Raw genomic sequence first — 69,318 nt, 5'->3', positions numbered from 1 at the left:
AGACGTCTGCGCATCTATCCATCGGTAAAGTTTACGATACTATTATCTAAAATGCGGGAAAGAATTATTTAGTGTCGGCAGGATAATTTTAGTCGGGGAGCACAGTTTTGCCTCCGTGCAGGGTGGCACCATTCAGAAATCGAAACCACCGAGAAGACAAGGAAAATGACGGAAAATCCAAATAAAGTCGTCTCGCGGGGCAGCGATCTGGGTCGTGAAAGAGACATCGGATCAGGGTACCCCAGCAAATGACAGAATCAACACACAACCCTGCGCTGGAGATGCCTACAAAGATTGTGGTAAAACAGAGATTTCTTTCGAGGTGAAAGGACAGTATAATAGCGACTACAGTGGCTTTAAAGGCGGACTGGCGAGGCTGCTTGGTGGCAGGCAAAAGCAAGAGGCCCCACGTCTCCGATAAGGCAGGCCATGGGGCCCTTGTCACATTTCGATCTCTCTCTCTAAAATCTAAAATCTAAAATCTAAATCCCACTTTCTCTCTCTTCTGTGGCGGGCACTGTTTGTCTTTTATTTTCCGGGCTCCAAGAAGATCCTGACACCCTATTTCTCGCTTCTCCCTGTTCGTTCATCTGTGGCTGCCGTCAGACTTTGAGCTCTCCCCTCCCTCCTCTCCTTTCAACCCTTGCAGAAAACCCCATCTACCCTTCTCTCAGCCTCACAGTCTATCCATCTCTAAAGCAGAAGGGTAGGAAGAGAGAAGAGGAGGGGGCTTTACCGTGATTTGCAAAGACGAGGCCGCTAAAAACAATCTCGGGGCCGGGCCAGTTGCCGTGATAAGGCGATACCTTCTTCTTCCTCCTCTTATGTTGGAGTCGGGGGAGGGGGTTGTCTCCGGCTGTTCTTCCTTGGTTTAAGACTCTGCATGGCCGACGGAGGAGCCGCGGCAGACGGCGCCGCGCCGGCCAAGGTGCGGGTGGTGCGCTGCCCCAAGTGCCAGAAGTTGCTCCCCGAGCTCGCCGGCTTCACCGTCTACCGCTGCGGCGGCTGCAACGCGACCCTGCGAGGTGAGCGAGAGGAGGATAACTCGGGTTTTGATGATAAAGTTGCGATCTTTTTTCATTACTGACGGTCTTCTCGGCCGTGCAGCGAAACCCAGAGGGCCGGGGCCGGTCTCGGAGGAGAGGATAATAGTCTCCGAGTGCGCCGACTCGTGCTCGGACGGCAACGGGGGTCCGACCGCGGAGGGCGAGCCCATGGACCAAAGGAGGCGGCAGAGGGTGCAGGAAGGGCCGTCCTCGTGCGGCAGCGCGGCGGGCCAGCCGCGGGCCAGCGGCGGGCCGTGCCGCAACCGCCACCGCGACGGCGGGGTCATGCGCGGCTCCAAGGCCCCGGCCGAGGAGAGGGCGGTCAAGCCCCCGACCGGAAAGGACGAGCCGTCCAGCAGCCACCCGGCCCGGCTCGCCAACCCCAAAGTCGAGACCTTGGAGCAGGACCGCGCCATCCTCCTCCAGAAGCTCGACGAGCTCCGCGACCAGCTCAGCCGGACCTGCGACGTCAAAGGCAAGACCAGCGAGACCGGCGACTGGCTGAAGAGCTCCTCCTCCGTCAACCGCGCGGCCGCCGCGCGCCAGTTCCCTCTCCCCGCCGAGCCCCCCCCGAGCTTCTACCCGCCGCTCGCCTACCCCGACGCCTTCGAGCAGCCCCCCCTCCGCCGGGGGCCTTACCGCTACCCGGCCCGGCCCGCCGAGAGCTATCTCTACGAGCCCGCCGGCTTCTACCCGCACCCGCCCTTGGCTTACCCGCACTGCTACGACGCGCCCTGGCACGAGCCGAGCCACCGAGCCGGGTTCCACGGCAACAGTCAGAGTCTTTACCCCGTGGACGACCAATTCATGCTCCGGCCCGGCGGGTTCGGTCAGAGGGGGCTCAACGGGCTGCACCAGCACCGAGCCATGCCGGCAAGATGGGCCCGGCAGAGCTACAAGCCGCTCGCCGGAGGCGCGCCTTTCGTCGTCTGCCCGAACTGCTCCGAGCTGCTCCACGTCTCCCCGCACCTTCTCTCCGCTGGGAAGCCTCTTCAGAAGCTGCGATGCGGGTCTTGCTCGGAGGTCATCTCCTTCAAGTTGGACGGCAGCCGGCTCAACGTGGCCTCTCCGCCGTTGGAGCGCGGCGAGAACTTGGAAGAGGCGGTGGCTCAGGGCTTGCTCCGAACGGGCTCCAGAAACCATGCCCGCTCGGCCGAGGAGAAGCTCTTTCTTTCTTCTCCTGGTCTGCGCGCCGGCCATGAAACCATCGACAAGGACTACGGGTTGAATCTCAGCGAATCGGAGAACCTGATGGGGTCTTCTTCCTGCTCCTCCGACGACAACGGCAACGCAGCGAGCATGCTCTGCCACAGAGACGCTCCCAGCTCGCCGGAGCTGCGGTCCATCTCGGATCCGGATCCGCGGGTCTCCGGTTTGCCTCTGCGGGATCACTTCGGGTATTCCTCCCCCGCTGCTCTGCAGGCCGGCAAGCCGGCGGAGGGAAGCAGAAGCAAGCGGTTTGATCAGGAGAAGATGGTGGAAATCAATGAAAATTACCGCCAGCACACTGTGAAAGACGTTGCGGTAGCCTCGGATACGGATTCCCCCATCAGCGGCTCTTACAATCATGCCTCGTCCCTCGATTCCGGTGAAATTTTCAAGGAGGAAGATAGATCCAAGACGGGAGGGAAAGGCGGGGACTCGTTCTTTGCTGGGTTCATCAAGAAGAGCTTCAAGGATTTCTCTCGGTTTAACCAGTCGCCCGACGGCACCAAGTACAAGGTCACGGTGAACGGGCATCCGATTCCTGATCGTGTTGTCAAGAGGGCGGAGAAGATTGCAGGGCCAATCCAAGCTGGGGATTACTGGTAATTTATCTCATAACCATTTGATTACTGCCTGGGTTTCATCCACTGAACTCGGTTCCCTGGTCGCTTTCCAGGTACGATCATGAAGCTGGGTTCTGGGGTGTGATGGGTCAGCCCTGTCTCGGCATAATTCCTGTAAGAAAGAGCATGTTCTTCGTATGTATGATCAGAAAGAACAATTCATCGTCTTAGCTTTTTTGTTTCTTCGTTGTTTCAGCCGTTCATCGAGGAATTCAATTATCCCATGCCGAAGAACTGCTCCAGTGGGAATTCGGGCGTGGTTGTCAACGGCAGGGAGCTTCACCAGAAGGATTTGGATTTGCTTGTTGGCAGAGGACTTCCTCCGGACTACGGGCGGTCTTATCGCATCGACATCTCCGGCAAGGTCGTGGATGATGTATCCGGAGAAGAGCTGGACAGCCTTGGCAAGCTTGCTCCGACGTATGTGCAGTAATTCTTTGATTTCACGACGAATTCATCGGGCTTACCATTCATTCATTCATTCATTCATTCATTCTTCTTTCGACAGGATCGAGAAGGTGAAGCATGGATTTGGAATGCGGGCGCCGAGAACTTCCGTGGGATCTGCCTAATGTTGAAAATCCACAAGAAAACTCGAATCGGCATCATCGATCCAACTAATTACTCGCCCTTGGAATCACTGTGAATGGATTTGTCCACAGACGGCATTGCCGATGCGTCCCGTCGCTTTTACTTTGTTGTTTGTGGAATCGTGTTTTCTTCCTTCTTCCCACATGTCGTCTTCCTCGGCTCTACCGAGGGAAAAAGCAAGTTCCGCGCGTCCTCCTCTGAAAGAAAACACAGCTTTTCCGAATTGTTAATTCCGTAGATCGATCAAATCCCGACTAGTTCATTCATCTTCTCGGCGAACTCTCCGCGACTGTCCCGTCCGTCGCCAGGTTCGCAAATTTCCACAATCCCTCCGGAAAACCTAGCAAGGATCTAGGTTGGCAGAAAAAAGGGGAAAAATTCAGAGATTACAGAGAAGAACACGTGCAGAGATTAAAGAATCGAAGGCTTCTGAATGCCCGCAGATTGCTGATTTCACGCTGGCGGGATCTGGGAAGTTTCCCTCTTTTCGCGGGCTGGAGGTGGCGGGAAGAAGCGTTTTCGTGAACAGCGAGCGTGTCTGCAGATTCGCACGTTAAAAGTAAGAACACGTGAACCGAACGGGTGTCAGATCTCCTCTCTGACACTACTTTACTTAAGTCTCCTTGGACATCATTAGCCTATTAAACATATACTTAGATGTCCAGCCCATTAACCATTGTGCAATGAGCACAATCAGGATCAATATCATGTGATTAAACAAATTTTTGGTTCAGATCACCAATTGAATTGGGGCATGCTTGAGTCTAGGGATGGGAAGTTCCTTGTTCGGCGTTCAACGAAGGCTGTTCGACAACGAAAGATCAGGGAAAAATCCTTTTTCGTGTTTGTGTTCGTGTTCAGTTTGTTCGGGTTTGCTCAGGTTCCTTTGAGAACTTTTTTAAATGGTAAAAAAATTCTATTATCAGAGAGAAAGAGAGAGGGAGTGAGGGGGAGGGGAGCAGGGGAGAGGGGGTGGGGAGAGAGAGAGGGGGACCACGGGAGAGGTGGGGGGCACGAGGGTAGAAGGCACGAGAGACGGGAGAGTGGGGGGGGGGAGAAGAAGGGATAGTAATTCTCCCTCTCTCTCTCTCTCTGATATTGTAAAAAAAATTACTATTATTATAAAATAATAATGTTATTATATTGTAAAGAACATTTCATCGGGAATGCCACCTGTTTGCGAACGGTTAGTCTGTTCACAAACTCGTTCGGATCAGATTTTTCTTGTTCATGTTCATTCATGTTCGTTCGCAAACAAACTAAACATTTATTCCCATCCCTACTTGAGTCCTTGGATCAAATTTGATTCCATTAGATCCTATCCCAGATCTTTGGGGATGACTTTTCCTGACATTTTAACACTTCAATGTTTTTTTTATACTTCCTTATTAGTTTACTGATCAAAGATAAATAAATTCTTAAATTAAATGAAAATAATTGTGTAGTATTGTTTAGGAATGTAAATATTGATGGATATTATGTGTATTTAAAGCCAATCACACTTGTTTTAGCTTAGTTACTAGTAAAACATATAATCGTTCACTCCTATTCTCGTGTAATATTAGTAGTGAAGCCCGTGAATGTGTGTTATGAATTAGTGAATAATGATGATATCATGATACATTGATCATTAGTCTTTAGGCATGTATTCCGAATATTCCTATTGATTGGATACTAGAGACATATATCAAGTGATCTAGTTAGCATACCACTATCTTCTTGGGTTTTGTGCCTTGGTTCAATCATGGAAAATATGGTTTTCGTGGATGCATAAGCGTATAACAATTCTAAATCGATCATTAAAACCATACATCAGATGTACCTTATGGGGAATTTGTTCTACCCTTGTGCCTAGCCTCTAGGTATCCACGATCACATTGCTCTTGGATCTCCACCTATTCTTCTTCAACTTTCCTTGAAAATCTTGAAGATCTTCTCACCATGAAAGCACTCTGATGTTGGTGTTAGAAGTGAGTGCGCCTCCCCTATTTTTTACTTAAGTTTTTCTAAAAACTCTATAAAAGTAGAATATAATACTAAGTTTCTTATATGTATTATATAGATTTTAAGAGAGAAGATCGATCACAAAAGGGTGTTTCTGTCGAACACCCGTGAGGTGTTCGACAGAATACCCGAAAGAAGACGGAAGAGCGGGTAGTTTATGTTTCTTATACTTTTATCAGGTTGATAGGGGTAAACTTAGGTAAATCGAAGTATATTCATCGAACACACTAGGTGTTCGATGAAATGCTTAAGAAAAGTCATGGTGATAGAACTCTAAGAAACTCGATCAATCTCAAGTCTGAAACAAAATCATGCATTCAGAGTATCATGAAATATAGAAATCAACCGAAGAAAACCGTGAGATCACCTGAATCGTCCTGATTCGACAAACAAAGGTGGCGGCACCAATCGCTGCCGCCTAACTTCGGTATGCAGTCTCCTTGCTCGACTCCTCCTCGCTGGTGCGAATCCAGGATGACTCAACTTCTCTTCGTCGTCGTCCGGAGCTCCAAGAGCGATTGGAGGGTTGTCACGCCCCTCTTTCTGCTCTCGCTGCTGTCGGGTGGGATCTCCGCTGTCGTGTGGACAATGTCGAAAGATGGGATCAATTGGGGCCTTCATGGCCCCTTTACCGGCTTGGGAGGGATCCCTTAGGCCATTCGATGGAGGGGGACGACCCTGCTGGCCCTCCCTAACCGTTGGGTAGTCGCTGGTCCCCCTCGCCGACCAAAAACGCCCTTCAACCGACACTGTCGACGGCCAGGGGCGAAATAGGGCAGAAATGCCTCTGGCCGTGCGATCATCCTTATAAACTCCAACGGCTGCGATTAAATCGCAGCCATGAACTCATCTTATGGTGAACCCACGCGCCACATCATCCAGCCTCGTCAGCATGCCTCATCAACATCATTTTCTTCTGATTTGTCCACTAATAGGCCCATGATCCGCGTCAGCGTCCAAGAGCCAATCAGGAAGGCCTGCAATAGAAATAAAAGAGATTAAATAGGACGGCCAGATCTCACAGTATGATCTTCTTTAAGAAGATCGAACGGACGAGATCATGTCCCTCTTTTTAAATAAGCCCAAAAAGACATGGGCTTTGAGACGGACTGGCTCAAAGCCTGGTCTTAATTTTCTTTTAGTTTTCCTTAGATCACGGCCCGTTAGGCCGCGATCATACTATTGTGCCTGGGCTCGCTGCAACTGAAAACATAAGGGAGTTTTTATCCTATATGGAGAAATTCTAAAGCATTACACAATATATAAATTTCGGCAAAAATTATATTTCGAATTGAAAAAATGTACCATTCTTGTGCGCACTTGAAATCTCTATGGGCCTCTGGGTCTGTTATCCTTGAAGTCGGCCGGATGTTGTCTTCTAGGTGCGCAGGCCCTTGCAGGTTGTGGGCTGGCTTGAGCCCTGTGCTCGCTGGCCTGCGACTGGCTTGGGCTTTAAGCTCGTGGCCGGCTCTTTTTTATATTTTTATTATTCATTCTTCTTTCTTTCTCCCTTCAATAACTCTTTATTTTAATTTTTAATGCTTTATCTAGTATTTCAGTTTATATTTTTGCTAAGACATTCTTGAGTATGTTAAACATGTATAAAAATGACATTAAAATGCATTATTTTATCATTTGCTCTATTTAGAGCATGAAATGCAAAATCCTATAAAATTGAATAAAATACACATGATATGTACCCAAAATGACCTTAAAATATGTATGTTTACATGCTTTATTTTGGGTCCATCACCATCCTCCATGCAAGAACACACTAGGAGGTACCCTTTTTTTTAGGATCCATGCTCCTTTCCTACAAAGTTAGGGCTTGGATGGAAAGATGATGACATGACGATCAGGCCCCTAAAATTTTGGCTCGATCAGACGATTGGATGGCGAGATATCGTGCGTTGAAGTTCAACCATTGATCTTGTGGTCCTTTACATGAGCCAGCTCCCAGATCACGCCATGTGGCGTTTTCCTATTGGACGCACCCAATGCTGAAAGGCGGGATCACCTACAACCGTTGATCGCGTGGACTACGATTGAACGGTTTGTGTGTTTTCTCTTGATTCGGCGGCTCAAATGTGTCGATCTTGTGTTCCTCCAACAGCTTCATCAATCAGATGGTTTGAAAGCTGCCATGTGGCGTCGACAATCCTACAAAGGTAAGGGTACATATGAAATAAAATAAAACATGGTGCAATCCGCGGCTCAGATTTGTCGATCTCGTGTTCCTTTGATGGATGCATCTATCGGATGATCCAGAAGCTACCACATGGCATCGATGGTCCTACAAATGTAAGAGGGAATAAAATAAAATAAAAAATCAAAGTCTGTAGTGCATTTATTGCATCGCAAATTGTTCTTCTCTTTCTTTTCTCATTTCAAGATCTGACGGCTATGATGCTGCCACGTTGTGCCGTCATAAAAGGCAACACAACAGGCCATTAGAAGGATTTTATTTGTGTTTATATCCTTAAGGAGAAACATTTCAAAAATTAATATTCACAATTATGCCCTTTGCGCAAATAAAATTACCAAAATATTGATATAAAATCATATAAAATCATTTTTAATCATATATAAATCCAAAAAATATATTTTGCCTTAGAAACTTAATTTCATTAAGATTTAAAATCCCGTAAAATGTGCACAATTTACAAAAAATTAGAAAATGTCAAAAGATTATGATTAAGGCAAAATAAATCAATTTTAACAACGATACCATGCATATTTAATTAATTTAATTCAAATATAAGCATGAAATGCATGATTTTAATGCATAAGTTTGTGTGTTATCAGGTATAATACCATGTAGAGATTCTTATGATCAAACTAGTTAACTCTTTCTCCAAAGAACAGCCACCGTTTATCCATAATGTCACCACACTAATAGCCATAGAATCAACTATACTCATATATGTAGGATCAGTTAATGTTATTCTATCCATATAATTCAATGTCCATCTCAACTATTCACCAAGTAGGAATGTTTAGAATACGTTTAAAAACTAGTGCTAATTCACTAGTTCATTGCAAGTATTCATGGACTTCATTATAAACATCACACTGGAATAATAATGATCATAATATTAAATTCAATGAACCAAAATAAAACATGGCGGTGGGATTTCGTCTTGACGACCACATAATATCCATCATATCTATCTAGTTATACTTATATAAAGAGTATGGAAGATACCATGGGCATTATTGTGGAGACAATGTAGATAAACAATGGATGCTCTTTATAGAAAGAGTTCACTAAAGTAATATGCATGAATCCCTAATGGTATTATAACTAAGCGTAAATGAGGTTGATTCATGTCGTGGTTATATGAGTAGTTTGTTGACCTGAGGTACCAGGGATATGTTAGGTATGGACTACCGCATGTTTGACTAAGACTTAAGAGTCCCTAACTATGAGACTCACACATGTATCTGCTCGGATCTAGTAAGAAATACACAAAGTTGATTGAGTGGTTAAGATGAGATTATTCAAATCCCTAGAAAGGATGGTGGGGATATTGGTTGAGGTGTTCTCCAATTATTCCCATTATGTATTTGGGAGTTTCGCATGGATCAATCATGAAAAATCTTCCATAAGAGAGTTTGAACACTACTTTGTGTAATGGTGTGCACGAGGTATGTCATGGTACCATGTGTGTTAAATAAATTATCAATCCTTTAGAGCATAATTAGTCAAATTAGCCCTTGATTAATTCATCAGTATGGTTATATAGTCAATAAAGCTATTAACTATAGCAATACATATGCTTAGAGGATCATACACAAAATATAAAGTGCGCTGATAAATATAATTCATTAATGAGAACTGATATGAAACTTTATTAATAATTATGATGAGAAGATCATAATTATTGAGTTTTCATGGTGAGAAGATCAACCAGATATTCAAGAAGAGTTGGATATGAAGAAGAAGAGGTCTTAAGTCTAGTACTAATTGTTATTTTGATAGAAAATACAGTTATATTCATATGCTTTATCGAAAGAATTTTAATTTTCATTTAAATTTGTGAAGGTTGAAGTGTTCTAGATTTTAAATAAGATATATAATTGAAAATTTTTATGTATTAAATTTTTATAATATGTTGTAATAAAGTATAATTACATGAAAACAATGAAAATACTTCACTACGGAATGAAATAAATGAGTGTTTAAATTATGAAAGGTGTATACACATAAATTTTTGATACCCGACTCGAACATTGTAAATTATTATTACAAAGTAAGGAAATTTTTGACAATTTAGGAAACAAACATGTAGAACTTAGTTAATGTATGCAAATAATGAATCTAACGATTTATATTTAGACAGTAGGTATACATGAGTTTATGCCTTTTACGTTGTTTCACATTTTAAAAAGTTTACTTTCAATATTTTTATTTACATACATGAAAACTAATTTTATCACTATATCTATAATGATTTCAGGACCTCCTTATTTGGATAGTATTGGAAAAACATTTCGCTATTGCCAGTTTTTTCAACCAATTGAAAATCTTCCTCCACCACTCCAATGGGGATAATATATGGGTATTAAATATTGTCTGAATACTGCCAGGAAATTTCATAGATTAGATATGCCTTATTTTTTACAAAAAAAGATGCATAAATTGAGTGCTATATGTTTGCCAATCTTTTGTGTAGTTCATTCATGATTGCGTGCCAACGCCGACAAACAAAGAAGCCTATCTGGGTTGAATTCTTCAACATTCTTCATCAGCTTCTTGATCATTCAGATATTGTGCATGCTTGCACAGAACTCATTTTCCATAGATTCACAACTAACCTAAATTGGTAGCATGGAAACACGGAGGCTTCACTCGATTTAGTGGATCACTATATAATATTCTAGAAATAAGGGGCCTTCTGGTTCCCACATATGCAACAATGGTCATGAGAAAATATTTTTTGAGTAGAAACTCTATTATTTAAAATATTTAAACATTTCACATACTCGAGACAGATATATATTGGGTATGTCATGAAGTGACATTAGAAAATTTAGATGCAACAACAGTACTATGAAAATGACTTTTTGTGAAGTGTATTTATTCAGTATTGGTTCATTTACATTCAATGTCAACTATGCTATGACCTGGACTTGTCAATGCGGAATGTTATGAAACATCTCAATAAAACGAGGAAAGCATAACAACATTACACATAATTTCAATATATGGTTGTTATCCTTGGATTAGATGAATCATCTTAATAATGTTTTCTAGTCATAGCATAATTTTTATCATTGCAGCACATGTGCCCTAGCGTTGGAACATGTAAGAAAATTTTATTATTTCTTATCACACGCCATTCTTTGTAGTGAAAATATTTACTAGTTGTCCGAGGAAATATTTGTTCCTCATAGAAACCAGTGGGTCTAAGATTATCTTCTTCTTATGTCCACATGGCTATACATTATGCCATTCAATAGAAGGATTTGTGTTGAGCACCAGTGCACAATTTTTTGGTTTTCACTATAACAAAGCAAAGGGGAACAATCTGGTATCTTAAATGAAATGCTAGTGACAAAGGTATTGGAGGAAGAGGGCATCAATCAAAGGTATTGAAAAAAATTAATTAAGCAACACCAAGAAGTGTCGCCGCTCTGATTGAAGTGACCAAATATTATAACTCATAATAGATACAATATATATTTAAAATACCTTAAATATAATTTAAGTGATGTAAGTTAAGTATTTTTATTTATAATGACATTGAATAGTACCTTTTATGTACATTCCATTATTTACGTTCTGTCAAAAAGTTAGTCAAATTTGCATGACACTTGGGGGGCCCACTCGCAATGCTCGCTTGAGGTTTTCAATTGAACCAGTTTTTGATGAAGTTGTAGTATAAGGTGAATTACAATGGGTTGATTATCAGAAAAGGGTAATATGTATTATGGGTTAAAAAAAGCCATGTAAAATGCATTGGAGGCTACCCACCATCTCCTATTGGAAAACCTTTGTGAGAACAACATTAGTCACTGTGGGTCGCGCCGCCATTGCAGAACACAATTCCTGTTGGACCGATTCGCATCCTTGAGAGAGCAACGTAGAGTTGGCCGTGAGTAAAAATCAGGTTCAGTAGATATAACCCCGCCATGTTGATAGTCTGACCGTGGGACTTGTTAATCGTCATGGCGAAGACGAGTCAAACTGGAAACTAGAGGCGCTTGAATTGAAATGTAAGCCTCGATTGAGACGGGTATAGCGCAATCCCTGTAGGAGATGGACTTTGCCATAGAAATTTCCATGGCTGACGATTGTGGCTTGGAGCATTGTCAGAAAAAACCCATCCACTCGAAGCCTGGTCTTGGTGCATAGACCTTGCATGGTGTTCAAGTTTCAGAGTAGGATCACAATGCACCCGATCTTGAGTCGTAGCTTGTGGAGCAGCATAGTCGCATTATCAATTGTGTTTAGGAACTCGGTTAGGTAGAGGGATTCTTTGTCGACTTCGCCAGGAGAGATTGTGTTAAGCTGAAGTACTTCATCACTTCACCTGGGAAGACGTCGAGCACCATGTCGTTGACCTTGACCACATCATCGTTTAGAGGCGTCAAAATCGTCTTCGCTGTCAACTGAGTTGGGCCATCTTCAAAGGTGCCATACACCTGGGCAATCAGCTCTGGCAATGCGGAGACGCACCAAATCTCAGCTGGAAGATCGACGTCAGGGCCAACGCGTCCTTCTCTGACAGCAAGTAAGAACTCGCTCCATGCTTGTTAGTCGGGCAAAAAGGGGACGTTGGTTCAGAGGCAAAAAATAGAGCAATGGTGCCATACATCTCTTTGGTTGAGAGATGAACTGATGATCAATGAGCATGAGCCTTGCGGTATGATTGGTAGCATTTGTGTGAAGTCGCCTCCCATTGCGTCAACCTTGCCGCCTAAAGGAACCATTTACAAACTTTCATCGATGCTCTTCATCACATCTTGAACCGATCAATCCGACGTCTCGTACACGTGGCGATGCATCATTGGCGCTTCATCCACAATTATCATGCTTGTTGATTGAACTTGATGGCCAATCTTAGAGTCAGGTGAGATTCCACACATTGAGATGTGAGTGACGGGAATCAAAATCTTGAATGTCGAGTGCAGCGTTCACCCTCTGTCCAGAAGAAGCGCCATGATACCACTTGTCATGGTCGAGATGGCATTGCGTCGAGAGGCCTTGATCTGCGTGAGAATAGCAGAGTAGAGAAACGTCTTCCCAGGGCCCCTAAGCCCATCAACAAAGAAAACCTTGGCCTCCGTAGCACGTTCTGCCAATTCAATGGCTTTGAATACTGCATCGTACAATTGTCGTTGTTCTTCGTTCAACATGCCATGTAAGTGTTCCTCTGCGAAGATTGTAGGAAGGATACCGTTTCCTTGGCTTGGCCCCCATTATGCGTTTGTCAGTGGGAGTTTGACGCCTTGGGGCAACGGTGGGAACGTGCTATTGACTCGAAGATCTGTTGAGGTAGAGGATTGACTCGAACGTGCTCAACACTTCTTGTTGGATTGTTTTAGTCACTTGCGAAGCACAATTTGCAAAACAAATGTCCTCCAACATGGCATCAAGGTACTTCTTGAGAAGCACATCTGGTTGTGAGATCTCACAATAGAGTAGCATCATTGCCAAGAGCTCGTGAACTTGACGGGGAGAAGCAAAGCCTGATGCCAACACGAGATCATTGTCGAACTCTTCGTCAGGTTGGAGTAGGCCACACGCTTGAGCAGTTCTTTGATACGTGTTGCAGACAACACCATCAATAATGCGCAAATCTTCGTAACACGTCACACCAGGAATGTGATGAAGCATCAATCGGAGGTAGTATCGCGTAGTGTCACAAGGGCTCACGAAGTGCACCCTTTTGGTACACTATAATTGCTCATGTCGTGACCAACGTCGAGTGGAATCGTTCCACGTGTAATACGACGGGAAGTCACAATATAGCGTCTGGTTGGCAACTTCGTCTTCCGAATGCTCCCTGTTGTACTGCATCCACTCCATGAGGGGTGTGCGTGCTGACCTGTCCATGATCTCACTGATCGGGTCGTCTTGATCATACACCACATATCACATATTCTCTTCGTGAACTTGGAGAGCGTACACACTTGGATACATCTTCTACATGCTGAATTCACAGATCTGCTAAAAAGCCTCCGATGCAGATACATACAGTGCATCAAGATACTGTTGGGCTTCGTCGCGTGACGTAGGCTCTTGAGCTGCACCAGCAACAACACCGTCACTTGGAGCATCCTTTGAAGATACTCTGGCTTGAATGTGATCGTGTCCCTTGTACACATACTTGTACAAGTACTTCACTGACTGGATGGAAGAGCAGATTTCCACATTGATGTGGTAGTTGAACACCTTGCACAAATACTTGTTGTACGGAACAACCTAATAGTTGTCGATGAGATGTGAGCCTTCTGGATGATGTGGCCATCATTGCGGCGCAGGTGGAGAGGGTACCCATTGTTGTTGGCTTGGGTTGAGCCAATGAAATCGTTGGGAAACTTCTTGGAGCACTTTCCGTCCTTCATACATGGGCATCTTGGGTTTGCAGAACCACAAGGGCCATGTATCATATGTGTCCTCATACAGTCATACAACTCCTTGTCACTGGGATATGGTAACTTGGCACAGATGATCTTGTTGATGTCTTCAGTAGTCTTCGGCTTGTACGGATCATCCAGTATCCAGAGCAAGTGTGCATGCGGGACACCGCACCTTTCAAACACGACAATGTACACCCAACCTTTAACTTTGCTGAATATTTCCTTGTCGATGATCAAACGGAGGTGCTCCTGCAGTTTCAACTAGAAAACGCGATAGCAGAGGTTGAATCGATCTTGCGCCTTCTGGCCTAGCAGAGCTTCCCTGATCTCAGGGCAATTTGGGTTGAAAGTCATTGTGATAAACGAATCTGGCTTTCCCATTTTTTGTATGATTTCCATGGCATCCGGGTACATCCCTTGGATGTAGCGTGGGCCGCCGATGAAGGAAGGAGGGAGAATGACCAACCTTCCTATGAGAGCGGCAATATCGGCGGCATCTTGATCAACCAACCCTTGGTAGAGGCTTGCACGCAACGTCGCCTGGTTGTAGTGAACCCACAACAAGCGATATTGTTCAATCTTGGCGTAAGCATCCATAACATATTCTTGAAACAACCGGCCAGAAAGATGAAGCACTCTTGATCCCTCTCGAACCATCAAGTGGTAGGCATAAAACTGGTTCATCGTCACCTTGCTTCTTTCCTTCAATTGCAGGTTCCACCCCAAACTACCATACAGAAAGAGCGAGCACGAAGTGGAGCAGATCATACTTTCTGTCGAGCTAAATCATGAACTGCATGCCCCCACCACGCTCCCGAAGAATAATGCTTTGCCTTCCATCACCTTTGTTTCTGTCTCCAGGCATAAGAACCTCGGCTTCAGAGCATGTAGGTTGATTGTAACGGAGGTCGCAGACAGAAGGCTCGCCGACTCGTAGCTCGAACTCTTGGGTGGATGCGGAGTGAAGTGCTTCTTTGTTGTTTGCCTCAATTGGCAAACAAAGGGATTGGCCACACTCAGACAATCATGGATCTTTTCAAGGATGTTACGATGCAGATCAAAGAAGATTGAGCTTTGTCGATCGATCTGGTAGTCCATGTCATCGATGTAGATTTGAGCAAAGCAAGGAGCTTGACCAACTGGGGGCAGCAAAGCATTTGAGATCTGATGATAGACGATGCCTTGGATGCAATATGTGTACACGCCAGCACGGTTGTTGGCAAGCGAACGATCAAAATTTGCACCGCTGGACGTGAAACCATAAGCTGAATTGTTGGCTCGAAGAAAATTGCGATAATGCTTAGCCTCCTCCGTCATCACCTCCAACAAAGCAAGAAGTAGTGCCCACGAGTTGGGAAACATCGACAACGCGACCTTGCCATCCTTGTAGCATAACTAGAACACTAGGTTTTGCTGAATAGAGCCATGTTTGCTTTCTTGTAGCCACATCTTTGATTGGCACGAAGCGCATGTTGTAGTCATGCCTCCGAGAGAATGTGGTCGAGCATTTGCCACATCGCAGGTAGCTGCAAGGAGTGTCCTCACATTGGCTGATCCTATCAATCGAGGCTACGCAATTCGCTCGGCTCGACGATTGCGCTCAGTAGAGAACACAATCAACGTCCAGAAGGGTACATGAATTCCTATTATTAGTAGTAGAGATATATGTTTAAAATGAAGTATCCAAAATAATACAAAGAGATATAATATTTCATTAGTCAAACAGTTGAAGCCTAGAATGGCATATAGAAAATATTTGTTATTTTTTATGCCCATTTTCTATATTTTATTCAAAAAATATAAATATACCTTCTCATCGTACTCTCTCTTAGATAAGACCTCAAGAGCGATATAAGCAGGCGTGCTGACTGTTGACTTTGGTTGTGAATGGAACACCGAAGACTAAATTCTAAAGAGAAAAATCAACAAAAGATTGAAAGTCTAAATATACAAAGTCAACAACATCAAACCTTGGAATATCTGAAATCGCAGATCTTCAAACTGGGAGCCAACGACATCAAACCTTGGAATATCCAAAATCGCAGATCTTCAATCTGGGAGCCATGCTCCCGTCCAGCAGTGTGTTCTTTAGCTTCAGATCTCTGTGACAAATTTGCTAAATTTTCAAAAAAAGACCCTCATCAGATATCCACATCATATTTCCAATAACAGAATGGTAGTAGCTGACTCATGAAATCAACTGCTGGAAGAAGAATCTTGCCTGCAGAATCACAATGGAAAATTACATTTCAACATCAGCTATACAGATCTTGTCAAAGATCTCTCCTCCGGCGGCGGATTCCATAAGAATTGCCAGATGATTCGGCGTTCTCCCCTTCCAAGGAGAAGAGCTCCTTCCTTAGGAGATTCAACGACTCTCTCTCCCCGTCAGAGTCACAGAAGGAGAAGGAAAAGACATCATCCACGAAGAAGATAGGTTTGTCAAAGCCGAAGAATGTAGTAGGGAAGCAGCGAAGTTCGTCCTAATCGGCGCACGAGAGGCACTACGCAGCGAACAGAGCACTGGTGGAAGAGATGAGGAAGAAGACGTTCCTCCCCTAGAGACAAGGCCTCCTGGGCTGCCTCTGGTTCAGCTCCAGGAGCTACATCACCATGAACGGATTGGTGAGAGCGCTGAATCCCGTCCAGTCTCGATGAAATCTGGGAAAAAGTACTGCTGGTGCTTCTGATTTCTTTCCGATTTCTTTACATTCTGGAAGAAAGAACCCTTCTGTGCAAAGTCCTCCGTGCTATATCAGTGGTTGTCCCTTTGTGAATGTGCGCTCAAATTGGTCTCATCTCACTCGACTGTCTCACTCTCTTGTCAGCCAATCAGCGTCCAGAAGGGTAAATGAATTCATATTATTAGTAGTAGAGATTCTGTGTAAACTTAATTATTGATTAAATAAGGAATGTCGTAATGCACTGAGTACACGTGAGTTTGTGAACTCCAATGAACTAATCGTAAGTGACTACTTAAGTAATTATAAGTGATTACTCCAACGAAAAAATTACAAGTGATTACTTAAGTAATTATAAATAATCTGTTCAATACTTTTAAATTTAAAATTGAAATGTATATTATTCCTGATAAACGTAAAATTACAAGAGATGTAACAAAAATCATGTAATATACTGTATGATGATTAAACAGACCTTCATTAATATTTATATAAAAAGGGCTATGGTTGAACATCTTAACATATATATATTATGAGCTGACTGAATTCAGGAGAACAAGTAAACTCAATTGAAGTATGAAACATAAATTATTATACAAATATTCATTTCAAATGTTTGCATTACTGAATCGACATACTCAAATTATTTTTCATACTGTCTAAAGTCAAATCCTTTTTATACGTACTAAAAATGTATAACAAAAGAAGCCTAATTAAAGTTTTAATAAAGTTTTATGTCGAACTTTTGGGTGATTATAATTTTATCGTCTTGTAATAAAAATGCATCATGAAATGCAAACATTAATTCACATGTGTATGTTAACTTTGTGAGAAGTATATTTATACAAAAAGGTATTTACCAATAAAAAACCTAAGCACATAATATTCAAGATATAAACTTGGCACTTCTTAAATAGTTTGACAGGTTGGGGATGCCAATTGCTAATGACATGTTAGTGGCTTCTCGCTTGCATTTGAAAATATTTCTATCCACTGGATGAATCTTGGATTCTCCAGGATGACAAGTAGATTGTTGTTGGATTGGTAGAAGAAATGAGTCTATACATTCAGCCACTCAATTTTGTGCTGAGCACCGGTTCCCATTTTTGTTTTCTGTATCATGACGGGAAAGGGACCCAATCTGCTATCTTGAATGAAATGCTAGTAAAAAAGGTGTACAGGGAAGAGGGCATCAATCAAAGGTATGTCAAATAATTAGTAAAGCGGCACCTAGATGTGTATCCACTTTGGTTGACATATACAAAACTATTTGTTTCAAATTCTTTACATTTGTTTTTTATTGATGTAAGCTAACCATAAAATTTTTCATAATGAAAATGTATAATCACTTTTATATACAATCTATAATTTGCACGTAATAAAAAAATTTAGTCAAAATAGCATAACATTTTGTATAAACCTTATTACTGACTGAATTAAGGAACGTTGTAACATACTGAATATGCATGAATTCATAAAATCCAACAAAAAAATACAAATGATTACTTAAGTGATATTTGTTCAATATTTTGTATAGATATCATTTATGATAAGCATCAAATTAAAAGTGACGTCACAAAAATTGTGTAACTTATTGTATTCTGGGTCGACCGACTTTGATTAGTATTTATTGAACAAGGTATGAAATAATTATTGCCTTTTAGTTATTGACACACATGGATTTATGCAACCATGCTAAACTGATGTAAATAGTTTGATGCCGGACGTCGTCTCGACGGCGTCAGACCGTCACCGAGGGCATGATCTCGGTATCGAATCACTAACTAGTCGGTCCACGCCTACGACGTCAACCGACGAATATGCGGAAACCAGGCGAACATGACGCTGAATGAGATGAGTTCCTACTGTGGTACGTGCTGAGTGCCGACTAGCAACAATGCCGCTCCAGAGCAAGATGGGGTCGCCAAGGAAGTCGGTCCGGCCTCCGGACTCGTCCGAGGTGGGTCGAGGGCGAGCACGCCGTCGAATGGGAAGACTTCCCACAAGATTGCTCACACGCGTCGGGACGTCCCACTGCATCGACAGGACAGACTCGTAAAATTCGCCGTTGTCTCGGCCTGTCTCGTGCTCACCTACCTAACCCGAGCGCCGTGGAGGCAATACGAAGAGTACTGAAAGAGGTAAAAGACGTAAAGGAGCTAGGGTAGCGGGGTACCTTCGTCGCGCGGCGACGGGTAACTCAAATTGGAGTATCCACGGAAGGAGCCGACGGTGCTGCTGTATGTGCAATCTCGAGCACCGGGCAGGGAGAGCAAGCGGGCGTAGCGCCAACGAACGGTACGGGAAGGACGCCGTATGACGGGCGCGGCCAGAGGTGACGATCGGGGGCGGCACTAACGGTCGGGGTGAGGCCGCACGGTGTCCACGGGCGCAGGCAGAGTGGCGTCGGCCTCACGCAGCGGACGGCGTGGACGGCGTATCACTGACCGACGCAGTCGTCCGGCTCGCGGCGCAGGGACTCAGCCGCTGGTCGAGGCGCCGCCGCGTCAGCGAGTAGGCAGGCGCCGACGGCGAGTCGGGCGGGCCGCGGGTATGCTGTGCGACGATGGCGAGCCGGACGCCGCGTCGGCCGAGGCCAGCGAGTGGCGGATCCGGACGGTGACGACGGGTCCAGGCGGAGACGGTGGTTCTGGCGTCGGCGGGGTGCCGTGCGACGACGGCGAGCCGGATGGCCGTCGGCCGAGGCCAGGCGAGCGGCGATGGCGGGTCCGGACGATGACGGCGAATCCGCCGGCGGCGACAGGCGGGATCTCAACGGGGCTCCTGGCGGGCGACGATGGCGGATCCGGCGGCGATGAGGGTGGATCCGGCGGCGGCCGGTCGGGCGGGGCCTCCTTCTTCCTTCTCTTCCCTCTCCTTCCTCCTTCTCCTTCTCCTTCTTCTTCTTCTTCTTCTTCTTCTTTCTTCTTCTTCTTCCTTCTCCTCTCCTCCACGACCTGACTCTTCAACTTCCAAGTATAACTTCCAAATTTAGGTCAAGAGTGGGGAGAGCGCCCACCCTTCCCCTTATATATGGGTGAGGGTGGGCCCTTCTAACGCTCAAAACACAACATGAAAAGGAAAATAAGCAAAGGAGTATAAAATGGGCTTGTCAGGCCCAACATAGAAGGGGGGGGGGGAAGAGTTCCTCATATGGGCCCTTCCCCGCTACACGACAACATGATGACATAGAAAGGGAAATGACGGAATAGAAAGGGAAACACGATAAACATAGAAAGGGAACTGAAAGCGTCGGTATGCTCCAATGGTCGGCGTCCGCGTCATGCCGAATAACGGAATTCGGGATCCCGTGTTGCTGCGGCGGCTCGTCGAGGTGGTTGGACTCGTATCGGTGTCGGGCTGGATGGTGACGGCTCCTCGTGTGCTGGGTCGGTGATGTCCTGCTGCTCCTCTGCTGCTGGCTCGATGACGATCGGTGGCGACGCGCCATCATAGTTACTTGAAGTTATGTATGCTTAATATTTATTATTTATATTTAAAGTGCACTTCTTGTCCTAAGAGTATGTAATTAAAAAGGGGCATGATTTAACATCGTTCTATTTACAAAGGAGCTAACTGAATTTAGGAAACAAATATAGCTAATGAAAGTATGAAACATTATTTATTTTAAGAATATTCATTTTACAGTAAAATTTAAAACTGTTTTAAAATACTCAAACTAAGTTTTATATTATTCTAATTCGAATCATTTTAATATTTACTAACAATGTTGAAAAAAATCAGCCTAATTAAATATCAATGTAGGTTTTAAGTAGAAATTTTATAATAAAATTCCTGTAAAAATGCATCAAACAATGAAAACATTAATTCAGATATGTATGGCAACTTAGTAATATACTTATACAAAGCACTCTTTAAAAAAAATTAAACCATAATATTCATTAGGTAAAGACATAAATAACCTCGACCCTACACTCACTAGTCAGTGGCCTTCTCGGCCTCTCGGTTATCTTAGAAAAGACTTCAATCCATTGTAATATATTTTTACACGCGTTGTAAACATTAATTCAGATATGTATGGTAATTTTGTAATATACTTATACAAAGCACTCTTTAGAAAAAATAAAACCATAATATTCATTAATTAAAGACATAAATAACCTTGACCCTAGTCACTAGTCAGTGGCCTTCTCGCTTGTCCTTAGAAAAGGCTTCAATCTATTGCAATATATTTTTACACGCAATGTAAACATTAATTCAGATATATATGGTAACTTTGTAATAGACTTGTACAAAGCACTCTCTATAAAAAATAAAACCATAATATTCATTAATTAAAGACATAAATAACCTCGACACTAGCGAATGGCCATCTCGCGTGTCTTAGAAAAAACTTGAATTTATTGCACAGATCTTGAATTCTTCGGGACGACGACGTAGATCCACGCCGGATCGGGAGCGGAAATTGGTCAATCCCATCATTCCAATTTTCTAGTCTGAGCCGCAAGAAGCGGGATTTTGTAACTCACACGCAGAAGAATGTACGCCGCCCTACCGCGAATGATTTACCGAAGAGAAATCGTATCCAAAGAACGAAAACTTCCCCTTGATTGCGCCTTCTTGATTCTTCAATTTGCAGCAACCGCGGTTAGAAATTTTTAACCGAGGGTTTGTCAGCTTTCAAGGGTCCGGGAGCTTTAAAAACGCAGCGTCGGCAACGTGAAGGCGGTCGTTGGGGGAGTTCTGCTCCACAGGTGGCGGCTTCGAGCGCCGATTGTTGTTTTCAGAGGGGAAACGTCGGCAGAATGGTGAAAAAAATGGAGCTAGAATGGAACCCATTTTCCTTGCATCAACGCGTCTCCTGTGCCAAGTTTATCCTCTGCATACTCCTCATTGGGCTCTCCGTTCGTCTTCTGCTCTTCAGTTCTTCGGTGCTTTGCCCTTTCGGAGAACGCCCGGCGAAGCCCTCGAGCAGCTGTAAGTCTGCCCCTTCCTGAATCTCACAAAAATTAGTCGAGTATTGGCCTTTTGTATTGTCGCGGATCTCGCTTCTAGCTCTCGCTGCTCGCTTTCAGTTCCTGAGCATGCCGATCTGTGTTGTCTTGTTCGATTTTTTTGATTGAGAAATTGATAGAAAATGCTGGGTACATTCTTTCGTTGGGATTCTATGGCGAAGATGCTTCGAATGATCAGTTTTTTTTTTGAATCTTTGAAATATTTTGTGGCTTAGGAGAAACTGGTTTTAACTCGAATTGAAGATTCTGGGAATCCCTTTTGTCTTAATTTTTCATCTTGACTCATGATTTTCATGCGACTCTTCAGCTTCATCGTCTCCACCTACAAACGCTTCAATCCTGACGGCACCGGCCGAAGAAGGTCCGCCCAAAGGTGCGATAAATCGACGGAGTAATTCTCCATTATTTTCCGCTTTGCTTTTCCACTCAATGTTTCCACTGAAGACTTACAACGCTCGAGGGCAACCTGTTTTCTTCTATATTACAGAATTAGATGATAGAAACTGAGAATTCCAGACAGTTTGTCGACCCATGTCCAAGATCTAGCGTTTAATTTTTTATTTAACAATGATTGAGCATAAAAAACTCCGCCCAATTATTCCAGCGTTCATGAAATTTCATACGATCAGAACGGTGAGTTTGAGATAATTTCTTCAGCTAATGACTATCGAATCAAACAAGCATCCCTGAAATCCCAGGTTCTCGACAAAGAACATCCTCCAGCGGAGATCGCTTTCGGTTTCTCATGTTTTCAGTTCGATTAAGCCGTAAATTTCCGTGGGTTTTGTTTGATTGAAAAATGCGAAATTCCTCCCCAGAAAAATGCGATCTTTTCATCGGAGAATGGGTTCCTCATCCCGCGGGGCCGGCCTACACCAACGAGAGCTGCGGAATGATAGAAGATCATCAAAACTGCCTGAAAAACGGGCGACCCGACACCGGATATCTCCACTGGAAGTGGAAACCCAGAGACTGCGATCTCCCCCTCTTCGACGCGAAGAAATTCCTCGAATCCTTGCGCAACAAGTGGCTGGCTTTCATCGGCGATTCCATCTCCCGCAACCACATCCAATCCCTGCTCTGCCTCCTCTCCAAGGTCAGACCTCTCCTCCCCCTCTTCAAACCCGCCAGAACCAACCAAAAAGACGCGTTCTTGCAGGCGGAGGAGCCCGTTATAGTCTACCACGACGAAGTTTGGCGGTCGAGGAGATGGCGATTCCCCTCTCACAACTTCACCCTCTCCGTCGTCTGGTCGCCGTTCCTGGTGAAAGCGGAGGTCTTCGAAGACATGAACGGGGCTTCCAGCAAGGAAATCCAGCTCTACCTCGACGTTCTCCACGAAGAGTGGACTTCGCAGTTGCGAAACTTCGACTTTGTGGTGGCTTCCGGCGGGCAGTGGTTTCTCAAAACGGCGGTCTTCTGGGAGAACAACACGGTCGTGGGCTGCCATTACTGCCCGGGCAAGCGGCTGGCGGAGCTCGGGTTCGAGTACGCGTACAGGAAGGCGCTCCGGCTGGCGCTACTCCACGTCGCGTCGTCCGGGTTCGAGGGGACCTTCTTCTTCAGAACCTCCACGCCGGACCACTTCGAGAACGGTCTGTGGTCGACCGGGGGTACGTGTCCGCGGACCAGGCCGTTTCAGCCCGGCGACGAGCTCCCGCTCAAGGACGTCGAGACGGCCATGAAGAGGATCGAGATGGAGGCGTTCGGGCTAGCCGCGGCTCGGGCCCGGCGCACCGGCGTGGACCTCCGGCTCGTGGACAGCACGTACATGTTCTTGCTCCGGCCCGACGGCCACCCCGGCCCGTACCGCGCCTTCCAGCCCTTTGCGAGCGGCGGGGAGAACGCCACGGTACAGAATGACTGCCTCCACTGGTGCCTCCCCGGCCCCATCGACTCGTGGAACGATCTCTTGATGGAGTTGGTGACTCCCCGGAAATGAAAAAACTTCAACTTGCAAGTTGAAAGAGTTCTTCTTCTTCTTCTTCTTCTTCTTATTATTATTATTATTTTTATTTTTTTTTTCTTCTTCTTCTTCTTGTTAGACTCGTGGAACGACCTCTTGATGGAGATGGTGACTCCCCGGAAATGAAAAACTTAAACTTGAGAGTTGAAAGAGTTCTTCGTCTTCTTCTTCTTATTCTTCTTCTTGTTCGACTCGTGGAACGATCTCTTGATGGAGATGGTGACTCCCCGGAAATGAAAAACCTAAACTTGAGAGTTGAAAGAGTTCTTCTTCTTCTTCCTCTTATTCTTCTTCTTGTTCGACTCGTGGAACGATCTTTTGATGGAGATGGTGACTCCCGGGAATGAAAAACTTAAACTTGAAAGTTGAAAGAGTTCTTCTTCTTGTTCGACTCGTGGAATAATCTCTTGATGGAGATGGTGACTCCCCGGGAGTGAAAGACTTAAACTTGAAAGTTGAAAGAGTTCTTCTTCTTCTAGTTCTGTGTACAAGGCTAAGTTCTTGGATTGTTACCTTGGTCTGCCTCGTCGGGGGGGTGGGGTTGCAGAGAGGGGAGAGGGTTGGAGCCTTTGATGAACCAGCCGAGAGCGAAGAAGGAGACGCCGGCGAGGATGGCGGTGCCCCAGGCTTGTGAGTACCACCGGCTGTACTGGCGTATGGCATAGCGCCACTGGTCTCGTAGAGTCGCCGGGTCTGGGTTGAAAGGGTCCGGCGGGTTCGGGGGGCGGGGCTTGCCCGCCGGTAAGGCTTCCTTGACGGGCGGCGCCGCCGGGACGGGGCGTCTCTGGCGCTGGTCTTCTTGCTCCGCCATCGATCCGATCAGCGAGAGAGAGAGAAATTCCGCCGACTGTGAATATGATAGTTGGATTGGGGCTGGGACACGTGGGGATCGAATCGAATAGCTAAGTTTGATGCCCGTTTTGCAGTATGTATTTATGATTTTTAGTTAAACACGGCTTGGTTGTCTCCTCTGGGTTCGGGTGTTAGGGGCTGGGGATTAAGAGTTTGGGAGTAGAAGATGAGAAAATACCAAGATTAGAGTGATATGAAGAAAATACCAAGATTAGAGTGATACCAAGATGCACTAAATTTCATTTTTTAGGAGAAAGTCAATGACTGCGACAAATATCTCGAGAACATATTCATAATACGCGACACGAGAGAGAGAGAGAGAGAGAGAGAGAGAAGAGGGAAAAAATAGAGATAGAACAGAGAAGAGAGAAACGAGAGAGGAAGAGAAAGAGAGAAGAGAGAAAAGAGACAGGAAGAGAAAGAGAGAGGAAGAGAAAGTGAGGGAAAGAGAGGAGAGAAAAGAGAAGAGAAGAGTTCGGTTATCTCCTCTGGGATTGGGTGTTAGAGGCTGGGAATGAAGAGTTGAGTAGAAGAGAAGAAAATACAAATATTAGAATGATAAGAAGAAACTGGTGATAAATTTTTAGGAGAAAGTCAATCATCGGGAAAAAGATCTCAAGAACATATTCATGACAAGGAGATAATATCAATATAATGAGTGCGTAGAGAAAGAGAGAGAAAATGACTCTAAGTCATAAAGGAATAGCTAAATTAAATACAATGCCAGATAGTTATGCTGGTCATTAAGAATATGAGGATGAAGGACTGTGTGTAAGTATTTGACATTTTGAGAAAATAAAGATGAGAGATAGAGAAATGATTATGTAATTGTATTCGCTAAAAGAGTTCTTAATTATAAAATGTCATAGTTTGTACTACTATAAAAAGACGGTATTAAATTATAGTATTATTGATTTTGATGGACAGGATCAAAGTTTTATATGTATAGTTCGAGAAAGAAGATTGAAATAGAGAGATGATATTATAGTAAGATAGAACAAAGTGAATGTGCTAATAAAATATATGAGAATTAGCTTTAGTAGAGAACAATTGAGAGTTACTAATGAATATGATAAAATATATATTTATATATCTATATAGAGGTTGAAAGAATATAATGAGTATCAAAGAGAAAGATGTGAAGGAGAAATGGATTAAACCATGTTTATACTATATAGTGTGATAAAAAGGTTTTTGCCTTCCTTTTACTTATTCATCTGTTTATACTGCTTTTTTGCTAAGTTACCATTAAAAAAAGCCTAGATCCCGATCTTTCAATGCATCAAACCATGATAAAAATTTCTCTTTTTTCAAAAGTAACAACATTTTTTGTACAACCCTAACTACAGCCCAATTTTCCTATTTTCCGCACGTTGCTGCGCATGGTTCCCTGCTTTGTGCACGGGTGCCCAGAATCACCATTCACAAGGTGCAGGTTGAGTTAAATTTATGTTTCCTTAAAAATTCCCCAAAAACCAATAAATTAGGTATTTATCTCTGTTTTTCTAAAATTATCTTTAAAAGTGATTTTGTTCTGATTGAAATTATTTCATAAAAATCATAAAAAATTAAAAAACTTAAAAATATAAAATATATCTTACCTAAAAAATCACTATTCAATACTTTCTCCAAGTGAATTCGACCATGTGTTCTTATTAAGGAAATTATTACAATTTTTTTCATAAAATATAATTTTAAGACAACATAATTTTAAGACAATATTCTTATTTATCATTTATCTACGTTGAGGAATGTTTTAATCAAATTTAATATTGGGTTCAGGAAATATGAACGAATGCAATTCAAAGTGAGATAGGTGACATTAATTGAGACAAAATGAGAATGATCAATAACATCTGAATCTTCTTTTCATGATGAAGATAATTCAAATTAACATTGAGTAAATATAATGGCATAGGAGATGATAACCAATCTAGAAGTAATACACAAATGGAGACATCCTAACTCATTTATGTGAATTTCTGTGATAAAATCAAACTAATGGTCCTTCTTCAAAATTCATTCAATTAAGGACTGAGATTGTAGTAAAACTTAGATGATTCATGCAGCGAGGATTAATAATGGAATCATAATGACCAAATCACATGTGCATTGATTATATCTGAAAATTTTCAATTCTTGAGTGAGATGTGTTGAGCTGTGTATGTGTCAAATTTCTAGACATATCACAGTATTCCCCCACATTTGACAAACATCGTTATCGTGCCACCATTAGCATTACACCATTTTGGTTGAATTGGGAGTGTAGGTGAACAAAGGTTAGAAGGGAGAAGAAAGATAAGCTCCTGATGAATTTTGGCTTAGGTGAATTTCATTCAGGTCTGCCAATTTATTTTCATACACCCCTAATATTTAGTATACCTTACAATGTTGAAGATACCCTTTGCTTGCAATCCTTTACGCTCATGTCTCAACTGAGTTAACAAATCTACTTTCCTAATGACCTTAATTGGCCAAAATAATTAAGTATATATATAAAAAGATATTTTAATCAATCTTCAAATTAACCCTATAGTTTCCAATCCATGAGGTGCCACACCACCCACGTGCTCTAGAAGATACAAATGAGTATAATGCTGAATCCTTTGTGTCATCAATTATCATATAGGTATAGTCTCTGATCTACTTGATGCTCTTACGATGATTTAGGATATGGTTAATTATCAAACCCTAAATGATCATCCCCACTATTATGAATGTATCAGAAAAGCATAAGAGAGCGTCTCTCTAACTTTTTATCATCTTGGTTCAGGATACAATCAAATTCTCTTCCTTGAGCTCTCTCCTCTTATACCAAGACAAACAATCCCATCTCGACCACTCAGTCCTCTTCATGACCTTATTGCTTTACACAAGCTAAAACAACTTAGAATTCCACAAATAGGAACTCGTAAGTCATAGTCAAAGCACAACTTTTCATTCTCAAGATGCCTTTGGTGTCTCGGGTCTAAGGGTCACTTACATAACTGTGAGGATTGATATGGATCAATTCACAGAACTCTTACCACAAAAACATGCCCACTATTTGTGCTTAGTGTATTTACACTAGTAGTTATGGAATTGACCATACTCATCGTATAAGTGGGAGTCTATCTTTATTTTTTGTTTTCCTTCTCGAGTGTCATTTGATTATGAATATTTAGAACACCTAGGAAAGACTAGTGATATCTGTATTATAATATCACCATAATTCATTAAGTCAGATTATGTATTCATGGGGTTCACCATAATCATCACATGTGCATCATAATGAACACTTAATGTGATATGGAATGTGTGACTAGCTTGCGGGCCAGAAATATTTATGTCACTCGCAAACATCAAGATTAATGTTTGAATACTAAGTTTTTCCCTAAATGCCTTTTTTCTATTTTACCAACCTTTTTGAGCCACAAATTAAGGATTTAATGTTGAATTTACATTTAATTGATTGCCACTTCAAGATGGAGAGAAATTAATGATAGTTCTCCTAAAATTTTATGTGGGCCATTAAAATTTCTTTTTTTTGCCATGACATTTCCATATTCACCTCAAGCTCAACATTTTTAACAATGATTTACATGCTCCAATAGCATTAAATTCTTCCCCTCCATTTTATTTGATGTCGAAATGACATGTGTTCTCTTTGAAACAAATAATACATGTGTATGATGTGTTCAAAACAACAATGAAATACTAAGGATCTCTCCATGACAATATGGGCATATCATTTAGGAATATGATACCCAACCCTTCCTTGTCTTGAAATATTAAATGTACATGAACAAGGATATGCATTTCTCGCTAGGAGTGGCACTATGATCTTGGGATTCTTACTTGTCTCCATGAATGGTTTCATCACACTTATCTCTGAAAGGTCTCTCTCTCATGGGTGACGGCTTCTTAGTGCTTGGTCTCCCCCACTAACTTTCCTACAACGCAACAATAGATGGGAGACATTTTACTCATGTTTATCTCATAGTTTTAACTTTGAAACCACAAAAATGGCTGTGATGATGCATAACAAATGGCTGAAAGAAATAAAAAATACAAAAGGCTCTAAAGAGCGGCGATAAAGTAGATATAATTGGTGAAGAAAAGGTAATATTACTTAAGAGATTGTACTGCCAAGTTTTTGGTAACAACAGGAGGAATAGATAGAAGTAAAAAATATCATCAATGCTAGAATGATAGATAAATCATATGGAAAGCCCTTGATGATGAAGAAAATTTAAAATCAAAACCTTTTTAGAATAGAAATCCCCATAAAATATACCTTTTAAAAAGAGGTAAAATACATGCACATCGGATACCTATTCTTATTCTAAGAATGCCGAAGAAAAATTGCTCTAGATGTGGTCTATATCTCACAAAAACTGAGCAGCCAATGTAAATGACATCATAGTTCTTTGTGCTCCAAGTATGCCAAGAATATCATACTAGTGCCAATGTGATGAAATAAAAATAATAATAAAATGAATGAGGTAAATAAGATGAGTGCAAAAATGGGAGGACAGAACTGAAAAATATACCACAAGTATATCACAAAGGGGATGATAGACAGTATCGGGAGCTGGGCATATCACAAATTAATATGGGGCATAGATGAGAGATTGGTTCCTTATAAGTATTTTAGGTATAATGGATGTGGATGATGGGAAGTAGGTAGTCATGTAAGGATGGTAGATAATGTTTTAGAATTTGGAATTCTCAGCATTGACTTGGATAAATGGCTGAATTCTACAACAAAAAAAAAACCATGCAGTTAGAGAGAGCGAGGCACCTAAGTAAGATTGACTAATGAGATATTAATTGTGTGGTGTGGCAATGCACTCTTCACTCAACCTTATAAGTCATAATACTTTAATCATTTGATATTTTCATGTTCTACCCACTCCACTTGATGTCCTGTCCTTTTAGAATCTGAACCCACCAATAAATCAGAAATTAAGGTTGAAATGTCTTTTTAAAGTTATGGTTTAATAAAATATTTTAATAGTAGTTTACTTATAAGCACATATAGTGAGTAGGTATTAAATCTGGTAATATATTTCTTAAAAATTGACGACATATATGTATTTGAGGATTTGAAAATTTTTCTAACAATTAAACTCAACAAAATGGAACCAAACTAGTGAAAAAAATTAAATATAATTTGAAATTAGTTATCTTAGTTGAATCCTATGTTGAATCCCAATAACTTTCAAACATGGAAGAAAGATGTGATGCTTGCCCTTACATACTCAAATCTTGATTATGCCATGATCTCTAAAAAAACCAGATGAATCAAATGAAGAAAACCTGGAAGCATGGGAAAGATCAAATCAGTTAAGTTTAATGATTGTGCAACGTGTTGTTCCCGAATCTGATCAGGCAGACCTTACTCGAGAAGATATCACAGCAATGAAGTTTATGGCTTAAATTGAAAAGAAATTTGAAACTCATGAAGAATCTGAAATTCTTGAACTTCTATACAAGTTGATTTCTATGAAATTTCATGGAAAGGATCATATTGAAGAACATGTTTTGGAAATGTCCTCTATAGCTACTAAAATTGGACAATTTTGAATCGATGTGTCTGAAAAGATGCTACATTCGCTTCTTGCACCACATAAACAGTTCAATTTTGCATACAAGGTTCAGTGAGAAAAGATGATTCTTAACGATTTCATTTCACTCCGTGCTAAGGAAAAGCAATAATTAAATACAGAGCGTCATGAAAGCATCATTTTGACCACAAATTCAAAGAGAAAAATCAAGAGACGGCCAAAACTAAAGCAAGCTGAAAATGGGCCACATCAAAAGAAGCAATAGAAGCAGGATAAAGTTATGACTTGTTTCCAGTGTGCAAAAAGTGGGCATCTTAAGAAGCATTGCCCTAAGTTTCATGCTTGGTGAGCAAAGAAATGTAATCTGATATCTCTGAACTTGCCTCTGTGCCCTCAGACACGTTTTTGCTTGACTATGTGGCTACTATTCATGTTATTGTGTCTATGCAGGGCTGGCTCCATTGCCAAAAACCAAGTGATGCTGAAAATTCATCTACATCGAGAATGGCAACGCAGCAGAAATGGTGGCAATAGGGATGTTTAGGTTGCACTTAAAGTCTAGTTGTCATCTAGACTTGATAGAGACTTTTGTTGTACTGTATTTTAGATTCAATTTAATTTCTGTCTCTATTTTGGACAAATTCATTTATACTTGTCTATTATGAATAGTAAAGTTAATCTCTTTTATGCATCAAGTTTAATAGGTATCGACTCTATTTTGAGTGAGAGAAACCTCTATATACTTGATGTGGACATCCCCTCCAATGAAAATTTGCACACTAGTGCAAAAGGAGCAAAAAGGAAGTTAACAAATACGAATTCCATTTAATTATGGCACAAAAGACTTGGTCATATCTCTCATCACAGAATTGATCGCCTTGAGTCAGATGGTATTCTGGATTCCTTGGATGATAAGAATTTCAATAACTGTTTTTCCCCTGTATCAAGGGAAAACAATATAAAACCTAAGCGAAATCGGTGATTCAATCTTCAGATGTCTTGGAATTGATACAAACAAATATATGTAGACCTTTCCCTACAACAACTAGGAATGGTCAATGCTACTTTATCACTTTCACATATGATTATTCTCGAGAGGGCCACTTATATCTCATTCATGAGAAATCAAAATCTCTGGACATGTATAATAAATATAAAGCTGAAGTCGAAAATCAGCTCAACAAGCGGATTAAGACCATAAAATCCAATCATGAAGGAGAATTCTATGGCCGATATAATGGATCAGGCAAACAATGTCCTGGATCTTTTGCTAAATATCTATAGGAGTGTGGTATTGTTCCTCAATACACCATGCCAGGTTCACCCCACATGAATGGCATTGTTGAGAGACAAAATAGAACACTCCAAGACGTGGTGAGAAGTATGCATGCAGAATCGCCTCTTCCAATGAACCTCTAGGGAGAAGCACTAAAGACAACAACCTATTTACTCAATCGAATTCCAACAAAAGCAACCATGAAAACTCCATATGAGCTTTGGATGATTAGCAAACCAAGTTTGAAATATTTTCATATTTGGGGTTGTCAAGTAGAAACACGACCCATGTTACCTAATGAAAGGAAGCTTTCCTCCAGAATTGTCCCTTGCTACTTTGTTGTCTATTCTAAAATTTCTAGAGGTTTTAAATTTTATGACTTCACTAATAAAGCCATTTTTGAGATAAAGTTCATGACATTGTCTTTAAAGAAGAATTAGAGGATGGCTCTTTAGTTATTGTTCATGACCACGAAGATGAATCAATCACACTTGGTGCTCCAACAAAGGCAACACTAATTCAAGACAATGCTCCATCATCCTCTACTCCAGTTAAACAAACATCACAACCTCAAATACAAGTGCCCTTAAGAAGATCCACTAGAGAAAGAAAATCTGCAATTTTGGATGATTATGTTGTATTTCTCCAGGAACATGAGACTATTTTTTAGATCATGGAAGATGATCTTCTCTATTTAAGACAAGCCATACAGAATTTCAACTCTCAAAAGTGGATAGATGCCATGAACAAAGAGATAAAATCTATGGGAAACAATGATGTTTGGGATCTTGTCTCATTACCTAAAGGTAAGAAGTCCATTGGCTGTAAATGGATATTTCAAACCAAAAGGGATTCAAAGGGTAATATGGAAAGATATAAAGCCTGTCTTGTTGTAAAATGTTTTCTTCAACGAGAAGGCATAGATTATAATCAGACTCTCTCCATTTTCATCAAAAGACTCCTTTATGATTATAATGGCACTTGTAGCACATTTTAATCTTGAGCTACACCAGATGGATGTCAAGACTGCGTTTCTTAATGGACATATTGATGATACCATTTATATGGTTGAACCAAAAAACTTTGTGATCGGAGACCCAAAGTCAATGGTATGTAAATTAAAGAAGTACATCAATGGTCTTAAACAAGCTTCTCATCAATGGTATCAAAAAATTCATCAAATTATTTTTGCTTTCGGTTTTGAGACAAATTTAGCAGATGAATGCGTGTACCATAAGTTTAACGGGAGCAGATACATATTTCTTGTATTATATGTTAATGACGTATTACTTGCCACAAATGATACAAACCTACTTCATGACATGAAGAAATTCTTGTCGGGTCATTTTGAGATGAAGGATCTCAGTGAAGCCTCATATGTATTGGTCATTCAGATATATCGTGATTGTTCTAGAAATATCTAAGGTTCTTCAAAGGATATATTGAAAAAATCCTTAAACAATATGGCATGGAACATTGTAAACCTCTAGACACCATTATTGCTAAAGGATACAAGTTTAGTTTTGATCAATGTCCAAAGAACACTTTTGTAAAGCAGGAAATGAAAAATATACCTTATGCCTCAGTTGTGGGAAGTCTTATGTATGCAAATGTTTGTACAGACCATATTGCTCATATTTTTGGTGTACTTGGCCGATATTTAAGTAATCCAGGTATGGATAATGGGAAAACAACCAAGAGAGTCATGCGATGCCGTCAGAGAATAGAAGTACATATGCTCACATACAAGAAATCAGATAATTTAGAGATCATTGGGTATTCTGATTCTGATTTTTCTGGCTGTGTTGATAGCATAAAATCTATTGTAGGCTATATTTTTCTGTTTTCAGGATCTATATCTTGGAGAATTTCAAAGAAATCGCTGATAGCATCTTCTACAATGGCAGCAGAATATATAACATGCTATGAAGCACTAAATCAAGGCAATTGGGAGAAGAATTTTGTCACAAGCTTGAGAGTAGTTGATGGCATTGAAAAACCGCTAAAACTCTATTGTGATAATCAGTCAGCCATTATGTTTTTCAATAACAACAGGCGCTTAAAAAATTCAAACCACATTGATATCAAGTCCCTAGTTGTCAAGGAAAATGTTCAGAATGGACAGTTGTCTATTGAGCATACTGGGACAAATCCATGGCAGCGGATCCAATTACGAAAGGAATACTGCTAAAGGTCTTTCATGAGCACACTGCTCGTATGGGTTTAATACCTCATGAGGATATGTAATTCACTGGGAGTTCGTATTTTGATGCTCATTCAGTAATAGACACATTTTGGAGTTCTTTTCATGCATGAGTAATCTCTGAACAAACTTCAGTTTATCTCCATGAATTTGGAGGTCAATGTTTGAAATGTACATGTATTAATCATGTGTTGTGTAATTTCCATGCTACACATCCATACTTGATATATGTCATTAGTTGAATTAGTGTATGTGATCATTGCTTGAGTTTAGTCATGATTATTGTGACAAAATCCCCTTGGTTCTATGCCAGTTTATGATGGATGAGATTGGTTGAAATGTCTTAATAATGATAGCATAAACTTGAGCTCCTAAGGTGATGATATGCAATATTTCATTAATAATGATAGCATAAACTTGAGCTCCTAAGGTGATGATATGCAATATGCAATATATGTATTCTCTAAGTGGGAGATTGTTAGATTAATTTATTAATCTATGGACAATTATATATATGTATATAATTGGATATTGTTAAACTATCAATTACAAATCCCAATTTGTATGTGATTCACTTAATGACAGGATTAAGACATTTATGAAAATAAGTATGGTTATTAAAAATGTAGAGGCTGAGCATATACTAATTATAATGATGGAATTAATTTAGATAGACTTAAGAGGATCAAGTATCACCTCTTCCTATAAATAGGGGTCAGGTCCTTGGGTCACAAGGGTATTGCCTTTTCTCCTGAGAATCCCATTACTCAAAGAGACTTCAGGAAGTCATCTGGTATTGATCCAAAACACCTCTCCTCAAGACTGTTTGATTCAACAAGGAGAATATATGATGGATCGAGGTATATTTTACATTCATTTCCATTCATGTATGATCTTCATCATCTTTAAGAATCGGCGCAACCCTACTGCAGATCTAACAAGTGGTATCACTTTTAAAATTTTTTGGTTTAGTTCCACATGGAAGAAAAGTATCCAACCCCATCAAGCCATATGTATTTAAGGAAATGGTTGATCAGGGGAAACCAACCATTATGTAAAGTGAGAATTTGAATACTATTTTTTATAATAGAAGGATTCTTGACATATTATCTGCTGAGTTCATTGAGCATAAATATAGAATTACATGGGATGACACTGGTGATGCATTGACTGTTCATGCATGGATGTGACTACTTCAAGATTGCCTATTCACATCAAATTAGTTTCATTAAACAAGCATAACAGTATTGTGTTAACTATGTCCAAGATAAACCTTCTTGACCTCTTTGGGACACTCAATGGGTTTTTAGTGATTAAGAAGTACCTCAGAGATATTTATAAAATGAAAATCACATGCTTGAAAATTGTCATTTTCTCTCTTTAAATTATTCTGTAGTTTTCCCCAAATGAAATGTGTGACTGAGTGAAAAATCTCCCGGAAACATATTTATATTCCTCTTAAGATTATGAAATGAAATTATATATTATATTAGGTAGATAAATGAGTATTATAAACATATTTAAAATTTTTAACGAAATATTTTCCATGAAAATACTGAAGACTAATAAAAATCAGAATATCATTTGAAATATGATAAATATATTCAAGATTAAATAACATGTATGTGTGGACATTTAATAAAAATAAAATTTCAAATTAAATGGTATTAAAATTAAAAAAGTCTATTAATTATGATTTCCAAATATCTGTACCAATTTTCATTAGGCCTCTTTTTTCTTCTTAATTTTTCTTGGGCATCATCTACCACCCATGTGGCTGGAATTTTTGGAAGATCTCATTGGATATAGAGGATCACTGATCAATTAGACAATGGGGAGAATCTAATATAGCAATGATCACGTGGATATGTCTAGAGACTGCATAATTGTGCACCATGAGAAGACTCTTTAAAGGAATAATGCACTATTATTTCAACTCTTCGCAGTGTGATTCCAAAATTTAAAGGTTTTGATTTCAGTTTGAAAGGCAGGATCCAATTGCCATATTAGATTCAACTCTTCGCAGTGTGATTCCAAAATTTAAAGGTTTTGATTTCAGTTTGAAAGGCAGGATCCAATTGAAATTTATATAGATGTGCAATACTTTCCTTGAAGTGTATATTATTTCCAAATGCAACAATGATGCCTTTTTCTTACTACTGCACTGTTGCCTCTGATTACCAATGCTTCCCATGATTTGTATAAACCTCTCGATATCTCTACCTAGAGCTTTTTCCACCATAGGGCATCTCCTGCCCATATTACCTCGCATGTGTTAAACTTCACCATCTCTGATAATTTCCTAGACCACAACTGCCACTACCTCTGCCCAAGTGCTTGCATCTCCATCTCCCCAATTGGGGTACCATTTTCCATCACTTAGGAGCAACCATCGCCGTACAGCCATCATCACTGTGTTAAAATATTTTATGTGGAAACAAATAGGACTTTTTTATCATCAAAATGAAAACACAATCCTAGGAATTTTCCATTTTTTTATTACATATCTAGGCTAACATTCGACTGTCCCTAGAGTTTCTTGGGTACAACCCTACAGCCTTAGGTGTTGCCATATTTTTCATCATAAAATTTCTTTGTCTTTCAATAACTTCATAGAGTCTATATTATCAACAAATAATGATTAAAAAACAAATTGTCGGACCTTGAAAAGGTAAAAAAATATAATATTTAAATATTATATTAATTCATTAATTATTCAATATGTAATTATGAGTAGAATCCACATGGTAAATATTTAGTAAACAAAATTTACCTTTGGTTTCTATATTTTAGGATTTATATATATTCTTTTTATACCATGGAGTGATAGAGGAGATATATACAAAAATAACCTGAAACATTTACCCCATACTCTTTCTAAATTGAAAAATATCGTGATTTGAATTTGAAATAATCTTGGCCATTGATAAGCCAAAAATAGGGGTGAAAATTACGCAATTTTTTTAGCCCTTGTCGTTGTGAATTTTTGGCTTATGCAATAAAATTTATAAAACTCTACTTAATATGTATAGTGATAAGTATGAGTGTCGTCCAAGGGAGGCAAGTAGGAATTTCAATTTGATTTTATTTTTGGTGTTTTAGATCCTAATTAGAGTGAATTTGATCTTCAATGAGGATCAAGTCACCCTAATTAGGTGAGAATTTAGAGAGGGGGGTAGAAGAGATGAGATGAAAAGAAGAAATGTGGGCTCTAGATTGAATTAATTGATCCAATTGGATGGATCAAAGAATTCAATTAGAGAGGTTGGAAGAAAATTTTGATTTAAGTTTTGGTTGGTTTTGAGAATTTCCTAAATCAGAAATAAAAAGGGAAATCTTAATCTCCTAAGAATTAAACTAAATTTTTTAGAGTTTTCTTTTGGAATGCAATTGAATGCCAAGGTAAATCCCTCAATTTCTCCTCTCAATCCTAATCAGGGCTTGTACATGCCGCTCAAGCCAAGCGATTTAGAAGTTCAGATCAGAATAGAGATGAAGAAACAAATAACTTAACCTAATTCATTCAAAATGCATAAAAGTTCAAATACAATCAAGGAAAAAAAGTACCAGATAACTTGATCCAAGCTAGAGCTCCTCCCTGTCTTGCAGCTGTGATAGAGCACCATCCAGAATGAGCTCCCCTCTCGAAATTTAGCTTTTATACTTAGGTTATATGGTAAAAATCACCATTTTACCCCCATTTAGTACTTAATATTTATCTATCAATGTAGGCTGGATCTGAATGATCCAACCGTACAGATAGAAAGAGGGATCAAGACGAACAAATCCATTAAAAAATCATCTCAATCGGACTTCAGGATCAAAAGGTATTAATAAATCAATTTTAAACCAATTTAATCCATTGGATTTAAATTGATTTATTTATTCATTTCTTTTTTTAACACGCCATGACGTGTCGCTCTCTCATTGGCTATCGCATTTTGAATTCTCCTTTTTGCAGAAAAGTCCTTAAAAAGCCTGGAATTGCTGCTGGATGCCGCCCAAAAGTAATTGTGTATATGCTCCTTTGGTTTCTCCTAAAAACATTAAAAATATATATTAAATAATTACAATAAAACCCCATAACATTTTAAATCATATCTTTAGGCCTGCAACCACGACCGAGAGCTGTTTTGAGGGTATCATTGCAACAAAACTTTACAAAAAGGCCCTTCAAAGTTCAAAAATAATGTTAATACTCTTTTTTTATACATAAATATATCTTTTTTTCTTAAAAAATGTATTTCTTCTTCAAATAAATCTCAAAAAAATCCTAAAAAATCCTAGAAAACTCTAGAAAATTATATAAAATTCCATAAAATTCTATAAAATTCAGTATTTCATCCTCATAATAATTAAGCTCAAAATTAAATTTTAAACCTGCCATTTTCATTTAAAAATAATTATTTCAAGCTCAAATAAATCTCAGAAATTCATAAAATTAACAGAAAATTAGGGAAAAATCAGAAATCACTTGGAAACATTAAATTTATGTAAATATATGATAACAACCCCATTTTAAGCTCTTTAAATGCATAAAATTGTGCTAATAGCATGAAATAAAGACCGAATTTAGGGTGTTATCAGTGTTAAACCCTGATTTCTTCACCGTAGCCTTGGTGTGCCGATCGTGTAAGGCATGAACATGCAGGTCGTCGACGATGATGATGACAACTCCGATGACATATCTGATGGGATATGATGGCGCGCTCCATCGCATCCATTATATAAATGCTGAACTAATCTAACTATTTTGGAAAAAAATGTAGTACAAGAAATAACCAAGAGTATCCAACTACGAAACATGAATATTATTTTTTATTATGCTGATAATAGAGTAGTAATCTTTTTCAAGATAGTCAAAGCACAATTTTTTGTAGAATTCTCAACCTTGCCCCCATATTGCCCTTGCTTATCTTCCTTATACTTCCCATCACCTTTAAATCATTGAAATTTTGAGAATTGATGGAAAAATATATCATCGGCAAGTTACTACACTTGTATAGAAAGATAACACATAAAGGAGATGCCATAGCAGAAGAGTTCAATTGATCAAAAATACAGCAGGTCCATAGATGAAGCCATTTGCTCAATGTACTCCGAGTATTGCCACAAAAAGGGTTTATTCTCTATGAGTTATTGGCTTTTACTCCAAGGAGGTTATTGATGGCATATGTATGGCCATAAAGATAGACACGCATTCCTTGCCTTTTGCAATATTTTTTGATCTAATCGATTAATTTTAATGGATGTGATGATTATCATGAACTCCATGATTACATGAACCGACTTAGTCAGTTATGATGACATCATAATATGGAGATCACAAATATGTATACATGTATTATTAATATTCCTATTCAAAGGATACCAGATTATAACATTGAAATATCCAGATATAACATCACTTATAGGACAAGAATGGTAGATTTCATACCTATTAGTGTGGAGACAATAAGCATAGATAGTGAGTACTTTTTAGTCGAAAGAATTCAATGAATTGATCCATATGAATCATCAAATTGTATCATACCAAACTATCAGGTAGGTGTATTCATATCATGGTATTGTAAGTGACCCTTAGATCGAAGACACCAAAGGTGTTGCTTCATTCAACGGTTGTGCTTTGATTATGCCATATGATTCCTATTCACTGAATTCCAAAGTTTCTTAGCTTGAGAATGGCGAAATTCACCATGATGATTAATTCGTCAAGGTAGGATTATTCACCCTCGGTACAGGAAGGTATAGTTATCCGATAAAGTCTTTAGTAAAGGTAGTGGAATATTGAAAAATAGTTTTTAGATGATTTCCCAATGCATCAATACTATGTGGCATGACCAATTAGGGTTTTATAATTGGTCGTAATCTATGTCAATATAGGAGTATCAATTAAATGAAGGACAATCCATTTAGAGTAAGTAGGTGACAGTAAGGTTCCATGACAACAAGAGGTGTAGATTGACACCCCACAGGCTAGAAACTCAAACTATTGATTTGGTTGAATTTATCTTTGATTAGTTGACTATATGTTGATGTAGATATTAATTAGGTTGGTCAAAATAGGTTATTGGGCCATTAGACTTGTCGATTTTGGCTTATGCAATAAAATTTATAAGAACTCCACTTAAGACGTATAGTGATAAGTACGAGTGTCGTCCAAGGGAAGCTAGTAAGGAATTCAATTTGGTGATTGTATTGGTCGTTTCACTCTGATTAAACTGAATTTGATCTTCAATGAGGATCAAGTCACCCTAATTAGATGAGAATTTAGAAAGGGGGGTAGAATAGTTGAGATGAATAGAAGAAATATGGAGCTCTAAATTGGCTTCTTTGATCCTAATAAAAGGATCCAAGAGGTCAATTAGAGAGGTTAAAAGGGAATGTTTAATTTGAGTTTGGTTTGTTTTTGCAACTTTGATAATTCAGAACTGAAATGGGGGTAATTTAATCTCCTAAGAATTAAAACTAATTTTTTGTAGAGTTTTTCTTTGGAATGCAGTTGAATGCTTAGTTGAATCCCTCAAATTCTCCTCTCAATCCTAATCAGGGCTTGTACATGCCGCTCAAGCCAAGCGATTTAGAAGTTCAGATCAGAATAGAGATGAAGAAACAAATAACTTAACCTAATTCATTCAAAATGCATAAAAGTTCAAATACAATCAAGGAAAAAAAGTACCAGATAACTTGATCCAAGCTAGAGCTCCTCCCTGTCTTGCAGCTGTGATAGAGCACCATCCAGAATGAGCTCCCCTCTCGAAATTTAGCTTTTATACTTAGGTTATATGGTAAAAATCACCATTTTACCCCCATTTAGTACTTAATATTTATCTATCAATGTAGGCTGGATCTGAATGATCCAACCGTACAGATAGAAAGAGGGATCAAGACGAACAAATCCATAAAAAAATCATCTCAATCGGACTTCAGGATCAAAAGTTATTAATAAATCGATTTTAAACCAATTTAATCCATTGGATTTAAAATTGATTTATTTATTAATTTCATTTTTAAACACGCAATGACGTGTCGCTCTCTCATTGGCTATCGCATTTTGAATCCTCCTTTTTGCAGAAAAGTCCTTAAAAAGCCTGGAATTGCTTTTGGATGCCGCCCAAAAGTAATTGCGTATATGCCCCTGACGCACTCTCTCTCCTCCAATTTCTCCTAAAACATTAAAAATATATATTAAAAATTGCAATAAAACCCTGAATGATTTTAAATAGGATCTTTACGCCTGCCGTGGCGACCGAGAGCTGTTTTCAGGGTCTTTTTGCAATGAAACGTTAAAGGCCCGAAAAGTCTAGAAATTGCATAAATACATTTTTTCTCTTATAAATATGCCCTTTTTTCATAGAATAAATGCATTTCTTCTTGAAATAAATCCCAGAAAATTCCTAAAAATTCGTAAAAAAATTCTAGAAAATTCTAGAAAATTCCCTGATTAATTCCCATGTCGAAATAAACTTTTTAATGTGCCATTTTCATCCAAAAATAATTATTTCGAGCTTCAATAAATCCTTAAAAATTCATATAATTAACAGAAAATTAGGGAAAAATCAGAAATTACTTGGAAGCATTATTTTTGTGTAAATATATGATAACAACCCAAATTTAAGCCTTTTAAATGCATAAATCATGCTAATAACATGAAATAAAGACCGAAATTAGGGTGTTATCAGCCATCTAATTTTCTCTCATAGTCAATAGCGCAAGCATCGGATGGAATCCTCAAATTCCTTAAAATTTTGTATCAAAGTCGATTTTAAAATATATATGCCAACTAAGCACATGCACATGCGTTTGACTTTTACAAAAAAGACATCAATGATTGCATCCTTTTGTATGCTTGAAAGGTCACATTTACAGGGTGTATAGCATAATGGAAATATATGCAGCCAGCAAGAAAAATCTCACATTATATATCTCATTCCATGTTCATTGATAAAGCATATTCATTATAGTGTACATGTGATGCTTATAATGAAGTCCATAAATACATAATTAGACCTAGTGAATTATGATGAGATCGTAATACGGAGATCACTAGTCTTTTAACATGTGTTCTAAATATTCATATTCGAAGGATATCGAAGCATCCATATAGAATAGAACTATCTAGCCTTACTCCTATGATGAGTATGGATGTTCCCATAGCCATTATTGTGGAGAAACTAAGGATAAATAATGGGTAATCTTTAGTGGAAAGAGTTCATAGAATTGATCTGAACGTCTTCCCGAATGATATTTTACTGAACTGTCAATCAGGTTGATTCACATAATGGTTGTGTAAGTGGTCCTTAGACCTGAGACACCAAAATCGTCTTGTGGACGGACAATTGTACTTTGACTATGACCTACAAGTCTCTACATATAGTCAAGATGCATCAAGAAGTTGATGAAGATTTGGTGCATCAAGAAGTTGATGAAGATGATTGATTGGTCAAGATGGGATCATCCACCCTCGGTATAAGAGGTGATACTGATAAGTCAATATAAAGATATTAAATAAGAGCTCTTTAAGGCACATTTTATTCACATTTCATATTCAATCCTAACTTGGAGCATGTGCATTTAGTGAAATATTATGTTAGAACTCTCCACATATAGTCATCTTTAAATAGTATAAAAATATAGTTTTTTGTACTTAATGTGACCCACTTGTCCAATCAGCCAAGCGGGCTAAATCTAACCTCTTCTTTGGGAGAAATTTGGACCTTTTTCACGACTAGGAAAATTAGTCTTATGAAAGGACCAAGTGATTCTTCATAAAGCCAAAGGAAAGCTCATTGGGCTAATGGGCCTCCCTCCTAATACAAGACCCAAGAAGGAGATCCAAGCGATCCTTTTAAAGGGTTCAGATCTTCTAGAAGGGGCATTAATCGGCCTACGGGCTTGGCCCAAATCTCACCCATCAAATTGATCCATTATCTAAGGCATGCCTATAAATGCTTTAGAGTCCTTTGTAAAAGACATCCTGAATATTCATTTGGAGTTTTAGTGAAAGGGTGAGAAGATTCTTTTATTGCTTTCTCTCTTTAAGAATTCTGTGAGTTAAGAGGGCCAAGTGGAAGGTGAGCTGACAAGGCCTTGGTGGGAGAGAGAAACCATTCTCTCTCTACTCCTTCTCACAAGAAGTCCTCCTCTCTCACTCTCTACATTGGAGTTGCCAGAGGATCCAAGAAGTGGGAAGCATCCAAGGCTTGTGGAGGTGGAAGGAGAGGCCTACCGGCCATGTAAGCCAGTTCTTTCTTTCTCTACCTTTCTCCTTCTTGACTAATCTTGATTTCTTGTGGTAGAAATCGATATTAGTGGTTCTTTCTCTATCTAGACCACTTGTCCCGTGAGAATCGGGTGTTCTTGGCCCAAAAACACAACACATTACATTCACAACACTTAGCAGATCCCACAAGTGTGGGGTGAAAAAACATCTTGCAGCTCTTGACTAATCTTGGTTTTTTGTGGTAGAAATCAAGATTAGGGGTTCTTATTCTCTCTAGACCACCTGCCTTGTGGGAATCGGGTGTTCTTGGCCCAAGAGCACACCCGATTCCATTCAAAACACTTGGAAGATCCCACAAGAGGGGTGAACCAGAATTCCCAAATCTTGGTCGAAATTCATTTTCGACCAAGATTTGTTCAAGACGTACTTCTATTTTCTTCTGAATTCCTTCCCAATTTAATTATGACAAATTAAATTGGGTAAAAAATCTATAAAAATACCTAAAATCACTAAAAATTATTCTGAACTGACCTAAAATTTTTTACACTTGTTAAAAATCATTTCAATGGAGAAAGCCATAATTCATTATCATTTACAAATTGAATATAACTCCTAAAATTCTTACACACCTGTTTTAGCTTAAATCCACTCAGATTTGGTCTAGTGCTCTCTGTGGTTTGACTCTCACTCCCCTATTAGTGAGGAATATAAATTTATTGCTTAATCAAGGGAACTCCTCACTCAACCTAGGTTAGTGATACTTAGTATCAATAACCTAGACTCCTAGTTCTCAAGTTGTCAAGCTCAAGGAAGAAGATGCAATGAAGTCCTTGGCCAAGGCAGTGAAATATTTTGGAGAACAGTTCTACGATGATTTCTGACTGCATGAGTACTAACTCAGATGACTAATTAGGGTTTGAGAGTTGACCATACCCTAAGTCATCCTAAGAGCATCAAGTGGGTGAGGGACTATACATACACGATAAATGATGATGAACACATTCCAATAGTGAGTCGATACACACTCCTTTGTATATTCTAGAGCACGAGGTGTAGCTTCGCACCCCATGTGTTGGAGACTCAACCTATCGATTGAGTTAAATCGATTCAACATTAATTAATATATATGATGATTTAGTTAATTAATTTAGAAGGCCAATAAAGGTTATTGGGCCACTAGAGTCGTTAACTGGACTGATACATGGGCCCTAGAGGGTTACATGCAAATGGTCTTTGGACGTCGGAAGATATACTTAAGTTTGAGGGTTTTATGAAAAATACCCACCTAGTATAAATAGGGATAGGCACTAAAACACAATTCACCCATTCCAGAATTCTTCAGGGGCCTTCCCCTTCTTCCTTCTTCCTAAGGATCTTCTCCATTCTCGATGCGCTCAGGATGACATAACAATGACGACGGAGGTTGAACGGGGATTGTCAACATGAAGAAGGAGATTCAATGTGCCGAAGACTGCGTGAATACTTCTAGAGGCTGCACACATGAGCAGCTCCACATGACTCATTTGAGGATCAAAGGAGTCACAGGTGTGATCTGTGACGAGGTGGTTCTTTTCATGATTTTGTCGATGATGTGATGTTGTTAAAATTCTTTAAAGTCTTCTACATTGAATTGTTTTGAGTTTTTCATCTAAATCAAGGCCTCTAGAACCCAACATGGCCCATGTGTATGAAGAATTTTGGCCCTACATCGCCCTGGAGGAATTAAATATCATTGTGCCAAATGTCTTCTTGCGCAAAAAATGCCTCCTTTATTGCATACAATGCCTCCTTTTTCTATTGGCTAAACTATTTTAAAAATCTAAAATATAAGTTAGGATATGTAAACTTTTTTATATTTATGTGTTCAGTATCATAAAATTAGGTGAAAATTCACAAAAAATTGGGAAAAAACAGAACTGCATTCAAAATAAGGTATATATATCATTATAAGATTAAGTCGTATGAATTCGTGACCATTTTAATGAAATAAGCACATAAAATACATAAAATTAAAATTAAAAGTATCATGTTTGTTTGTGCTTATTAGTGGATGTTATGAAGTTGCAATATGAGTTGGTAAAGTGGATATGCCCCATTAGTGAAGAGTTTAAACATATGATAGAGAATGCCACATGATATCTTGTCCCAGTACCTGAATTTGACAAAATAATTGGTTTGAAATGGATAATTAAAACCAAAAAGATTTCAGAGGCTACTATGGATGGAAATAATTTATTCAGTCAGAAGACATTGATTATGCAGATACTTTCTCTAAAGTTCTATTTAAAGACACATTCAGAAATATAATTTCTTTAGTAACACATTTTTACCATGATTTATATCAGATTGATGTATAGGCTCCATTGCCAATAGAGATATTAACAATATCACATATTTTGTGCAAATAGAAAACTTTGTGATTGGAAATCAAAGAGAAGTGTATGCAAATGAAAGAAATCCATAGATCAAAACTTACAAGCTTCTTGTCAATGGCATCATTTTAAAAAGTAAATCATCACCTGATTTAATTTTTAAAATGAGTTTTATTGATGAATGTGTATTCCAAAAGTGCATGAGGATTAAACATGTATTCCTTGTCCGGAGTATATGAATGATGTACTTTTACACAAATGATTCGCCACCTCTATTGTGAAAGTTAATTAAGCATTCTGTTTGCAAGCAATAATAGGAGATTGATAAAGTCTAAGCACATATAGAACAAGTAATTAACTGTCATAAAAAAAGAGTTTAAAATGGGTATTGTCAATTGAACATAATAGTAAAAATTCAATAGCAGCAGATCCACTCATGAAGTATCAACACTTAAGGTCTTTCATGAACACACCATTTACTGGGAATAATCCCTCTTATGTATACGCAAGTCCCATGTGAGTTATTAACTATAAGACTAAATCAATTATATAAATCTCGAGAGTCTCTGATGCATGAATATTTTTTCATTCTCTTAACATTCAAATCAAACTTGAGTTTATCTCCACCTAGAATTACAAGGACTAAGTTGAGGATGTAGACGTACGAATCAACCATGATGATATTTCCATGCTAAATTTATGTATATTATAAGTCATCAGATTTGTGTATGTATTAGTTTTGTTACACGATGTGAAGAATATCCTTTTTTTATATAAAAGTCAAATTCATAATTTATTTATACCTTGAATGAGTGTCTTCATGGTGTTCCGATGTCTAGCCTGTACACATAATTAGTTTTTGTTGGAGCATTGGATGTTCTCATCTTTTCCTTAAGCTGTGATGCCACAATATTTCCTCTCAATCAGCCTCACCAAAATAAGCACTTGGAAGAGCAAGAGATAAAGGGGAGGACACTTAATAAAGTCATTCATGGATATCAGAAGAGGGTGCACCCTCTATTTATACTCAATAGGACAAGTTCATCAAAGTCCCTCTGAAAATTTCAGAAAACTCCAAGTCACTAGGAAAATTATACAAAAGTCGTTGGGAAAATTTCCTATAAATACCTGAGAAAATATAATTGAAGTCCCCATCGAGGAGAAAGTTTCATAAAAGTCACTAAACATAGAGACTATCTAGAGATGTCAAAAACTTTTGTGCTAGCCACCCTTTAGGCCCATGTATGAGACAAATTAATTACCTTAATAACCAAATAATGATTAAATAGATCATCATTTTATGTAATTAATAAATGACTAAATTGAAAAAATTGATAACTTCAGTTTCTAGCTCGTGGGATGATAAACTACACCTTGTGCTTTAGAAGATAGACAATAGTAAATTAACTCTCTTATGGAAACTTTACAGTCATTAGTTATTGTGTAAATAAAATCTTTAATCTTCTTGTCACTTCTAGGATGGCTTAGGTTATGGTCAACCATCAGAACCTGACCAGTCTATCTAGTTACTACTCATGTGTAAAAAAATCATTAGAGAACACTTCTAATATTTCCACTACCGTAACAAGGGAATTGAATGTAGCTTGTTCCGTATGTCAGTCTCCTCTTACATCAGGGGTGCATGAACCTACCGTGACCACACAATCACCTTTGTAGACTCTCTGATACATTCGAGCTGGGACAGTTTGAAATCTCATTGTTAGAAACTTGCAGGTCTTTATTAAAATACAACCATCAATCCACAATGTATCTTTGGTGTCTCAGGTGTAAGGATCACTTACCCAAGTGTGATATGAATCAACCTGATTCAAGTTAGATATAAGAGGAAACTTTCTCCTCCATATAGATCCCTTCAAGGAATCGTGTAGGTGGAGCATGCACATTTTTTCGTAGAACGCACACATGAATAATTGGAGTGCAAGATGGCATGAGAAAAGAGCACATATCATGAGCAGAGTGATGGCTTGAGGGAAATGGTTTTTGTGTGGTTAAGGGTGAAAGAGCATTAGAGGCATGCATGTGGGCATGGTTGCAAGCACTAATGTGAGCTTAGCACTATTTTGGGCATAGATGAGGGCTTCAGTTTATAGGTACGTGCACATAACTGTTCGCACACATTGCATAGGCATGAGCATAAGCTGGTGCGCTTTGCAGTCATATGTATGGGCTATTCCTCGAGATGCACACGTAGTGATGAGTCTATATTCATGCGTTGTTACGAGTGCAAGAGCAATTCATGCTTTGGCATGGGTGTTGTGCAGAGGCTCATGGGCTGTCATGGGTGTGCCTGCAGGTATGTGTACGGGCACAACCACATGCGCTGGTGGAGACTTAAGTGATGGCGGCTAATCCCATTAGTCATGGCCATGGTGTCAGTGCATCCACTCTTGTGTGTGCTACAGGTGTGCTAATGGTGCACAGTTTGGAAGATTAACACCAAAGCTCATATATAGTCTTACCAAGATAGGAACATGACTCTTGAGCTAATTAGTGAGAGATTAAGGGGAGGAAATGATTAAAAAATCCCAATATAAGGTCCAAAAAATATAGATTTAAGGATAATTTGAGCTTCAGATTTGAGTTTTCAAGATAAAATTAGAGAAATGAGTTGATAAAATGTTTGATGAAATTTTGTTTGTTATAGATTGATTTCATAAGGCTTTTTTTCAATAGATCCAAGTCGAGCCTTTATATTATGCCCATGCACGGCATTTTGCAAAGAACCTAAATGAATCTAATAGATAAATAAGAAACTCAATAATTCAAGTCTTGAGTGCAAGGAGACCTCTGGAATTCCTCCTTGTGACTTGCTACTGCTTGGTTGAATTCCAAAGATAGGAGCAACCCCTTTCTCACAATAAGTTCAATGAAAACCCTTTCGTCGTCCAGAAAAAATCAACCCAGGAGCCCAATTGCGTGCTCCCTCCAGCTCTCTGCAGGCCAATTAGCCTGACAGTTTATTTTTTTCTTTATGCTGGTGCCCCATCTGGATTTCCGTTTTTGTCCATTGGATCAATTTCTTGATCCCAAATGGAGGACCAGGATGCGGCACGATTCAGGAGATAATATTCAGGGCAGCTAAGAGCCATGTGATGACTGCAATTCTGAGCTTCCATGGGATCCCGAGATTGCTTATCGCTCCAGGCTCATTAGGCCCACACGCTAAGGTCAAATGGGCTCACAAAAGCCCACATGATATTACTAATCGCATAAAAATTAAGACAGACCCAAAAAGCGATCATTATGGGAACTGATAAAACTCACGATAACATGGATATTTAGACACTTAATTCACGTAAAATAATTTGGATTTAGCATGCATACAGTCATATGAATGCATTTTATGAATGCCAAAACCTCACATTACCTTCGACAGAATCATAAAATTCATGCAAACACCATTACCCTTGTTATGAATCTTCGCACCATCTTCTAGATTCAACATACCACTTATAAAGGAGAAGCCTGAGTTACCTCTCGCGAAATACCTGACTCATATGTTCGATCGGATCGATCGTTCGATTGATCGAATCCTAACTTCGAACAATCGAGTCAGAAAATCGATATTGACTCCGTTAAACCCATAGGATCGGATTGTATTGAATGATCCGGTCAAACGTTCGGATTGAATAATCTGAACCAATTCGGTCGGAACCGTCTAGTTCGGATCAGATCAATCGAATTGTTCGAATTAATTAAAATAAATAAATATGTTCAATAACTAAAATATGATAAAGAGAGCCAGCGAGAGAAATGGAACGAGAGACGGAGAGAGAGAGAAGAAATAGAACGAGAGACGGAGAGAGAGAGAAAGAAATACAACGAGAGACGGAGAGAGAGAGAAAGAAATAGAACGAGAGACGGAGAGAGAGAGAAAGAACTAGAGAGCGAAAGAGAGAGAGAGAACGGGAGAGCGAGAGAGAAAGAGAACGATAGCCAGAGAGAGAGAGTGAGAGAGAAAGAACGAGAAACAGAACGTGAGCAAAAGAGAACGAAGGAGAGAGAGAGAGAGAGCACGAGCGAGAGATAACGAATGATAGAGAAAAAGCGCGACCGAGAGAGGACTTAAAAGAGAGAACGCGAGAGAGAGAGAGAGAGATCCAAAAAGAGAGAACGAGGGAGAGATTCTCGTTTATTTCCTCTCTCTCCTCGTACTAATATTATTTTACTTCTTGAAAGATTCTCACCGTCTCTCCAGGAGACTTTATCGAGGGTCGACAGTAAGACTTTGTAGTTCTCCTTCGTGATTGACATTAATAGTGCTTTCGATTCCCTTCAACATCAGTCATGCCCATGTGTAGAGATTTATAGCCATTGATCTTATCACGAGTTTGGTCGTCGCCGTCACCACCACGCCATCGGCCTCGGCTACTCCCACAACCTTGATGATGCCCTCGAGAGTCATGTGAATAACTCTCTCCTTCCTCTTCGCGCTCTCCAATTGCACGCTTGAAGCGGACTTCTTATCATGATTCTTGAGGAGATATGGTTGAACTGGGCGGTCGCCACATGGAGTCCCTTTGCCTCAGATTTCGCTTCTATGATAATTATCATGATACAATCCATACGAAGGTGACGGGATTTTCCTTCGACCAGATTGACGTAACTTCTTCTCAAGAGCTTTTCCGCCGACCAAAGTAGAAGTAACAAAGGGATGCCTAACTCTATCATTAATGAAACCAGGCTGTTCGACAGAGCTATTGGCGGAGATGAAGAGGCCATGACCCTTCCTTTTCGTGGCCGACGCGGAAGAACCGTCGCCTTGCGTTAAAAAAGTGATGGTGCTTCTATATAGAAGAACCTCTTCCACTCTTCTCTTCGTTTATCTTCTATTCAAGGATCTCTGTTGTATCTGTACGAGATGGAGGTCCGCTCGCAAGGTCCTGGGAAGCCACCCATTTGGGACTGCGGCAGCAAACTATACGATTCCTTGGAGAGAAGAACATTCGAACAGCAGCTCGACTCGACCATCGCGTCACGATCGTATTCGATGCCGCACCATCAGTTCGTCCCGTTGACCATGCCGAAGAAGCTCTCAAACAAGTCCGAAACAGAAGGTCAGAAGAGGTCAATCGCGCCCAAGTCTATCATTAGCAAGCTCTTGCGGTCTGTGTTCTGGATGAAGCCGGCTAGGAATGAAGGACAGCGTAACTCTGATCAAGAGGCAGACGGTCGTTTGCCTCCTGTTCATGGGGGGCTCCATTCGATTCCTGAGTGGCGCGGAAGGGATTCCGGTCCCTCGGCGCCGGGAACGTCTGTCTCGGAACGCTTCAAAATAACCTCAACACGAATCTCGTGTTCTTAACCGAGCCGTGCCAGATCCATGGTTGCAGGCTAGCTACGTTTGCTTTGGTAAGGTTTCTAGAACGTTAGCACAACTCATCACTGTTGGGTGTAAATGTCTGACGAATAGCTGTGTTCGAATTCCCTCACGATAATGCATGTATATGCTAACACAGAGCTAATTCAGCCCCTTCTATTATTTTTCAGAGTTTATTTTTTATTATGTTTGATTTTTATTTCCGTCATCATCGTCACGTAGACGAGGGTAACCATTGGGGATTTTGGTTGGGGGGTTGGGCAAGAATTATCCTAGGGTAATGCACTTTTGGCCTACATCAAACACCGTTGGTTCGACTCAAACAAGTATCCACCGATGTATCATTCGGAGATGCTATATTCTACCCCTCACTTCATGGCCACTTAGTAACTAGTGGTGGGGCACCTGCCCATGCCCCCACCTTCTGAAGCAATGCAATCACCTCCTGCAATGGCTACCGTCGACATGTTAACAAGCTTTGCCCATCACTGAACCTCTAGCCTGTATGAATTCTTTAGCAAGCCCAATGGTTGTGCCAACCATGGCCTTGAGGGGGGATGTTAAGGAGATAACGATACACCAGTTTGAAGAGACGGATGTGAAGATTCCGCAGATAACGGCCGACTGCTGTTATTTCAAAATAGCAGTACAACGGTCGACTGCCGCTATTTCTCAACAAAGGATGGACAACGGTCAAGCACACAACGGTCACATTGAGGCCTATAAATACCTGTGTAATACATTAGAGCACAGAGGCTTTTCTTACTCTTTTATGTCTCCCAGGGAGGCGACTCCGCCCGTCGCCCTGTCCATCCTCTAATCTCTGTCTATCTTCTGTTCGGTACTGTTTCAGCCTAGATGGCTTCATGATTCAAGATCGTGAGATGCCCCTTCTCTCTTCTTCTCTACTTCCTCTTCTTGATCCTATACTGGCATCTCACGCATCTTAACATGTCGACCATGTTTCTAAGACCCAAAAATTATTTATTACCGATGTCTAAATTTCCCAAATTTGGATTTATTTGCTCTCTCCTCCAAGGCCTATAAATAGGCTAGCGCCGTAATGAATCATTTGATGATTTTCGAAGGTGAGTTATTCTCGAGAATTGCTTTAGCTTCCTCTCTGCCGTTGCCGCCGCCGTGGCTTGTCTCTGCTTTAGCTTCCTCCCTGTCTTCACAAGCTGGTCTGCGCCTCGCCTTCTAGCCACACCACGCTGCCCGGTTGTGCCGCACCATCCTGCCGCACCGGCTTGTCCTGCCGTGTCGCACCGCCCCTATTCTTGCCACGGCATTTTGCCTCTCCCCACATCGACGTTACCGCACGGCTCTGCTTCTGCGCACCGCACCGCTTCTGCCTTATGCGGCCCGTGCCATCCTCCGCATGCGACCTCCATTGTGCACCACCTCCATCGCACGCCATGCCATCTCTGCCTTCGGGGGCCGTGGTGTCTATGCCCTTGGTGCATTGCCCAGCCTCTGCATCGTGCCGTGGTGCACTCCCTGAAGACGAAGAACCGAAGGAGTGACAACGGAAACTCGCCAGCGGCCAATCGGATCATTAATAAGAAATAGCAAGTAGTAATCAAACACGTACCCTATACTCGTTAGAGAATAGAAATAGGAAAATATAAGTTTAAACATAGACTAGGATTAAATATAGATAGATCAAATATAGATAGGATCAAACGGCTACAATTAAATCAGGAAATAGCCATTATACTTGTTATAACGGCTATGATTAAAAGAGGATCGAACGATCTGAACCGTTTGATCCGAAGATGGTATAATCATATAACGACTTGCAGTTTAAACACTTACTGTTTTAAGTATCACCGATTAGTATATAATAAGAACCAATGTAGTCTGTGTTTTTATGAAGAATAAGAGATCTTAATTGCTAGGCTAAAGCCTGTGTCTTCTCACTTTCTCTCCCTTCTCACTTTCCCTCTTCCTCTCTCTTCTCTCAAGCGAAGTAAGAGTTCTTACACTCCCTAGATGCTTCACCCTTCATGCCAAACGACCAGTCTGCACCAACTGCACTAACCATTTAGCTTTAGAGGCACTTCCCTTACAAATAATTGGATCCGCGTCTGGCCCTATCGAAGTACACATTCTCCTTCCACTATCCAATGCCTATTTGGGTCTCCGCATTACCTAGGTTAGCACCACAGGTCCATTCTTTGTTTTCCCATCCTTTGTTTTCCCGTTTGGTCTTCCGCCACCATTTAATTTTGTAAAATAGCTAAATGGAATATGTTCACGTCATTATGTAGTCATTTGTTCAAGATTTAAGATTTGGACCTTTATTTTTACTGCAGTGATTGTAAGACAATACTCCTAGCCTCGACCGAGGAAAGGGTTGCACCATCATTATTTTCTATAGATCTAAATGATCCTTTGATCGTATTGATTTGTGGTCTCTTTTAGCCTTCCCTAGGTGTCATTTAGTTGTCCCTACCCATTTCAGTCATCCTAAATCAACTAGCATAGTACAATCATAAAATTTACTATGAAAACAGTTACTGCTATTTGTCAATGTTATCACACATGCGGTTCATTTTTTCTTCATATTTTTAAAAGGATATTAAAACTTAAAAAATATAATTCCATTATCTCCCAATTTTGAGCTATTTTCGCTATCTAAAATTGCCCTATTTTTATATTTTAAGTGATCTCTTAGCCCTTTGTTTTAATCAAGGTTTTACACTGATTTTGGGTATGATGTTATGTTTAATTCCGAAGGATGTTGTGTTTGGAGGATGATTATGCAACTAATCATCCTCCAAGGTACACCTCAAAAACTTTGTTGAACCATGTGATCCCAAATTTTAATATCAATTAAGATAATTCAAACATCATAATTCATGTCTTCCAGAGATGCATTTACATGTATAAGTTGATTTTTAAATCCAAATAAGGCAACAGTAAGTCAAAAATTCAGTAAAATAAATAACAAGGGCAAAAGGCTCTTATAGGTCCAACTTGATTCAAAACATCTTCTTGCATTAGATTTACACGTGAATCCACATTTTGCAATTCACTTGGCTCTTAAAAATAGTTTTCTATCATCAGAGTTCCACAAAAATAGACCTATTTCTTGGCTTATATGGCTGGGGGATTATTTGCAAAGGTGTGAATCAGGTGTTAAAATATTATCTAACTTGGTATATGCACTTTATCTAATATCTATTGCCAAGTCTAACCAATTAGACTAATGATAAAAAATGATATTTATTTTATACAAGTTTGGGTTAGTCCACTAGTCCTGCTAGGGATATCCTTACCTAGATCTTTCATTAGCCCTAAAGCGATGTGTTTAGATGGCTGTAGAAGATATGAGAATAATGAAACTGTTCAAGTGAGTTCTATCTTTCTCAACCTCCAGAATATTTCCAAATGTCAGAGAGTCACTTCTCCTAGTAAGCCTATCAAGCCTTCTTGCGTAATTCAAATTTCTATCAAACAGTTGAAGAAAATCATGCAAAACAATAAGTCGAATCAATTAATATAAATAAATATTTTTCCTTAAAATATATATCATTTTATCATTAATATTCTTCTAAGAATTCTCATCAACCTTTCCAAGTTTCACTAAATTTTACTAAATATTTTCATTCAAATATTTCAAATGTTTCACTTTACCTCCCTTTCTATCTCTCATAACTTCTACTCATAATTTCTAGTATCTATAGATGAAATTATACATGGCCTACAAGACAATCATATATTCCAAATATCATTCAAAATTAGGTAGTAGAAAGAATATTAATTGTTATCCAGGCACTATGCTTTGAATGAAATCTATGGATATGTGCAAAGATCAATGAATTATGATGAGTTAATGACATGGTGATCATTTTTTTGTAAACGCATCCATAACATTCCTATCCATTGGTACTTGAGTAAGACTTAGTAATATCCTAAGAGAATAGCACTACTTTCTTCCACTCATATGACATGTGTGGTTGATCTCTTAATCATTAGTGTGGAGATAGTAAGAGAAAGGGGTCACTCTTGTGGGAAATACTTCACTTAATTGATTTGTATGTGTCTGTCTGATTGCTTCAATTCATGTGTATATAAGTGGTCCTTATACCTGATATACCAAAGATATTATGTATATTGAAGTTTGTGTTTCGACTATGACCTACATGCCTTGATCACCAGATTCAAATATGCTTACCTTGGACACAGAAACAATTTCATGAAGATAATTGGGTGGTCAAAAGGGGATTTTTAAGAAGAGTTTGCTAAATGAAAATGTTAATGAGAGAAGATCATCCCAGAGTGATGGCGCTTCTTATAAAGTAGAAAACGATGAGATTTAATTTGCGGAGGATTTTGTAGATACCTTTAGAGGCCATATACTTGTGCTGCTTATGGAGACTAATTCAATGAACAATAAGATATTGTATTTAATTTCCGCATACTGTGATTTGATTATATTTTTTATTTTAAATGTGTTTTTGGAATCTATTTATTTCATTGTGTAAACTCATTTCTGATCTCTTATCACGTCCACTCAAACTTAAAGCTTTCTCATGGCTCGTGGTTGTAGAAGGAATAAGTTGAGGACCTCAAACTATTCAGAAGTAGCTTGAAACAATGCAATTAAATAGTAGAACTAATAATAGGTAAAATATTTTTTCCTTTGTGTCTGATTTATCAATAATTAGGATGTATTTTATTTCAAAATGAATATTTATCTCTGGATTATTTATGCACCCAAAAAAACGCGTCTGAATTGGTCTTGGCCAGGGGAATTTCTAGGATACAATACATGTTTAACTCCATGAAACCTGTACCAAAAAACATGATTATGTAACCCATGGATTTAGATATTTATTCTAAAAATATGTTTGTTCCTTCAAGTATTTAAGGTGGCGAGTAGAGAGATTCATGATCTAGTGTTATTAAGTTCATTAAGAGCAGATTGATTATTAGATGACAATGCTCTTGAAATTATAAGTTCACTATCCTTGCCCAAAAAAACATGACTCCAGATCTTATGGATTTTGGTTGAGAACAATATTTTTGTTCATTTTAGACTTAAAATAGCTTGAAGATAACTTCATATGATTATAGGAATTGGTTTCTCATTGCAGTACTATGTTCACAAGGAGGAAGTATTCAAAAAAGTTACAGGTTGAATTGTCTGGTCTGATAGAGTGAAAATCTCTGATTGTGAAAGAGAGGGAAAAATAATTTGATTAAAAGTATTCCATTAATTTCTATTTTTCTGATAAAATAATTTTTAAAATACCATTTGAAATATTATCAAATGTCAAATATAACTTAACTAACTTTATATCTAGAAGAGTCTTGGATGCAGCAGGTGTAATTAACTTTAATATATAACTTAAACATGAATTTATTTTCATAGTTTTCATAATGATTAATATATATAAGATATCATTACAATGCTTAGGTAATGTGATGACCACCTAATGTGATTGATTAAACAAGTCAGATAGTCATAAAAAGTTAAAATCATAATTTAATACCTGAAGGTTTTGATTAAAGGATAAAAAATCATCTCCCCATGTAGAGTGAAGAGATGAAATGAGAACTATATTTCTATATAAATCATATGTGAAGCGTTCTTCCATTATAAATACCTATGTATGAACCTCAAATGTTCTTAGATATGATCATGAGTTGAATGTAGTTTGGACAGAATGAATAAGGTTGTTTGAGGAATTTTACATTTAACATATTTTTTCAAATTTATGAAAACATGAAACAACCACAGAAACTTAGATTTTATTTCCCAATTAAAAACTTTTACACTTTTGGGTGTATCTCCCATCTTGAAAGTTATCAAAAGCATCACATAACTGTGTTCACCATCACTGTAAGATCCATATTGCTAAGATAATCGATTCAGTGTTGTCGAAACTACAGTAATTACCATATAGAAACTGGAATCATTTGAGCTATTAATCTGAGTTGATCCACCAAAAAAATTAAAATATCAGTATTTCCACAATAGAGACATATTTTAAAACCATATTTTACTTCTCTGAAGTCCAGAAGTGAACCACATGTCTAGATAGTACAAGAAACAAATGGGAGAGTAGGAGGACCATGTGGGAGCATAACCTTAACCTGTTTTGCTAATGGATAATAAATCCAAATTTAAGGCTTTCATGTGGTTTTATTAAGTGAGACTTAAAAATCATACTTAGAAATATTTTTCACTCAGAATTTAATAGAAAAGCATGGGGTGAGTAAGATATTGATCGACCTGAGAAATTGAAATTAATTGAAAAGTTTGCCTAAGCTTGGAAAGGAAAGGAATGAGTCTTCAAGTGGAAAATATATTTCATAGAATTTTTGTGGATTTTAATGATTTTATCTATTCTCTAGAATGGATCTTCAATCATAAATTTCACACAAGTTAATAAATTTTTTTTTTGATATATTATCATATTCTTATTTAATATTCCAAGAGCAGATATCCACAAACATGTGTACATATTCTTTAAGAATTAGTAAATGTATAAAATTAGTTTTTAAAAAATGATAAGATGTGAGACATATGAGTTTGGGAGATTTTTATAAAACTTATTTCAAGGAAAAGAATGACTAGAAATTTTTAATATTTTAATTATTTTTTGAATGCTTAAAAATAAAGAATTACACTAGCAGCAATGGGGCGCATGACCGTGGTTGGGGATGTCATGGTCAAGAGATCGATGAAAGTCGCATATCACCCAAAGAGAATCCAAAATGAGTCTAAATATGACTTCTTAGCATAAGTAATGAATCCAATTTGATGCATGCAAGCATACATCATTTAAGGATATTTCCACATCACTATGTTGATACTATCCTCATTTTAATGTGTATTTACATTTTATGCATTAATTGGGCCATTTTTAACATTCAATAATTTAGATACCCAATAATATTTCATTTAATACATTTGTACATATGATTGTGGGCCTAACTGTGTTGTGAAATAATTATGGCCCAGGATTTTTCATTGAAATGAGAGAAGCTTGAATAAAATAATTTTTTTTCTAAACCACGAGGGAAGAAGGCATGGTTGTGCCTTGAAATAGCAGCACATGCCAACAATGAGCTCAACATTGAACCCAAGAGAACCATGTACCAAAGTAGGCCCAATATCAAGGAATGTGAAGCCAGCACATGTGCAGGGAAGAGAATCATTATTGTAATTCAATGTAAGTTTGGGTTTAGCATTTATAAGGTGACAATATATTTTGATTCCTCTCATATGGGGTTGACCTCTCACTAGTTTTCTAAGACACAGGTGGGCCATGGTAACAAATATGAGAAGAAATGCTTGTAGCCCAAGGAGATAAGTTGGTTCAAGAAAAACTATGACATACTGCCCAACCATCTACCAACCATGGTACTAACCTTGTCTATGATGGATATAATGTGGTCGTCAAACCAAATTATGCTACCATGTTTTATTTAAGTTCATAATTATTCCAATGTGATGTTTATAATGAAGTCCATGAATATGTGCAATGACCTAGTGAATTATGATGAGACCATCATAAAATGATCTCTAGTATCTAAACATGTATTCTAAACATTACTATTCATCGAATTATTGAGATGGACATCGAATTATCCGGATAGAATAACACTATTTGATTCTAGTTATATGATATGTATGGTTGATCATGTAGCCATTAGTGTGGAGACACTAAGGACAGATGGTGGGTGCCCTTTGGAGAAAGAGTTCACTGAATTGATATGTATGAATCCTTCGATATTATTATACTTAAATGTCAATCAAGTTGATTCATGTCACCGTTGTATAAGTGATCCATTGACCTGGGACACCAAGGACATCTCTTGCATGGATGACTATATTTTGACTACAGCTTACGAATCTTTAATCATGTAATTCAAACAAGTTTTAGCTTGGATATAGAATGAATTCTACGAAGATGATTGTGTGCTCGAGATGAGATCATTTGCCCTAGGTATAAGAGGATATTGACTCAATGAAGACTGCATCTAAATCCCTAGCCAGGGTGGTGAGGCTATTGGATAAGGCATTCTCCAATGATCGTCGTTAAGCATCAGCACTAATTGAATGACGGCTTAGGGTTTGATGATAAACTATACCTTACAAATATGGGAGTCTCACGCAGACAAAGGATTATAAATGTATGGTAACTGATGATGCTTAAGGTTCCATGAGAGAGTTAAAATACTACTCTATATCTTTTAGAGCATGAGGAGTAACTTGGCACCCGTCATGCTAGAAACTTAACCTATGGATTGGGTTAAATCGATCCTTAGTGAATTGATCTATACGTTGATATAGTTAATTAATAAGGTATGTCAATACATATTATTGTCCTAAAGTTATTAACTAGAATATTATGTGTGCCTAGAGGGTGAAAAACATAATACTAAAAGGATGTTAGAAGATATACTTTATTTTAAGGGTCTTTGTGAAAAAATATTTAATAAGTATAAATAAGGAGGGGGGCACCCATTTTAGGTGCCTAGGCAAGCCAGATCTGGGCGCTACCCTTTCTTCTTTATTTACCTTCTCCACTCATTCCACAAGTCTCTTTGATGATGAGAATAACCACAAGATCTTCAAGAAGGAGAAGTGAACAAGGAGAGGAGATCCAACTACCTTCTAGTCTCGTGGACACCAGTGGAGGCCGACCAATTAATTGACTTAAAGAAAGTCTCCATGGAAGCGAGTTCTGGGTGGAAAAAGTTCCCCAAAAGTTACTCATTGGAATACATATTTTATAGATCATTTATGAAATTATATAATTCTTCCGCTGATGTGAATTAGTTTTCATTCAGCAAAACTATAGCCCCGCAACCCAACATGAGGGATCAAACAATTTAGGAAACAACAAACATCATTAGTTGTCTTGTTTGTTGCACTCACTTGCCATGTCATTGGGTAGACTCTGATGCGTGGAAGGAAACATGGTGATATGTGACACAAACTTAGGTGGACCCACCTAGCACATTCATCATCAAGTCATGGACAAGGAAGCTTTTTAACAAGATGAAGGCAAGATTATGTGGATGCAATCCCATGTTGATTGGGTATTGGTCATAGCTGATGTGTAATAGAAACAGTTGTGGCCAATTATGTGCAATCATTTACTGAATCGATGCTCGTTGGCAAAATCGTGTGTGTATCCTCTCTATACAATGCTATGTGGAAGGCGTGTTGGGAAGTCGATGGTTGTGATCCTAAGAGAATTTCTAGAGGAATTCAGCTTGGACTCAAAGGTGAAAAGTAAGTTGTGTCCTTATTTGTGATGGTGTGGTTAGTTGGATAACACATTGTTTATAATTATTTCCATTCTAGGGTTATGTAGTGATGACAAAAAATACAGCAAGCAACAATGGAATGTTGACAACACTAGGAAGTAAGAAACAGGTAGGGTCGAATGATAGACAACAAGTTCCACTCGTCACACACATATTGAACATTATTGTTCATCATTATTCGTGATGAGTTTTGATATCCATCTAAGGAGCCCATGGTGGACGCAGAGAACAATGCCATAAATATGGCCAATTTGTATGATACTAACTGTGAGCTGAAGGATGGGCTAGACGAAGGGGAACTCATCATCTCAACATACTAGGTATTCAGATGAGGCAATGACCAAGGTCAAGACATTGATTCATACTATTCATTGACTACAAGTGATCTATGTATATGCATAACTTTGTAGGATGCACAAATTGAAGCCAAAGTTACCTATATTTGACTGCTTTATGTGGTGGAGTAGCGCTCAAGTTATTCCAAAGTGACACATGTTCAATGCAGGCACTATCATCTTCACAAAAAGTGGAAAGCAAAATAATATATCTCATGAGAACTGGGATTTGCTCTAGGATTTTGCCTTCCTCTTGGATATTTTTACCTACATAACTGATGGTGCACGCCATCAAGAGTCGTCATTGACGTCATCAGCACCGTGCGCATCCTCGACGTTGAAGACCGGGTGAAAGATGCTCATTATCGCCCTTTGATTTCGCCGTTCCTTTCTCATGTTTTTGTGTTTCCTGATTCGTAGTCGTGTTTTTCATCGCACCCGCAACAGTCATCTTTCGTTGTTTTTCCGTCAAGGGGAATGGGTCTTTATCTATTCCCCCTCTTCCCTTTGTTCTTCCCCCTTTTTCCTTCTTTATTTCGCCCTTGTTTCCCCCTAGTTCTCCCCTTATTTCCTCTTGTTTGTGTCTTGTGTTTGTAAGGGGAGCCCATTTATAAGGGCTCCCCGATGGGACCCGTTATGGCCCACTTAGGGCCCAACTCTTTTCCCCGTTATAAGGGAAGAGAGGGCGCCCTAGGGTTCTCAGACCCTTGTTTTTTTCAGTTAGGCATTTCATCAAACAGAATGTGGGTCTCATTCCTCGTTTGAGAAGAACAGAAAGAAGAGGAAGAAGAGGGAAGAAGAAGAAGGAAGGGAAGAGGGGAAGGGAGAGAAGGGAAGGGGAAGGATTTCCCCCGCCGCCGCCGTGCATGCCCGTGCGCCGCCGCGCCCCGCGCTCCACCGCCGCACTCACGTGCCGCCCACGCGCGCCGCTGCCGCCTCGCGTGCCACCGCACCGCCGCGCTGCCCCGGCGCCGCCCACGCGCTAATCGCACCGCGCCGCCGCGCCGCCCCCCGCCGCGCCACCTGATAAGCCAAAAATAGGGGTAAAAACTATGCAATTTTTAGCCCTTGTCGTTGTGGATTTTGGCTTATGCAATAAAATTTATAAGAACTCCACTTAAGACATATAGTGATAAGTACGAGTGTCGTCCAAGGGAAGCTAGTAATGAATTTGATTTGATGATCGTATTGGTCGTTTCACCCTAATTAAAGTGAATTTGATCTTCAATGAGGATCAAGTCACCCTAATTAGAGGAGAAGTTTAGAAAAGGGGGGGGGGGGTAGAAGAGATGAGATGGATAGAAGAAATATGGAACTCTAAATTGGCTTCTTTGATCCTAATAAAAGGATCCAAGAGGTCAATTAGAGAGGTTAAAAGGGAAGTTTTGATGTGAGATTGGCTGGTTTTTTGAAGTTTGATAATTCAGAAATAAAATGTGGTAATTTGAATTCCTAAAAATTAAATCTAATTTTTTAGAGTTTTTTCTTAAGAATGCAGTTGAATGCCTAGTTAAATCCCTCAATTTCTCCTCTTAATCCTAATTAGGGCTTGTACATGCCGCTCAAGCCAAGCGATTTAGAAGTTCAGATCAGAATAGAGATGAAGAAACAAATAACTTAACCTAATTCATTCAAAATGCATAAAAGTTCAAATACAATCAAGGAAAAAAAGTACCAGATAACTTGATCCAAGCTAGAGCTCCTCCCTGTCTTGCAGCTGTGATAGAGCACCATCCAGAATGAGCTCCCCTCTCGAAATTTAGCTTTTATACTTAGGTTATATGGTAAAAATCACCATTTTACCCCCATTTAGTACTTAATATTTATCTATCAATGTAGGCTGGATCTGAATGATCCAACCGTATAGATAGAAAGAGGGATCAAGACGAACAAATTCATAAAAAAATCATCTCAATCGGACTTCAGGATCAAAAGGTATTAATAAATCAATTTTAAAGCAATTTAATCCATTGGATTTAAAATTGATTTATTTATTAATTTCGTTTTTAAACACGCAATGACGTGTCGCTCTCTCATTGGCTGACGCATTTTGAATCCTCCTCTTTGCAGAAAAGTCCTTTAAAAACCTGGAATTGCTTTTGGACGCCGCCCAAAAGTAATTGCGTATATGCCCTTGGCGCACTCTCTCTCCTCCGTTTTCTCCTAAAAACATTAAAAATATATATTAAAAATTGCAATAAAACCCTGTAAAATTTTAAATTGGATCTTTATGCCTTTAGTGGCGACCGAGAGTTGTTTTCAGGATCTTTTTGCAACGAAAGTTCGCAAGAAGGCCCTTGAAAGTTCGAAAATAATAAAAATACTTCTTTTTCTATTATAAATATACTTTTTTTCCTTGAAATAAATACGTTTCCTCTTCAAATAAATCTCAAAAAAATCCTAAAAAATCGTAAAAAATTCTATAAAATTCACTGATTCATTCCCATGCTGATAAATGTCGAAATAAAATATTAAATATGCCATTTTCATTCAAAAATAATTATTTTGAGCTTCAATAAATCCTTTACAATTCATAGAATTAACAGAAAATTAGGGGAAAATCAGAAATCACTAGAAAACATTATTTTCATGTAAATATATGATAACGACCCCATTTTAAGCTCATTAAATGCATAAAATCATGCTAATAACATGAAATAAAGACAGAAATTAGGGTGTTATCACCACCTCCCCGCCGTGCTGCCGCTCTGCTCGCGCCCTCGCCGAGCTGTCCGCCCCGCACCGCCCCGCGCCGGCCCGCGCGCACCCTGCCATCTCCGTTCGATGGTTTTCGTCTGAACCCTCGACGACCAAACTTAACGAACTGCTCCGGCACCTTTCCCTGCACGTCGAGCCACCGTGACCTCTCCGGCGCCCTTCATCCAACCCGCTCCAACATCGGCCGTCAACGAACCACCGCATTACGAGCCCGTTGTCGAGTACGCCGTACTATCCGACACTCGTTTATTTACTCCTTGCAGTGTACTTTCGTTTCGACTCCACTGCACTTGGGCTAGGTAGGTGAGCGTGGTTGATAAGCTCAATTTTGGGGTGTTTTTTACTGGTTATTTATTAGTTGAATTCGTGTGAGGATTGAGCTTTATGCAACAAAATTTATAACCTCACAGCCTTTGGCAAGCAAGGGTCGATCCACAGGGAGAAGAGAAAACAACAGAAAATTCTTTTTTATTCAATCAGTTTGTTCAGTTCTCTAATTCTAAGTGTTAATCTCTGTAGAAATTTTCTTCAGAATAAGTTGCAGAGATTTCCTCAAAAGTATTGATTCAGTCAATTCTTCAGTCAAATTATCTTCAGTTAAGTTTTACAGAGATAACTTGGCAAAACTCAATTGAGCAGAACCGTCAGCAGAGAATTTTCTTTGTTGATGGTTTGCTTATGCCCTGTGAGGCAATTGAGCAAACACCCTGCGCGCAGACTGCTGCTTGCGCGCAGGGGTGCCAACCGGTTGTCGTGGCAACCTGAGCAGCCGGTGGGCCTAGCTGCTAGCAGTGTAGGCTGTTAGCAGCTTGAGCTGCTGGCTGCCTTGATTGCCAACAACAAGTGATGTTGGCAGCCAAACAGCTGGCCGCCGAGGCTGCCTGCAGCTCGCGCTGCTGGCTGCCTTGGTAGCCCGTAGTGCGAGCTGCTGGCGGCTCACGCTGCTGGTGGCCTCAGCTGCCCGCAGCTCACGCTGCTGGCAGCGTTGGCTGCCTGCGGCTTGGGTCGCTGGCAGTTGCGGCTGCTGGCTGCCGAGCCTGCTGGCGACCTAGGCTGTAGCCCTGGTCGCTTGCTGACTTGGCTGCTAGCAGCTAGGTCGCCCACCCTTAGGCAGCTGCAACTGGGCTGCTGGCAACCTAGGCAGTTGCCTAGGTTGCTGGTTGCTTGGAAGTTGCTGCCATAGACGATTTCACCTGGACAATAAGGGGAAACAAAGTTTCTTTGGAGAATGGAAGGGGAATGGAGATGAACAAACATAAACTCAAGATGAAATAAAAAACGAAACAATCTCTGTTGGAAATGTTGGAAGATCACTACTGTGGATATTCCCACCCAACCTAGCTTGTCTGAAATGGAGAGAATTACACAGTTGAAATTGGAGAAATCGCTCTGACCAAGAGTCACGTCCTTGCGGCGAGGTGGAGGTCTTCAATCCCCAGCTACTCTTCAGCTCATTCCTCCTCTCCAACTCCAAAGCTCATCAACTCCTAGAGGGTCTGTAGAAAATCTTCCTCTCCAAGCCCTAGCTCCCTTGAGAGAAATTCTGGATAACCTAAAATGAGCCCTCAAGAGGCTATTTATAGGTTTCTCTTTAAACATGATTAGTGGAGAAATTAGGGCTTTTCTTCTTCTTGATTTTCGCCAACTCCTCTTGATCAATTTCTTCTTTCTTTGGATACTTAATCCATATCTGTACTCATTAATCAAATATGTGAGATCTACTCCATTTGATTCAAAGAATCAAGTGGGGTTAGTAACTTTGTGAAATAATGCATATGGACGATGACAAATATAGATTAATTGGATGCAATGGGTATTTAAACGCTCAAAAACTCTAAACATTTGATGACGTATTGAGAGTCATCAAACACCCCCCAACTTAGATCATTACTAGTCCCTTAGTAATGAAATGCAAGTGCGAATAGATGATGATCTCTAGTTGACTTTCAGCTTTTGATAACTTTGACTCATACTCTCGTCAAGGAGTGTCTTCATCAATTGAGCTTGACCAATTTAGGGAAAATCCTGAGGATCTATTTCGGCCTTCAACCGCAACTAAGTGCACTCATGATTTATGGATTACATATAGTAAATACATATAGTAAATACATATCATATGGGATAAGGTTGAGTCAACACCCCAAGTGCACTACTGAACAAGGCATAGAGAGCGGTGCTAATGCTGGCTCAATACTAACGGCTATACTAGCATTGGCTCAAACACATGGGAGACAACTTTTCCACCTTTTTTTTTTTCAATTACATTTGCTGCTTGTTGGTCATATTTGATGACAATCAACTTTGATTTCTATGATGCAAGCTTATGCTTGTTTTGCGCAGTGCAGCTTTTACTTTGTATTTTGATGACGCTTATCCACTACCCATGTGCCGTTCTTAGTAGACCGGCAGCTTATTCCCCCGAAGAGGTTTTGTATCCCTCTTGGTTCAGGGAGCTTCACTCACGTCAATAATAATAATGCCATTGAGCCAACACTCGCCCTACTCTCCACTAAAGCTAAAGATTTCATGCATGTAAGTGCTAACTCAACCCGAGGTGGATGGCAAGATGAGAGAAATATGATGATAAGATATATGAACTGTGGGTAGTACGAACCATTTGTGCACCTAGCTAGGCCTATTTCACCTAGGGTTCCCTAACTGGCCAGTATTTCAACTCTACAAACCTTGAGAAGAGCCCTATTATCGTGCTTATCATTTCTTGAGTGCCTCCTAAGATCATCAAATATCCATGGTTTGGTTGAAGAAAAAAACAAAATTTTTTTGATAGATGACGGAGCAGTTATGCATGCGACTCTATCCCCCCCCCCCCATAAAAATGGCATGTTCCTACATGACAGGAAGTAAAGTGGAGTAATGAGAAATAGAAACCAAACCAAGGAATGGAGAGCGTCGATTGGCGATTTGAGTTATCTATCTTGTGGTGTAGGCGAGCGTGGAGAAGTAAGGCTGCACATGACGACGCAAACAAAAATGAAGAAAACAAAAGCAGAACAAAAACACGATATAGAAAATAAGAAGACAAACAAGCAAAATAAGAGAGATAAAATCAGATCATGCTACTATCAATCGATGGTTTTTCTAGAGGAATGTTCATAGGGCCTTGTAGATCTTCCTCTTCTAAATAAGGTTTGAGCCTTTGTCCATTAACAGTGAATTGCTTTTGAGACTTAGGATCTAAAATTGTTACTGCTCCATTCTCAAAAACTTTTTGTATGATGAAGGGGCCATCCCATCTAGTTTTCAATTTTCCTGGGAATAGTTTCAACCTAGAGTTGTAAAGCCAAACTTTCTGGTGTTCCACAAAGGTTCTTCTCCTCAAGCTTTTATCATGAAACGTTTTCATCTTGGCTTTATAAATCCTCAAATTCTCATAACCTTCATTTCGTAGCTCTTCCAATTCATTCAATTGAAGAAGTCTTTGTTTGCCGGCTTGATCTAAATCCAAATTGAGTTTTCTAATGGCCCAAAGGGCCTTGTGTTCTAACTCAAGAGGTAGGTGACATGCCTTTCCAAAGATAAGTTGAAATGGGGACATTCCTAGAGGGGTTTTGTAGGCTGTCCTATAGGCCCATAATGCCTCGTCTAGTTTTCTAGACCAATCCTTACCGTCAGGACGCTCTATCTTCCGCAAGATTTTCTTGACTTCCTTATTGCACAGTTCGACTTGACCATTGGCCTTAGGATGATACGGAGTAGTGACTCGATGATGGACACCAAACTTCTTAAGGAGGGTTATAAAGTTTTAATTTGTGAAATGAGAACCTCCATCACTAATAATGGCTCGAGGGCATCCATATCTATAGAAAATATTTTTCTCTATGAAATTGATCACTACTTTACTATCATTGGTCTTTGTGGGAATGGCTTCTACCCATTTGGACACATAGTCGACTGCCATCAAGATATATTCGTATCCATGAGAGTTAGGAAAGGGACCCATAAAATCAATTCCCCACAAATCAAAGATTTCTACTTCTAGGATGGGTTGTAAAGGCATACGATCTTTCTTGTGCATATTAATGGAGGCTTGGCAAGCTAGACAGTTATTATAAAATTTCTGGGCATCTTCAAATAGAGTCGGCCAAAATAAACCAGATTCAAAAATTTTATGAGCTGTTACCTTAGCTGAGTAGTGTCCTCCTCCTGGTTTTGCATGGCAGAATTCCAAGATGCTTCGTTGTTCGCTCTCAGGTACGCACCGCCTCAAGATTTGATCTTGCCCTTGGTGAAATAACTCCGGGTCTTCCCAAAAATAAAACCTTGCGTCCTTCAACAACTTCTTCCTCTCGTGGGATGTCCAACCTGTAGGAATTTTTCCTACAACAAGAAAGTTGACAATGTGTGCATACCAAGGAACCGATGTTCCTTGTGCGGTTAGAACATGCTCGTCAGGAAATCCATCATTTACCAATTCAGGTTGGGCGCCTACTATTCGGGAGAGGTGGTCTGCCACTACATTCTCACGCCCTCTCTTATCCTTAATCACTAAATCAAACTATTGTAGCAAGAGCACCCATCTAATGAGTCTAGGTTTAGCCTCCTTTGCTAACAAATATCTAATAGCTGCATGATCAGAAAAAACAGTAATTTTGCTACCTAATAAGTAAGACCTAAACTTTTCTAATGCAAAGATAATAGCCAGAAGTTCCTTTTCCGTGGTAGTGTAATTCAATTGCGCATCAACTAAGGTCCTGCTGGCGTAGTAGATGACCACGGGTTTCTTGTCAACTCTTTGACCTAATACTGCTCCTACAGCAAAATCAGAAGCATCAAACATTAGTTCAAAAGGAAGGGTCCAATCGGGCCCTTGCAAGATAGGGGCATTCACCAAAGCTTCTTTCAACATATAAAATGCATTTTTAGCTTCTAGTGTTAGTTCAAAATCATTATTCTTAGACGATAAAAGATTCGTGAGAGGTTTAGAAATTTTGGCAAAGTCTAAAATAAAACGTCTATAGAAACCCGCATGGACGAGGAAACCCCTAAGGGTTTTTAGGTTGGTTGGAGGTGGAAGGTCCTGGATGATTTCGATCTTGGCCTTGTCCACTTCCAATCCATAGTTGCTTACCATGTGGCCTAGCATCACTCCCTCGTGCACCATGAAATGAGATTTTTTCTAACTTAGTACGAGGTTGGATTCAATGCATCTCTTTAATACTTTGGTGAGGCTTAGGAGGCAGTTTTCATAGGTAGATCCAAATACAGAAAAATCATCCATAAAGATTTCTAAGCGCTCTCCCACTAGATCGGAGAAGAGTGCATTCATGCATCGTTGAAATGTGGCGGGTGCGTTACATAACCCGAAAGGCATACGCCTAAAGGCATATGTCCCTACAGGACTCGTGAAGGTCATCTTCTCTTGATCTTCAGGATGAATATTCACTTGGTTATATCCTGAATAACCATCAAGAAAACAGAAATATTGCTGCCCTGGCAGTTTTTCTAGTATTTGATCCATGAAGGGTAGTGGATAATGATCTTTCTTGGTCGCTTTGTTTAATTTCCTATAGTCAATGCACACCCTCCATCCTGTGGTCAATCTCTTCTGCACTTCTTCTCCCTTCTCATTCAGCTCAACAGTCACTCCAGATTTCTTAGGAACCATATGCACCGGGCTCACCCATCTACTATCGGAGATTGCATATATGACGCCGGCATTTAACCACTTTAGGATTTCCTTCTCAAGGACTTCTCTCATATGAGGATTAAGCCTCCTTTGATGCTCTCTACAAGGTTTGGCTTCCTCTTCCAGGAAGATCCTATGCTCACAAATGGAGGATGGAATCCCCTTGATATTATCAAAAGTCCAACCTATGGCCTCCTTGTGCTCCCTAAGCACCTTGAGCAAGTCAGCTTCTTGGTTTTGAGTGAGTGATGAGGAAATGATTACCGGTAAAGTTCTGTCATCACCTAAATATGCATATTTGAGGGATGAAGGTAGAGGCTTTAACTCTAGGCTTACCTCAACTGAAGGTGTGTCCCTAATCTCTTCATCTAGCTCCCTACTTTCTATATGCGATAAGTATTCCTTCACTACTTCTTCCTCCTCTTCATCTTCTGCACACAACTTTAACTCTTCATTACTCCCTAAGGGGCATTTCATCATCTTTGAGATATCAATCTGCACTCTTTCTTTACCGATCTTAAATTCCACAGTCCCCTTCTCCTAATCCATAATTGTCCTTGCCGTTACTAAAAACGGTCTACCTAATATGATAGGAGCTAAGCTAATGTTCCCTGAAATTTTTACATCAGTCACTATGAAATCCACAGGAATTTCACAATTCTCCACAGTGATCATGACGTCCGTTAATCTTCCCTCAGGTTGCCTAACAGTTCCGTCAGCTAAGAGTAGGTCCATATGAATTTCTTCAAGCTCCCCGAAGCCATATTCTTCGTACAAAGCCGTAGGAATTATGCTAATGCTTGCTCCGGTGTCTAATAGAACT

At 39.6% G+C, this 69,318-nt stretch overlaps 4 protein-coding genes across 4 annotated transcripts; 3 read left to right on the top strand and 1 right to left on the bottom strand.

Moving 5' to 3' along the window:
* The first annotated feature begins 577 nt into the window (after window positions 1-577).
* Window positions 578-3,608, top strand: LOC144703300 (uncharacterized). The gene is made up of 5 exons (XM_078575446.1): window positions 578-1,025; window positions 1,108-2,854; window positions 2,929-2,989; window positions 3,072-3,295; window positions 3,384-3,608. The coding sequence occupies exons 1-5, from the start codon at window positions 884-886 to the stop codon at window positions 3,445-3,447; spliced, it is 2,238 nt and encodes a 745-aa protein (XP_078431572.1). The 5' UTR covers window positions 578-883; the 3' UTR covers window positions 3,448-3,608.
* A 17,513-nt stretch (window positions 3,609-21,121) lies between these two features.
* On the top strand, window positions 21,122-23,746 carry LOC144703298 (protein trichome birefringence-like 25). The gene is made up of 4 exons (XM_078575443.1): window positions 21,122-21,678; window positions 22,024-22,089; window positions 22,535-22,812; window positions 22,876-23,746. Exons 1-4 carry the CDS (start codon window positions 21,507-21,509, stop codon window positions 23,656-23,658), a joined length of 1,299 nt encoding a protein of 432 aa, XP_078431569.1. The 5' UTR covers window positions 21,122-21,506; the 3' UTR covers window positions 23,659-23,746.
* A 280-nt stretch (window positions 23,747-24,026) lies between these two features.
* On the bottom strand, window positions 24,027-24,578 carry LOC144703299 (uncharacterized). The gene has a single exon (XM_078575445.1). The coding sequence runs from the start codon at window positions 24,491-24,493 to the stop codon at window positions 24,176-24,178; it is 318 nt and encodes a 105-aa protein (XP_078431571.1). The 5' UTR covers window positions 24,494-24,578; the 3' UTR covers window positions 24,027-24,175.
* A 24,477-nt stretch (window positions 24,579-49,055) lies between these two features.
* On the top strand, window positions 49,056-50,679 carry LOC144703402 (uncharacterized; the record flags this gene model as incomplete). The annotated part of the gene is made up of 2 exons (XM_078575585.1): window positions 49,056-49,109; window positions 49,974-50,679. Coding segments are annotated over 2 exons (564 nt in total), but the record flags the coding sequence as incomplete, so codon positions are not given.
* Window positions 50,680-69,318: the final 18,639 nt, after the last annotated feature.

Source organism: Wolffia australiana, chromosome 5 (assembly GCF_029677425.1).
Source record: "Wolffia australiana isolate 7733 chromosome 5, ASM2967742v1".
NCBI classification, from domain to species: domain Eukaryota; kingdom Viridiplantae; phylum Streptophyta; class Magnoliopsida; order Alismatales; family Araceae; genus Wolffia; species Wolffia australiana.
The sequence above is the reverse complement of the archived record's forward strand: the minus strand, read 5'-3'. Positions and strand labels throughout refer to the sequence as shown.

Excerpts from the sequence above, each read along its gene's own strand:
- LOC144703298 (XM_078575443.1), top strand. The coding sequence starts at position 21,507 with ATGGTGAAAAAAATGGAGCTAGAATGGAACCCATTTTCCTTGCATCAA. Across the intron at positions 22,090-22,534 it reads CGAAGAAGGTCCGCCCAAAG|AAAAATGCGATCTTTTCATC; the intron begins GTGCGATAAATC and ends ATTCCTCCCCAG. Across the intron at positions 22,813-22,875 it reads TGCTCTGCCTCCTCTCCAAG|GCGGAGGAGCCCGTTATAGT; the intron begins GTCAGACCTCTC and ends GCGTTCTTGCAG.
- LOC144703300 (XM_078575446.1), top strand. The coding sequence starts at position 884 with ATGGCCGACGGAGGAGCCGCGGCAGACGGCGCCGCGCCGGCCAAGGTG. Across the intron at positions 2,855-2,928 it reads ATCCAAGCTGGGGATTACTG|GTACGATCATGAAGCTGGGT; the intron begins GTAATTTATCTC and ends GTCGCTTTCCAG. Across the intron at positions 3,296-3,383 it reads CTTGGCAAGCTTGCTCCGAC|GATCGAGAAGGTGAAGCATG; the intron begins GTATGTGCAGTA and ends TTCTTTCGACAG.
- LOC144703299 (XM_078575445.1), bottom strand. The coding sequence starts at position 24,493 with ATGGCGGAGCAAGAAGACCAGCGCCAGAGACGCCCCGTCCCGGCGGCG.